Raw genomic sequence first — 72,089 nt, 5'->3', positions numbered from 1 at the left:
GGGTGCTTCTTTTCTTCTATTTTTATTTTCATGGAAAAAAAAAAGTTAAGGTAGTATTCTAGGCTCTTCTAGTTTTGCAAATTTTTTTTCTAGTTTTGCAAAAATTTCCTGGCTGGTCTCTGACTGTTATACCTAAGTAAAACAAAATTTAACCATCAAATTTCCCGCCTGCTCACATTCTGTCTGTGTATCAGCTCTGAGTAGCTGACGCATCTCTAGTACCTGGGGCACAGAACAGCCCTCGGTGGGAGGTGCTCAGGCAGTTTTCATCTTTCTTTCCCACTTTTCTTTCTTTCTGTTTTTTAATATTTATTTTTAAGTTGTAGTTGGAGACAATACCGTTATTTTATTTATTTTTACGTGGTGCTGAGGATCAAACCCAGGGCCTCACATGTGCTAGGCAAGCGCTCCACCACTGAGCCACAACCTCAACCCTTCCTTCCTTCCTTCCTTCCTTCCTTCCTTTCTTCCTTTCTTCCTTCCTTCCTTCCTTCCTTCCTTCCTTCCTTCCTTCCCTCCTTCTTTTCTTTTTAATTTAATCCAGTAGCTTGCATACATCTCAGCAATTTTTCCTAGAAGTCGATCAAATCATGAAGAAGCTCTGGGATCCCTGAGGGGACTTTCTAATCATTATTACTTTTTACAAATAAGATTCCTATACGATTCTCTGTCATTCAATGGAGCAGGGTATGTAATTCTTTGAAAAACAAAAACCACTAGCAATAGGTCAGTTCCACAAACACAGCCCTGAACGTGCGTAAGTGCGGACAGAAACCCAAGACTGAGCTTCCTGACCGGCATCATTCCCTAAGCGCTCTGAGTGTCCAACGGCGACAGAGTGGAAAGCTTCTCTTTCCTTCCGAGGCAGCTTTGCCTAGCTTTGCCTGGGTACTGGATTCACAGGTCCCCCCTAATTTATTTCCAGGGACTGTGGGGAAGGCAGGGCAGTGAATTGACGGTGACTGCCCGGCTGTTTTCATTTGCTCTCATTTTCCTAATAAGGCACAGCACTGACAGCAGGAAATTGTCCCTACAGAAAAATCTAGCAACGCTAGAGAAAAAAAAATGCTCTGGTTATGGAGACTTCTGCTTCCTTTTCACCAAAAGTGCAGTCAGTACTGAGGGTCCTATAGTGAAAAGCTCGTGACAGCCGGTTAAGAAGGCCTGCACTGGTCATTAGCAAGCCAAGGAGTCTCCAGGAGTCTGCATGAGGAATCTGTGAGTGATACAGCACCAAAGGATACTTCTCTCCCCTAAGCTTCTTTTCCAAATGGTTGGAAATCCCTTGGTGTAGGCATCAGTTTGGCAGTAGATGTGGAATTTTACTTAAACTACATACAGTGAAGGATTGACCCTGTAGGTGTGAGACTTGGCAGTGGAGCTACAAGGAAAATACGCAAGCAGCAGAAGAAACCCAAACACCAGGGAGAAGAGGGTGCCAACGCATCCTCCACGTCTGCCGGGCGCTGGCGAATGGAGGGTCCAGTGCTCACTGTGCAGAGCGTGCTCTGCCACCCCACCTGGTGTGCCAGGCAATTCCCCGAGATCCAAGGGGTCCTTCTGTCAACACCGTGATAGAGATGAAAGCTGATTCTCAGAGCGCCTACGGAGCTGCTCCTACCTAAACTTTGAAACAACTGATGGAAGTAGAAGTCAGAGGGCTTCAAATGAAAAGTTGAGCATGAATCATCGCCCTCCAAATGTTAATCACAGACTCCCAAATATAGGTTCTCAATAAATATTTGTTGAATTAAGCTGGATTCCAAAACAAACAGTTCTGCTGTTGTTACTCAGTCTAAGAACTACTTAGGCCTATTCCCAACAATAATAAAAGGGAGTGCGTTAGAACTTTTCCTATACAGATGAGAATCATACGAGCAATTTAACTTTTAACAAGCTTAGAACCTGTTAGTTTGGGAGCAGTAACCTAGGTTTAGAATGTGGGGTGAGTTTTACCTTCCAATTTTGTTCTCTTTGTGATATTCTTTTCCATTTTTATTAATGCTGAAGATGGCAGATATATGATAAGCAAAGGTAAATGCTTGGAAACATGTCAGACTTGGGATGAGCTGCTACTTACCTCTGCACACTTGCTAGAAGGTGGGTGGGGAGAGAACTACAGATACTCCCTTTTCAGGTGTAAGATTTGAACTTATCAAAAAAGAGGAAGCCCAAACACTTCACTTGTTATAACATACCACCTCTGTCAGAACATCACACAAATATGTCAGTCCAGGGCAGACAAAAAGAATGGAAATCAAGTGCCTTGTGGAATAGTATTCGGGAGGTGGAGTAACAAATGGGAAATATTTGTTGTTTTCAAAATGTGCTATTTTTGACGGACTAAATAACAAGTCTCGTTCTCTTGTTCACTAACACTAGATTGTTATAAGAAGCAAATTTGATAATGTATAAACAGCTAGCAAAGTACCTAGCACATTCTGATAATCAGCCAATGCCAGTGACCATGATCCTCTTACCTGTGTGACATCTCGTGAGTGTTTCTGCCCAGTCATGGCCACCTTCAATTATTTTGCGACATGTACAAACTGGACATGTCTTTTAACTTATTAGAATAAATAAAGAGAATCTAGAGAGGATGGGTTAAAAATTGCAAGAAAAAAACTATAAACAAAAAGGTGTGGAATCAGGTACAGAAGAATCAATCTGAAGAATATAAAGATAAAAAAGAGGCACTAGAGAACTATTAAAAAAAAAGCCTTGACTAGTGTGAATGGTGGGTACTGATGTCCTATAATGGCAGTGGAAGGGAAGCAGATATTGATGGTGGCTGTTTGGACTGGTACAATCTGGCATAGCCTTAGGAAAGGTTTCCTCCTTGATGGGACTTCAGCCAGACTCCTTGGAGCCCTTCCTTGGCTCACAAAGACTTGAACTGAACACTAGCAGGGTTTCTCTCTGCTGAGGGGCACAGCCTTAGGAGGACTCCAGGCTCCTTCAAGAAGCTGCCTGAGAAAACTCAAGGCCCCCAGGGCATTGCCTTTGGTTTCCAGACAGCGCCCACCCTGTGCCAGTCTCCCTGGCCCAGTAGGAGATGAGCTTCTGGAGGCACCATAAAACAGTCCCACTTTACGGAGCCCAGGTGGGTTCCATGTGGTCCTCCCCAGTGGCTGTGACTTTTGCTTCTATTACTATTGAACCCACTCTCCCCCTCCCAATTTCCCAGTTCTCTCTTTGAAATGCTGAGTCGCCTCTGTAGAAAGGGAAGCAGAGTTCAGCCCATTTCGACTCTGCCCATGACAGTCCTCTAGCCTGTTGCCAACCAGAACCTTTAACCAGCTGTGGCTTTGTCCTGTGTCTCCTCATGGTCCCCACTGCCAGCCGCAGGGGGCCGAGGAGGGCTCAGTGAACTCGGTAAATGTGAGAATGTCTCACTGGTGGTATCAAAAGCAAAGAAGGGGAGTGCCTTACCGAGAGCCCGGGGTTTGGTCTGTGCAGTCCACAGCCCAGAGCAGTGCTGGAGGGGAGGGGGCTCAGGTTGGCAGATGGCTGAAGAGAGGTGGCAGAGCTGTGGACAGAGGCCAGTCCTGGGGACCGCATGATGGCCTGGCTTTTCCTGTAAAGAAGGGGGCTCAATGCCAACCTGAGCACCCTCCCTCCAGCACTGCACCCTTCAAATCTTTCCTCATGTGCGTCACTCTATTGCCATTGAACCCCATTCTGCAACCATGTGTCTGTTCTGTGACTAAAGACAAGACGGTCAGCTCTTAGAGATACCTGCTACCTCCTCAACAGCATGGTGCTAGAGCCCCGTGCCAACCCTCTGAATGCTTCTAGCACAGGGTTTGGGAGGCAGCTCAATGAAACCAAAGGAAAGAAAAAAGAAAGGAAGAAGGCAGGCATAGTTCTGCACCCCTGTGATCCCAGCCAATTCAGACCTCCTCAAATTATCGAGGCCCTAAACAACTTAGTGAGGCTCTGTCTCTAAATAAAAAAGGCTGGGAATATGGCTCACACGTTAAGTACCTCTGTGTTTCATCCCTGGTCTGTAAAGAAAAAAAGAAAGTATCTTCCTAAGACTCTAAAACAATGTGCACCTCCTCTCTGTGGCCTTCCCGCAGCATTTCACAGTGTCTCAAATTCTACCTTTTTTTCTGAAGGAGTGTATTTTTTTTTAATTCTAAGAAACTACTCATCTATGGTTTCCTATCATTTTGTTTGCCTTTTTAGTTTCTATTTTGTTTTTTAACTTGAGTTTCATGTTAAAAGACTTCAGAGTGTCTATAACTCTCTGATTATGGTGAGTATGCACTTTTTCATGGGAAATGGCTCATAAATTTGATCAGTATATCAAAAGACCTATGAAGTTGGAAGCCTGTTCCCATGGGTAATCTTCATGAGTCATCTCATATTTTTGTGGCAAATTCTCTACTAAATATAAGAGCTCTATTTCTATCTGTCAATCTCTTCCCAGATGTGGCTGAGTTATTACAAACAAAATATTCCCATCTCTATCACTGCCTGCCTCTTGCGAGAAAGTATGTGCCCGGGGTTGTAATCTCCCATTTCAGTCGATGGTGTTGGCCAGACTCGACCATAAAACTTTTGCACTCAATTTGAACCTTGCCTTTTTTGCTCCATCATATTTAATAAATCACAAAGTCTTTCCATTTCTATCTCAGAGATATCTTTAAAAGAGGAGAAGATAAAAATAAATAGTAAAAATAAGAAAAGAAAGAACTCCATTTGGCCATGGCCTTTCCTGTGGCGATACCAACTGGCTCATGACAATCCCCAGAGTCACTATTACAGCATATGCACTTATTCAAAATATGACCATAGTAAAATTTTCTGCTCCTCGTCCTGTGTGTAAGAGCTTTAAATAACTCTGATGTTCTAATTACCTTACCTCTGTTACTTACCCCTCCCTCTGCCTCAGACTCTGGTGTTTCTCCCACCAAGTGACCAGGATAAAGGATGGGCTCTAACTAAGAACCCAGTGCCTTTACCTAGTATAGACCTCCGCACAGTTCTGATCCGTTAGAGTGATTCTACTGCCAGGGGTGCTCTTAATAGTGCCTTGGGGACCCAAATTCCTCCAATCTGTGACCCCTGGTCTGGAGGCCTTTGCTTCCAGTTGTCACAGAAAAGAATTTCCTATGGGACCTTTAAGGATGTGTTCTAGAAGTAACCTAAATAACTCCAGCTCACCTGTCACCACCAGATCTGGTCACATAGACTCGTCTAGGTGCAAGAGTCTGGGAAACAACTCTCCCTATGTTCCCGGGACAGGGCCACACTACTGCACCTCAGGACTTCTCTAACATACCCGCCATGTTGAAACTCCTCGTACTCCAGAACCTGCACATCTCAGCTCCAAGCTCTGTAGCATGTTGACACTCGGCTCATCCATGTCTTCATCACACACCTCTGAACGTACCCATGGACTTCCAGCATCAAGTAGCACCCTATTTGTCTTTGGTTGGTAGTACCCAGTGATACCCCTAAGATAGCGGCAGGTCAGGTTCACTGCCTCCATGTTGCAGGAACTGCTCAGATAACAGCGGTCCCTCTTTGCCATTATATATAAATTCAATCATTTAACAAACGAAAATGTTAAATGTCATCTGATTATAACATTTATTTCCATAAATTAGTTTAAAAATACTTCAAAACAGTATATATAAAAAATCATATAATGATATTTATATATATAATTATACATATAAAATATACATATATAAAATGGTAAAGAGGGATATAAAATTTCTCACAATGTTGAACAATAAACATTATATTCTTATGTAAAAAGAAGCATGAATAATTTATAAAGGTGGATCTATATTTTTCTCATAGTACTTTTAGCAAAAAACCATAAAGTAAATCAAGTAATATCTACATGTTAATAATGGTACCAAGATGCTATTTTATTGTAGTCAGTACATTGGGAAAAGCGTTTTAAGAAAATGAAGCTCTTGGCTTGGTTATTCTTCTATGCAGATGAACAATTAATTTTATTTTATCAAAATATAAAATAGTTTTTAGTTTCTACCAATTATGGACCATACAAAATCTCAACTAACATTTTAATTTTTATTGGTTATAGAACAAAGCAGTTTATAAATACACATCTTGGAAAAAATTGGAGTTGATTCCTCTAGTTCGATATCTCTAATTTTCTCAAATTCAGCAGGTGTAAGGCATAAAATAACAGATGGAAAAGTTAAAGAAGAAATTGAAACTGGGTGGAAAAGTTAAAGAAGAAATTGAAACTGGGTGGAAAAGTTAAAGAAGAAATTATGTTGCACATAATTCTATTTACTATAATAAAACTTAGTGTTAAAAAAGAGACCTGTTTATTTTTACTTTTCTCACTGAAAAATTTAACAGGGAACATAGCTGCTAGCATTTCCTGAGCCCAGGAATGAGAAGTTAGCCCATCTTGAATAAAGTTCCATTTCACTTTCCCATAGTTTTGAATCCCAATTGAACAGAAGTTTAGAAATACATCAATTTTATAGAACCACAAGGAAACATTTGTGCCTACAATCCAGTCATTTCAAAAGTGATGATGTTGAATGTCACATGATCACCACTGCTTCTTTCCAAAAGTTAGTGAAAAGAAAAAAAAAACTTTAAAATTGTATTTACACCTTTACATTTATCTATTCATTAAATATTGGACCAATCCATTGAGAATTTCTTCATTTTGCTAAATTTCTTTCTGGGCACAATAATAGAAGAATTAGTTACATGTAAAATGCAAATCAATTTAATATGATCTTCATTTTAAAAACTCATTTTGCTAACGGCACCACCCATCTTTTGGATACTTGAGTCCGAGGTGTTAGAAGGGTAATGCAGGGCCCTCAAGTCTCTCCTGGTCTAGGCACCTTCCAGGCTCCGGTGCTTCTGCTTAGGGAGCCCCTGCACTCCCTCTTTTCACAGAATGGCCATCATATCGTCTCTTCAACTCCATTTGATTCTAGTTAACAAACCCTTTCCCCTCCTCCTGCAAACACACCTTTAAAGTTTTGTTACATAGCTTTCTTGGGCCTTTTACATGGATATTGTCCAAAAAAGTACACATTTTAATTAAATATACTTTCCAAAATTTACTCAGTATCTTTGTTTTCAGGTTTATCTTCAAGCACTTTTCCAGTATCAATGACCTGATCCCCAAACACTGTGTGTTCCCACTTTCTGAGCATCTTCCATCTCTCTTTTATGCACCCAGCCTCCTGACCTGAGAAAGTCTCCTACTATCCCAACTCTGGAAATGAGATCCCAGAACTGTGCCCTGGCGTGTCATTCACACCGCGATGCATTAGCCCCTGGCTCAGAAGGTGTGCTGTGACACTGTGCGTACATGAAGTCTTCTCCAACTGACCTGGTGGCATGTGTTTTCTCTGTCCTCGGATCTCCACGTGGCACTTGACTTTGGGGATTGTACAATACATGTGAGCTGCTTTGAAAGCCAGTGTTGGAGCATATTCCCCCTGAGACATTCTCCAGAACTGCGTCCATTTACATCATTGTCACTGTCCTCTACATAAAATAAGCACCATTTATTAATTTAATATTGAATTTCCCTAGTGTACTCACACACACACCAATGCAAATTTTTAGAATAAACTAGCATTTCACAGATAAATTTCATAAAAGAAATCAATGGCAATATCAGCCCCTTTCAATATTGCAGGCTGGGCTATGATAAGGGGACTATCTGGGAGAGCAATGTGGCAATAGACACATTAGACATTAAAAGCTGGTGGCTGGAAATTCAAGATTAAGATGGCATCGACCCACATCCACTAACTCCCTTTCCTAAATGCTTCCAAAACAACTACCAAGACAGAATGAAAAAACAAAACACATACTGAAAATCAATACCAACATGAATCAATTCGAAGAAAATTAGACTAATGGCTATTGTAAATGGATAAAAGTAGTTTCCACAAATGCCCACTGGTTGTTCACATTATGCCGTGTCAAAAGAAGCCGCACAAGCCTATACAAAGTGCAAGAGAGAAGCTCTCTTTCTCTCCATTGGATCTCTCTGATTTAGAAACACAAGCGCCATAGAAAACTAAAAGTCACACAACTGGCCGATTATTTTATGGGTGTTCTTAATAACACTAACCCTAAAAGTGTATCTTTTTTCTTCATGTAGACAAACTACCAGTTCCAGAGTAAAACTCAGAAGAATGGTTCGGTGAACAAGGACTATTCAGGGGCAGCAGCTGAAGGTGGCAATTTTTCTCAGGACAAAAAAGCTGAGGTGCTGCAGATCAGCCGGCAGGACAGCAAACATGCGGCCCTTCTCCTTCAGGAGTGTGATCACGTGGGGACTGGAAAATGGACAAAGTGCCTGATTTTTCCACAGTAATAGATTCTTGCATTATTCTAGTCCTATATTTGTATATGTGTATATAGATGTGTATGTGTGTATGTGTGGGCCATGGACTGACACTGCAAAATCATGAACCATATAAACTTTTCTCCTCTAAGTTGTTATTGTAAGGTGCATTTGTCACAACAGTGTGATGCTGGCTAAACCACGTGTACGGACTTATATTTAAAAGGAAAATGGGGAGCAATCTAAAACACTTATTATCTAGAGTGTCCGAAGAGGAGGAGAGGTGGGATAAGGACTAGCTGTTAGAAAACCGTGCAACCAAAGCCCACACGGACAGCTGTAACACAGCAGGGCCATCCAAACCACCAGACGTGCTGACCCATAATGAAAGTACCTTAGAGAAATGGAAATGATAAAGAAAGAGAAATGATTTTCAAGAGAAAAAGAATAATCATATCCAAACCACTAATTAACAATAATCTTGCACTAAAAAAAAATTATCTTGACTGGAACATGGTGGCGCATGCCTATAACCCCAGCAACTTAGGAGGCTGAGAGAATGGCAAGTTCAAGTTCAGCTCAGACACTTAGTGAGGACCTAAGCAACTTAGTGAGACCTCAGCTCAAAATTTAAAAAGTAAAATAAAAGGGCTAGGGATGTAACACAATGGTAAAGAGCCACTGGGTTCAATCCTCAGTACCCAAAAATAAAAATTAAAGAAAAATCTCCCATCAAGAAAAGCTGTAAATTATCACACAAATTTGATAAAAATAATAATATATTCAAACCCCTTATCCATGGAGGATATGTTCCAAGACCCTTAGTGAATTCCTGAAAACAAAGGGCAGTTCTGAACCCCATGTACACGGTTTAATTCTATGTGTGCATGCCATACCTATGATAAAGTTTAATATATAAATTAGACACAGTAAGGAATCAACACCATAGCTAATAATAAAATGGAACAATTATAACAATATGCTATAATAAAATTTATGTGATTGCTGTCTTCATCTTCCTCTTTCAAAATGCATTATGGTGCATTCACTTTTTTACTTAAAGAAAGCATTTTATATCTTTTCTTTGGTGTATATAAATTGCCAGCATCACTACACTTGCATTTGGAGGCCATTATGAAGTAAAATTGGTTATTTGAAGCCAAACACTATGAATTCGCTAAGTGACTAATAGGTAGGTAGTTTATACAGAGTGGATACACCAGACAAAGGGATGATTCATATCCTGGGATGAGGGACATGTGAGATTTCTTCATGCAGTCAGGATGATGCACATCTAAAACCTTATCAAGTGTTTATTTGTAGAATCTTCTATTTAATAATTTTGGATCATAGTGGACAAACAGTAACGGAAAGTATGGGAAAAACTGACTAAGGAGGGACTACAGTGCATAATAGTTATTAAAATTAGACATACATGCTGGTTAATTGGACAATCCTAATGAAAGGAATGATTTTCAGAATAAATACTAATTACTGGAGTTTCCTTGAGTTGAAATTGTATCTTCAATAGAACAATAACCATGGAAGAAAATAGACCTAAATTATTGGCAGTGGTTTTGGTAAGATCTACGAGGGAAATAAATAAGGAGCTGTGGTAGGGCATACAGAGCAAGTGACCTATATCAGCTTAGTGGTCAGGGAAGTTGTCTTGAAATTTATCTTTCATCCAATATTTTATTATGTTGAATGTTTTAAAATTTGTATAATGGACATAGGAAATGTTTTAAGAATATCCCATTTGATAAGAAATTTGGGGAAAATGACACAAGATATATTAAAATTTCTTGAATAGTAGGACTTAATAGTTTTAGGTAGAAAATGTTGATAATAAAAACATGAGTGACATTTATTTTTGATCTTTTGTATTTACCTTCATACTACTAAAAGTATTATATGATCAGAAAATGGTAGCGTAACATTAATTTTTAAAATAAAAATTTCCTACAAAAATGGAAGTATCCAAAAAGAAATAAAACAAACATCTGTAAACCTGTAATTGTAAAAATCATCCAAATCTTTTCATTTTTAATTCAATTTTTCTTTTATTAAATGAGTTCAAACTTGCTAGGACACAAGTTATTTTTTTCTGAAAAAAAATTTAGAGGAATCCATTGGCAAATATCAGGAGATATCAAGAATATTGAGTTCTGCTAAGGCCCCTACTCCTAGAGAGGAGCAAGGGTAAAGAAAACCCCATATTTTTTGAGTTCCTAGAAATGCTAGTTGCAGAGGGAGACTTGACTTTGCTATTGTCCAGATATGACCCAACTTTACCCTACCCAGAACCTCAGGCAAGACCCAATTCCATCCTGCTTCATGATTCTCAAAATTAGCTGATGATCACATCACTTACCTGCTACTATAAAACTTAGGTCCCCTCATTTTCTCTGATCTGCTCCTCAGTAATGAAGGTTTTTTCCTACGCAGTGCATGAGCAGGATCGTCTCTGCACGTGACCAGTGCTTTTCCCTTATGGTTTTGGCACCATGCTTGCAATGGGTCCTGTTCTCTCCACAGATTCACAATGCTAATAGCCTTTGTGCCCTGTCCCTTCCTGACTGGGGCTCTGGGAGCCCTGGGTGAGTCCAGCCCTAACCCTACTTTGCAGACTCTTGTCTGCTATTGGCATCGAATGGAATTGATTTGGATTAGGTAGGGTACTCACTTGGTTCTGTTTCCTTTGGATTCATCCCCTGATCTCAGGATCCTCTGGATGGATGAACGGCTGTAGAGCTCTTGTGTTGAGTGGAAGATGGCAGGGGACCTGGTTGTCAGACTTCTGTGCTTCTCTATTCATCCATTTTTCCTCAGTTGGATTCAGAATCTCATGCCGACTAGACAGTGAATGGTAGGTCTGGTAAATTCTGTACTTCTGTCCTTATGATTGATTCAGGCTGTAATTTCAGAATTGAAGCTATAAACGTTTTTATGTTTGAATGTTTATATGCGTGTAAGTCAGAACGACCCTTCCTCTCATTGTGTGTGTGTGATATTTTTTTGCCTCTGGATGTCGTTACCATGGAGGATTATAAAATCTTCTTCTTCAAAAAAACTATGTGTATAGGTTTAAAGATAAATGAAGATAAATAAATTGAATATTCCTAAAAAATTCCAGAAAACAAGAAAATTGAACTTATATTTTCAATATGCTAAAAATTTCTCATACAATTGTGTCAAAAACATTTTAAAAATTCACAGGAACCAAATTTAGGAATATCTTTAGTAAACAAAATTAGTTTGACATTTTTGGGTAATACAAACAAAGTTTTGTGGTATAATAGCTTTGAATATTAAATGTAACACAGTATATAATTTTTATTCCACATAGGTATTGTTTTCTAAAATTTAAACAGGTTGGCTGGTTGAATAAGGTAGCATTAATTCTTTCAAATGTTTGCAATTCTTAAAGATATGTTAATTTGTGTTTAATTAAATTGAATTCTTAATCTGACAAACTCTATTTCTGCAACAATTTTGTCATTTGGAAGACAGTTTAAACATTGTTCCCAAGACCCTGTAAGACAAGCCTGTCATCTCTGTTTGTCTGACTCAATCAACTCCCAAATATTTTTTTGTAAAACTTTAAGATATTCATCAAATGAACGTTGTCACTATTGCAATAGGCTGAATAAAACAATCTCTTTAAATGTCCAGTGCATTTGATATTTCACAGTGCTAACTTATATACTTGACACATGGACTCTTTAACAAAATAAATAGATTTTACTCTTAATTCTTTCTGACCGGGTGAACTAATTGTTATGTATTGCCTTCAAAAGAACTTGACTTTTTCTTTACAGTTCAAGTTAAACAGAATAGAAGTCTCTGTGCTTGAAATTCCCCTGTAAATGAAAAAATAATTTCCTATTAAGGATATGAATTTCCCATTAGAAAAGATCACTGTATTAATACCCTCTAAGGTAATCCTTTCAGTTATTATTATTTTTATTTGAGCTCTGAGGATCTCTTTATAATTCATCTGAACTACTTGACATCTATCATCCAGGCTTCAATGCTTATTTACTGCATTCTGCCCCAAATAGGATCCACTAAATCTGAATTTAAAAATCTATTATGCTCCATTAGTACATTTATCACCAGGACAGGAATGGTACAAACTCTGCAGCTGGGAGGAGCTGGCCTGAAGTTTCCTTGACGGAGCCCATGGGTGATAGCTGGACCTTTCTAGCATGTCTCAGTCTTCACAGGAAGGAACAAAGAGAAACCCACAGTGTTGCTCTTCTCACATTGGTCTTAAACTGGGGTGGCTCTGGGGCCTTTGAGTTGGTCCATATATAGTGTGGGGTTGGTCCATATATAGTTTACCAATTAAATAGATTTAATATTTTGCATATAATTTTAATTAGCTAATTAATGAATTAATTTAGGTACTAGGGATTGAACCCAACAGTGCTTTACCACTGAGCTACAACCCAAGTCTTCTCATTTTTTATTTTGAGACAGGGTCCTCTAGGTTGAAGAGGCTGATCTTGAATTTGTGATTCTCCTGCCTCAGATTCCCAAGTCCCAATGATTACAGGTGTTTGCCGCCGTGCCTAGTTATAATTTCTATTTTTATTTTTATTTTATTATTTTTTTTTTTTAGTTTTCAGCGGGCACAACATCTTTGTTTGTATGTGGTGCTGAGGATCGAACTCGGGCCGCACGCATGCCAGGCGAGCGTGCTACCGCTTGAGCCACATCCCCAGCCCTATAATTTTTATTTTTAAAAGCATGCAAATTAAATTAACTAAAAGTCAAACTAAAAGATTTACTTGTAAATGTCATTTGCCCTATTATCTCCTTCTAAATAGTCCCTTTTTTGCTGATGGTTTTTATATTTTTGCATACATATAAATTACCTGATATTTTCCTTCATGTTCATAAATAAGTACATTTTAATGTTTTTGTGAATGGCGATAATAAGATTTAAAGAGGCTTTATGACTCAACTAAAAATAGAGTCATCCTGTTTGGGGTCCTTAAAAATAAAGCTAATTCAAAGAAACAAAGAGCAGAAAGAGATTCTTTGTCAAAGTCAGATCCTTACTGGGATGGGAAAGAACTTCCTTTTTCTAAATATATTACATAGAAAGATATATTTTTCTTTCAGTGTATTACTCTGAGACCTCTTATAGTCCAATGTCCACAAGAAAGCCTGGAACTTTAGTCTTCATTGAGTAGACCTCCTCAGTCTTCCTAGACTTGACTCCCTCCGTGGCCCCTGGTGGAGCTGGGTCTCAGGATCCTGTGAATAACACATGGGCAGGAAAGGAGGAGAGGAGAGAATCCAGGCAAGGAAGAGGCCGCTGCAGAGTGTCTTTCCTCTGGAGGCCCAGGGAGGAAAGTCCAGAATGCCTGCGTTAACCTACTAACTTCTGACTGTGTCCTTAATTAGTTGGTGATAGAATAAACTGTTTTGTTAAACCTGTTTCTGAGTGTCCCCTGGAGGCTGTCACACGTACACCCACATGGAAGGCATTACCAACCCCCCAGATGCACTGTATTCCCCAATCCTTAACCCCTTTGTACCTCCCTGAATTTCCTCACCTGCTTTGAAGTACTTATCTCTGGATCTCAGAGCCCTTACTGGCCTGAAAATGAGAGTAATTATCTAAATTTCAAGCCCCAGAAGTCAACTCTCTGACCATGGCAATTGGTGAGCTGCTGGGGTCAGTGGCTGCCTGTGGTTGGAGGAATGGATTGTGCATGGGAATTTGGGTATCTTCCCAGAACCATGACCCTCTCTGGAAGTTTTGTCCAAATTCAGGGAAGTTGTGATTATCCCATTCTGTCCATGAATAAGAATCTTTATCTACAGAAAGCTGATGTAGCAATTAGCCTGGGACGCTAAAATGACAGAAGGCAGAAGATGTGAAAGAAATTCTCGTAGAGATGAGTACTACGTTTAGACTCTCAGAGAAACACAGTGAGAACGTCAGAGAAGGAAATACTTAAGTACTAAATAGCAGAAAGGTTAACGGAAACTTTGTGTTATTATAAATCAGAAGAATGAAAATTAAGGCTCTCAGATACATATATTGTGCAATATAACTTAAAAGTCTCATTCTTCCTCACTAAAAATTCTAGTTTTAGAATTCTTAAATTCTTAAGAAGTTATCCAAGCAGGACAAAAATTACTTCCCCTTGCCCCTTGGTATTTGATAAATTGATGAGAATCTAAATATTAGCAGGATCGACTATCATAAGATATAATTTTGGAGACCCCTTCAATTCTAGGTGGGCCCTATGTTTTCAAAGATTACATTGTAGATCACTCATTTGCTTTAAAAAAGTATGATTTAGAAGTTACACTTACTTGATTCATAGCAGATGACTCAAAGGCACTGAGTTAAAAAGTATGAAAAGGAAGAAAATAAATAAATGTCCAGTCAGAGATGACATTTGAGGATGGCAGAAACCTTAAATTGTCATGTATTGATGGGAAAGTGGATAAATAACTGAAGAATGACATGAAGAAGTATGCAGCATTTACATCAAATGCAATACAATATGAACAACATTCATATAAAAATAATTCCTAAGCTATTGGCACAGTGTGCAATATCATACAGTTAAGAAAAAAACCCACATTTTAAAAAAAATTTATACATTCAATAACTGAGACAAAAATGGAAAAGAAAATAATTACGAGTCTAAGCTTCAAGATCATTCTGAGCTTGAGAGGGATGTGTGTTGAGGAATATAAGAGAGGGATGCTGTTGAGGAATATGAGAGGTGCACCCATATTGCTGGATGTGGGTTACTGTTTGTTTTTTTTTTTAGAACCTCTATCTCCCTGTTGAGGTGACCTTTTGCTTCCTGTATTTGCTTTGTAGCTCGTTGTTGAAGTGATCTTTCACTGTCTGTGTGTGCTCTCTTGTGTCTTCCTTGTGTTTACAGAACGTTTTAGCCATGTGCACCCTAGATTCATTCCTCCTGCTGTTGCTGCCAACGACTCTAATGACGTGGTGTCTTCATTTGTTTGGGGCACATTCTTCCCTGTCATTTCATGTTGCTTGTGCGTCTTCCTTCCCAGCTCTGTGGGTCTAGATTGTTACGGTTTTTACCCTGTAGGTTTGTAGTGCTCCTGTAGGATTCCGAGACCTCTCCTTTGTGGGGAAGGACAATGTTAACAGATCCCAGTATCAGCAATATGCCACCTATGAGCAATTTGTTGTTATTCAGACGTTTACAGTTTAGTCTCAATGTACAGAAATGTTGGATTCAATTATCATCTAAAATATAATCAGTAGTTTTGTAAAAAGGTTTACAGTTTCTGACAGTGAACAATAATCTGGGGGTGGGGCATAGGACGACATGCTGAGGAGGTGGGATTTGAGGATATAGAGTTAATCTATCTTAGGAAGTGTGAAGGAGAAATCTAGCAAAGAGGGTTAGTGGCAAGAGAATAGACAGGAAGTAATTTAGGGTAGGCAAGTACCTGGGATGACAGTAGAATACATAAAACAAACACACATATATATTTAGAAAAATACAGGTGTTAAAACACTAACATTTGGAGGGGGAAAGAAAAATGAAAGAATAAAAAGAAGAAATAAAGGGCATATCCAACAACACCTCTATATTATATTGTTCAGACGACTCAGTCCTCAAAGTCCTATTTCATGCAAAGTTCTTGGTTTCACATATATTGGGGGATATGAGGGCCAGAGGATGGGGGGGGGGGTAGAAGAGAAAAAACAAACAAACAAACAAACAAGAAACTGGAAGGAAGAAGCCAGGAGTGGCTAGCTTTAGAGATCCCTATCTTTCCTGCTTCTCTTCTCATCCCATAGGTGGGGTCAGCTGTTGGAAGCTGGTGTCTGCCCTCCTGATGGTGGAGGTAGCCAGGTGGGAAGACTGGTCTGGCACAGGCCACCTGGATGTGGGGAGTGGCACTTGCCAGCCCCTGCAGAAAGACTGCACCTCACGGGTCTCTTTTGGGGACCTCTGGTATGACGTGAGCGCTGGTACTCTCTCCCTCCATTGCCTGGAGATTCCCCAGGCCCTGGCCTCTCCTCTCCCCTGCACTCAGTGCCCCATGGAGGAACCTCTCACCCTGGGGGCTCCCGTGGGCGGCTCCCTGGTCACACTGCACACCTGAGTTGGGCAGCTACTGCGTTGGGTCACCTCGTTGGAGAGGGGGGAAGGTTGGAAACCTGGTGCCTGGCTGCTGGAGGTCCCATCTGGGAATGGCCCCCGCTGATATGGCAAGAATGTTGAGCCCAGATGGCGGCGTCTGCTGAGGTGGGGGACTGCGTTGTGCTGTGGGGAGGTAGCACCTGAGTGACAGCGTGGGAACTGAGCGGAGTCCTGGCGACCTGCAGATGTGTTGATAGGTGATTCTGCCAAGGTGCTCCCGAATCTTGCCTGGCTAGAAATTGGGCTTTGGGTCCTGCTCCAACGGGGGCGTCCTATTGAAGGCTGAGGCCCTGAGCCCCGCAGGGTCACCTGCTGGTGATGTCTAGGGAGAGCAGCTGGATGGGGTCCTCTAACACTCTCCGAGATGGAGTCTTCCCACTAGGTGAGATCTGCGGGCCTGGGGCATGAGGCAGGGCGGCTAGCTCCCTTCCTGCCAGGTTTTCCCTCTCTGGAGGCTGGTCACTGTGAGGCCCTAGATGACATGTGCAGAGGAAAGCTCATGGGTCATTATTACTCTATAAAATTAATTAATTTGCCAACTAAATAAGTGAGAATGAGTCCACAGTAGGAGAATGCAATGAAGAAAGTTCTGAGATTCATTTTTAAAAGGTAGAGGTATGGACCCAGAGAGTCCTTTTCAAACTCCTGTGTTGAAACACTAACACCCAGTGTGACAGTATTAAGAGGTAGGGCCTTTGGGAGGTAAATGTGGTTTACATGAAAACTTGAGGGTGGGGTCCTCATGGTGGGATTAGTGCCCTTTAAAGAAGAGGCCAGAGACCTTGCTCTCCTCCTTCTCCACCCTGTGAGGACACAGTTAGATGTCAGCCATCTGCTAGCCGTGAAGAGCCCTCCCTGAGAACTGAATTGGTCTGAACCTTCATCTTGGATTTCCAGCCTTCTGAACTTTAAGAAATAAATTTCTATTGTTAAGCCTCCTGGTCCCTAGTATTTGCTATAGCAGCTTGAGCAGACTGAGTCAGGCAGAATTTAGGGTCTGAAATTTTTCAACAGCCCTCCTGTGAACTATCCCTAGCACAGCCAGATTCTTGGGCTACAGCTGAAGCACAGACATCAGAGGATCTTCCTTGATGACAAGTGAATAATTTTTTTTAAATTTATTTTTTATTTTATTTTATTTTATTTTTATTTTTTATTTTTCCTGCAAAGAGAGCAGAAAATTTCTAGTCTTGAAAATGATTCTAGGAGCTTAACATATCTCTACCTAGGAAAATTTCAAAAATTCATTAGTGTCTGGATTTTTATCAGAGATGAATTTATAGGATTAGAACAGAGTTTTCCTCCAAAATAAATTTCTAATCACATAGGTTTAAGTTAGGAATATTAATTCAATAATTTTCTCATTTGTAGACTGAATATTCTCAGATACCTAAAATAACACATGAATTTTGTTTTATTTTTTCTTTTCAACCTGAAAAAAGGAACCGTGAGCCTCCCTCTCAGATGGAGTGGGGGTTAGCCACCTGTGGCCACCATGTGCTGCTCAGGGTTGGGACTTGCAGTAAATTTAAATTCACATCTGATTGGGAGGAACTAGCATGAACAAAATGATATTATCAGTTACATGTTCGGCAAAAATATTATAAATGTATGCATGGGATTAAACAAAATATATCAAAAAAGTTAATTTTTTCCTCTTTGTGTGTGCTTAACAGAAAATGTAAGCTTCATATGAAGCTCTTTTTAAAAAATTTATACTGGGCATTGATCATGTAGATATATCAATGTCCAGAAGTTATTCTGAGCTTTCATTGACTAATAACTTCCTGTCCACTGAGTGAGGTAATGAGAAGATTCTGTTTTCAAATTATGAGGGGCCAGAGCAAGTCTTTCAGGTGAGAAAATGAAAATCATTCCAAAGGGGCTATTTTTAGGGACAGAGAAATATTTGGTGATTGAAACTGTTTACTTCAGAAAGATGAAAATAACTTCATGGAGGAAAATTCTTTACTCCATTGTCTGGGAAAAAGCCAGCCCAATGTTTCAATCTGAAACAAGAGAATTATGAAAGACACTATATGCATATGTAGAAAGAGAAAAAAACCTAAATATGTTCTAATCTGAGGGCCAAGTAGATTATAGAGTAAGTAATGAGATAATATAAATGATGATATTAGAAATAACAGAAATAATAAAAGACCACCAATGTCTACTTTGGATTTTTAAATGGCTGTAGAATTTTGTTGAATGAGCTAGACATCTTAAGTGACAAAAATGAACATCTTTGCAAAAAAAGAATTTCAAAAGGCCAGCCTCTTCGTCTGAGAGTTCTGTAACCCCAGTCCCAGGTAGAATGATCTAGTGTAGAAAATTCTTAAGTTTTCACCTCAACCCACTGCATACAGGCACAACCACATTCGGATACACACACCTACCATTCCAGGTGAGGCCAAAGTCCCTTAGTCAGGAAGAGCTCAGTGAAAATCAAAGCCCCCTGACCATTAGCACTTGGCCTAATCCCTCGCTTAATCCTCAGTGGTTGTCTCTGGATTAAAGCAGAAGTGCAGCATGCCAGCCTGCATTCATCACTGCCACGTCTCTGCTCCTCCAATGCCTACTTCCTGCCACACCTTCCAAGAAGCCCATCCTGCTGCCAAGGTCAGCCATCCCTGGTGCCCTACCAGCTCTACCTCTGCCCCCTGGGACCTCCAGACACTCAGAACAGCACTGCACCGCTTTCTGCCTTTTGAGAGTAGAATTTGTGCAGCCAACATTCACTGCATTCAACGTGCCATTCAGTTCAGTTCTACGCAATAAGATTTTAAGTTTAGCTCAAATGATTGTCTGTGTCTTGTTTATTGAAAAATCCATAGCTTTGATGGTAGCTTCACATAAATACATCTCATCTAGCCTATTTATCAGTCACGGAATGATTATACACTTCAAAAATTATTTACTGGAAGCCAGGCCTAGTGGTGCATATGGGTAATCCCAAGGCTCAGGAGGCTGAGGCAGGAGGATCAACAGTTCAAAGTCAGCCTTAGCAAAAGTGAGGTGCTAAGCAACTCAGCGAGATTCTATCTCTAAATCAAATACAAAATAGGGCTAGGGATGTGGCTCAGGGGTGGAGTGCCCCAAGTTCAATCCCTGGTGTCCCCTCACCCCCGACACATACAAAATTATTCACTCCAGAATTGACAGCTTTTGCCCTGGAAACATCTTTTCTGTTCTACTCATTGGTAGTAGTCAATCTGCTACTTTAAAAAACCAACTCACACAACAAACTACTTCAATGTATTTCCTGCCACTGCACAGATGTCCCTCTACCTTTCAGATAAACTTCCTAGAAAAAACAATGAGTTTTAAGTTTTAATTGAATTTGTGCACTTTACAAGATTAGAAAGAAAGGAAATGATTGCACTCACTTTCTCATTTCTTTACTTCGTCAGAGGATCCCTTTAGTCAACAATCCCCTAATGCTAGTGGTCCTCCGTGTGTCTCCCCGCAGTGGGTCGGTAGGGTAAACCCCACTCTCCTCAAAGATTTCATATAATTTCAAACTGCATTAACTTTCAAGTCAGAAGATATTTATGGCCCTTGGAGAAATGTGATCAAGATACAGTGTTTGTCTCTAGCTTCTCAACACTCCTTCCTAAAAAAAGAGATTCTTTCACATCAAAGCTTCCCCATCCTTCTGAAGAGAACTGGATGACCAGTAGAGTTAATGGTCTTCAGTTTATTAATCACGGTTTGCTCCACTTCATGTTCCAGGACGATCACCAGCACGGCCTGTGCCTATGGCGATTCAACTCTCAGAGCCTTAATTTCTTCCAGGATTTTTCTTTACCAATTCTCATCCCCTTGCCTTTTGAAATTTTTCTTTTTTCTTCTTCAGATAATGTTTCCATCGACATTGAGCAATGTTGCATTTCATGCTTGCTTGGTGCTTCAGGTCTAGTAACCACATTTCCTGTGAACCGTGCAGTGGTCAAGTCAGACTGGTTGTTGGCTTTTTGATGTGAAATGGTTATTGCACATGACTGAGGTGACACATATTATTTTTGCCTCTGATCATGTCACACATAATAAAACAAGTAACACTCAGGCTAGAGCACAGATTGACCCACAAAGTTTATAGAAGTTTGACTTTTTATGTGAAACTCACGGCTAACGTAGAAAAATAAGAATTGGAAATTCTTGTCCCCTCAACAAAAACCCACTATAATTAAAAACTACTAGAACCAGCAGAGCCCAGTAGAGGATATACACACTCAAAAATGGTGTGTGTGTGCGCGCAAAACTAGATTTGTTATTAACAGTGCATTTACTCTTAAAAATAGAATTCTAAAGAGAATCTCAATCTCAGAGCTTTTGAATTATATATGAACCTTGTGAATTATATATGAACCTATCTCAAATAGAATAATGAAAATAATGTGTTGGTGAAATAGAGTTAGAATATGGAGGAGTAACGTAAATAAGTAAGGAAATGTGAATCAATAGTACTTTTTCGATGCAGGAAGATGAAAAATGTAGGAACATTGAGAAAATGAACAGATACTTGCACACACGCAACTCTCACTATTTTTCCATTTTTTATTCCCTGGCTCAGGAGATATCCACATGTGCTTTTTTGTGTTTTTTACCATGAAGAATTCATATTTTTTCTTTATTATTTTAAGATAAAATATGTATCTTTTCCCCAAGATGTTAGATTTACCAACCCTAAGAAGATAATTGTCATATTTTGAGTGGTTTTTTTCAAGAGTCAATATTTTAAAAATGATAACTCACCCATTATAAATACACTAAAACGTGTCTAGCCCACGTCCACTATGAGAGACGTGTGCATCTGTATGCTGTGCCATGTGGTGTGTCTCACCCATGCTCACTCACCCTTGCTCACGCTGTGGTGAGGAAGAGAGCCACCTGGCTGTGGCAGAGGCTGACCACGCAGCCCATCCCAGGCAGAGGAGACCCACAGCACTTGATGGTCACAGGCACCAGGCCTGGGGGTAGGAAGCTGCAGGCCTTGTGCTGGCCTCACCAGGTCACAGCCCAGAACAGAGTGGACAACCTGCTTGTGGGGACAAGCCCTGCAGGATCAAGAGCCAGGGCGCCCCTGAGTCCTGATGGGGGACATCACTGCCCAGCTGAGTGATCCTTTGCGCAGCCCACACTCAGATCCTAGGGCCCACACTCAGAGACAGGCCTCCTCCAGGAGAAGGGTGCAGGGGACCCTTATCCAAGAGAGGACAGCGAGGAAGGAACCCAGGTGAGGCTAAGGGAGGCCCCTCCCATGTCACTGTGGGCAGGGTAGCCTGTGAGACTTAATTTCAGGCTTGGCACTGTATTCTTTTAATAATACAATTGGTTTAGCAATGCTGAAATCAAGCTCAGAGAGTAGGTGATCAATTATTAAACTCCACTGATGTTTGTGGAAAGCGTCACCGGTTAGGTGTGAGTAGCCACAGAGAACAGGAAGACTACAGCCAGGTGACAGCACATCCCGGGAGTTGTGAGGTCAGGTCCTGACAGTCAGATTTCTGCTTTCCAGGCCCTCCGTGTATTGGATGAAGCCCACCCGAGTCAGGTGGTTGCTTCTCTGAGTCTACCAACCTGATGCTGACCTCACCGGGAAACGCCCTCACAGACAGGCCCAGACTTTGTTGTAATGGTGTTCAGTCAGGGAGGGGAAGCACTGAATTACCATCACACACTGTCCCTGCCACCGGCCTTCCCAGGAGCAGCCAGAGGAAAGTACACGAGTGTTTCCTATCAGGGCCTGGAGGAGGAGGTCAGCACTTGCCTGGCAGGGGGTGTGCCCCTTTCATATTAAACCTGCAACGAGTTCTTCCCAACTGGACAAGGTCTCAGGAAGGCAGCCCTGTCCTCAGGGTTGAAACAGTGCTGGTGGCCAGTTCGACCAAATTTTTTGTCTGTTCTGACTCCAGAGCCCATGGCCTCTTTCTGACCTCATCCAGGGACAGGAAACGCTCTTTTCACAGGATAAACTATTTTTGCATGCTCTTTAATTGCTAAACATTTTTTATTCCTAATGAAGTCAAATTGTTTCCAAAAAATATTGGAAATCACCTTTCTATTCTTCAACAGAACCAGGTCAAATGTCTTTAACTAGTGTGTCATTTTACTATCCCTGTGTTTATGTGACAGAAATATTTGAAAGGCAATCAAAAAATGATAACATTGGGCTGGGGACATAGCTCAGTTGGTAGAGTATTCGCCTTGCATGCACAAGGCCCTGGGTTCAATCCCCAGCATCACACACACACACACACACACAAAGGAAGTGATAAAATTATTGACTTGAAAGAAAAAAAAAGGTCAGTGAAAAGTTACTTTTATTAAACTTCATATGTGGCATTATATAAAATTAAAATATTAGAGCATTAAAAAAGAAAATTTGACTAATTCCTTTTAATTATGTGAATGTATGCTTTAAAAAGAGAGAAAAACATACATATATATTGGTATGTTTTATTAATAAATAAAAAATATATGGCTTTCATTTTTTAGCCTAAACATTTGCAAATCTGTCACAATCTTTCTCAAAATCAACCTTCTTCACATATTCAGGTTCAATAGACAGTATAGATGGATTTGACAACCTATCATCACTCACAGGGACGAGAGACAGTTTTCCTTAACTTATTTTTTTGAAAATGTTGTTTTGCACGGAAGCCTCAGATGCACAAATGCTCAGCAAAAGTCCTCGACATAAGAATCAGTTTGGCAGAGACTTGGAAACTCCAGTTCATGACAAATTCCAGAAATCAAAGCCCTGCCAGGGCCTTGGGTCCTTCAGGTTCTGTTCTTACAATTTTCAGATGTCTAAAATGTCTACAGCAAATGAAGACTCCGAGTAGTCACCAAGAAGGACAGATCTAAAGTAATTCCACTTCTGTTTCTTCTAATTTCACAATTACCGTGATGTCAGCACTTCCATAAAATGATTGTCTCAGTAGTTGGAGGTTCAAGCCATGCTGAATGTGAGATCTGAGGATTCTGAATCCTTGAGAAACTGTTTCTGTGCAACTGAGTCTACACGTTTCAGAAGAACAATGTAATTGGAAATTTTTCAAATAATTTAAAGTAGTATAGAATGTTTCTTAAAGCGTGTGTGTGCGCGCGCACGTGTGTGTGCGTGTGTGTGTGTGTGTGCGTGTGTGTGCATGAAAAGGGCTGTCTAGAATTTCCACTGACAGAGACTTCTTCAGGAAAGATTATTTTATTACCGACATTGTTTATAATTGCCAGCACATGGTCATAAAAAATGTTAGGACCACCCTTCAGTCAGTTTTATGAGCATTTTGAAATCCTCAACCAACTATTCACCCCATTACTTCTTAGACCCAGTGCTGACTGCTCGCCAGCCTGCCTCAGAATGCCTGTGCTGTCAAGTTGCTTGGGGCATCTTAAGCTCCTCCTGGGCTTGGGCATCTCCTCCTCAGACATTCGTCCTATAATGACATCCTCAGCTGTCACTGCTCCCACCCTGCCGGCCCTCTGCTTGTCAACCAGCACTTGATAATTCTATATTTCAGATGAGCAATATTTAGGTTGCTGGTAATTTACTTTTGTATTGATCAACCTGAAATTACAAAACATGAAGTGTGTTTTCAAGCATGGAATAATAGTCCATAAAATTCCACATGGTCTACCGATATTATCTCTTTACCACTAACATAACTAACAGTCACTGCAGATATTTCATGGCCTGATGCCAGATCACAGTATAAATCACCAACAAATACCCACAGAGAAGTTAAAGGAATCTATATATTTTCACAATTACATTTACCACATCAATTTTCAGGTCCATTATATCTCAACTTTTGCTCTGTTTCTTATATAGGCTGAGTCCATCAGTATTTTATCTCTCTTCCTTTTGGCCTGAGTTTGTACCCACTTAATTGTGGGTTTTCTCTTAAGCATCAATCAACTAACCATGATAGCTATAAGAAAATGTTAAAAATTAATGTTTCGGGACTGGGGCTATAGCTTAGTGGTAGAGTGCCTGCCTCACAAATGTGAGGCACTGAATTTGATCCTCAGCACCACTTAAAAATAAAGATATTATGTCCATTTTCAACTAAAAAAAATTTTTAAAAATAATGGGATATTGTGTAATATCCCAGCTTCATTTGAGAAATTATTTTTTTAAACCAAGAAAAGTTTGCAAATAAATTCTAAATTTAAATATAACAAAAAAGGTTCTAGAATGTAGCTGTGCAGGCTTCTGTAGATGGAAAAGGGTGAAGGTAATCTAATTGAGTTCCTAAATTTAGAGAGGAATTTATATACATAGGAGTTAAATGATTTTAGACTCACAAGGCCTACGTGTGAATCCTGAGTTCCACCATTTATAAATCTGTGGCTAGTCGAGCATCTTAACCTCTTGAGCTTTTATTTCCTCATCTCCAGATACTTGGAAAATAAAATACCTACCTCCTGCAGTTGCTGTGAAATAATGCATACAAAGTGTTTCCCAGAGTGCTTGGCAGGGAAATTTTGTATTGAGATGGAGCAGAACACAGTGAAAGGCCCACTGGAGAATTCTAGGGCCAGAATGTCTGGCCATGAATCATGGAGCCACAGATGAGTCTCCTGTTTATTTTCTCATTTGTAAGATGGGGGGAGGGGAAGTTGTACTTTACACATTTGTTTGTTTTTGAGGAATAATTTTAAGTGAATTAATATTTGAAAACATACTCAAAAATAAATACCAGCTGGGTATTGTGGCCTACACCTGTAATCTCAGCAGCTCAGGAGGCTGAGGCTAGAAGATGGCAAGTTCAAAGCCGGCCTCAGCAATTTAGCAAGGCTGAGTCTCACTAAGTTGCTTATTGAGACCCTGTCTCAAAATAAAATACAGGAGGTCTGGGGATGTGGCTCAGTGGTTCAGCACCCCTGGGTTCAACCCCTGGTACCAAAAAACAAACAATAACAAAAAGAAAGTGCTTTCCAAATGCTTATTTGTTTATATAATCTATATGGTTGCTGCTATGACCATGACTCTTGAATATGCTGTCTTTTAAAATATGTAATTCTATGAATTGCACCATTTTTTCCTATTTAAACCTTCAATAAAAAACAACATCACCATGTGTGTTTTCTTGGATACTGAGACCTCAATCCTGAGACTCCCTAGTGCACAGTACAAGCCTGCTGCAATGAAGTCCACCCACCTTTGAGGACATGATTTTGGGAAAGGGACAGGGCTCCCATAGCCGCTTCTCCTTTTAATAAATTACTCTGGCAATGGAAACATGGCTGTGCATTTTCTCTCTGTTTTTTGATAACCCTGTGGAAATTCAGAAACTGGCCACGAGAGCCCTGGATAATAGGAAGAATTCATTGTGTTCTTAAATGTCTATGGCCCTTTTTAAAATTTAACTATACTCAGGCACTAGACAGAATGGGGCACATTGTAGTAAAAACAATCACAGGATGGGTAGCAGGCTCTGGATCCTGATTCTGAGTGGGTGATTTGTCCCTGGGGGCACCTGGTAAGGTCTGGAGACATGTTAGCTTTGTGAGTTCTCCTGGCATCTAGCCGGTAGGAGCCAGTGACCTTCAGACACAATGGGTGCAGCCTTCATCCCCCGCAAAATTACCTGGTCTGAAACTGCAGGACTGTGGAGGTCCCAAATCCCTGCTGGTCAGTCAGCCTGGGTTTCTGACTGTACCAAAGTCAGGGAATCTCCAGTTCTACTTGGCTTGCAGCACACATACGTGTGTTTGTGAGTTGTGCCAATTCCCAATCCAGTCACTGCTGTTGAGAAGGCATTGCTAGGATGCTAAAAATAGCCAGTTGGCAGAAGTAACTTGACTTTAGTGCTGTTTTTTGTTTATTTATTCTGTAATCAGACTCTAATTGCCAGTATAATGTCCTTTCTGCTAGCTACTTCCATGTTATTATGCACATTCTGTATGCAAAAATTATGCACTTACTTTTAAATATTGTAAATATTTGCTATAAATATATACTAGCATTTTTCTATATTATAGCTCTACCCAGGCAGTAGAATAATACTTATAAAATGTGGAATTCATACACAGAGTCGGTAAGATGAGAAATGTTGCTTTTTGGAGGAAGATGATTTTGCAAAGTCGGTGTTTTGCATTATAGATGTGTGAAAAGAAAACCTTGGTTTTTAGTTTAATTTTATGAAGTAATTAGCTCTGCGCTCCTTCCAATGTAAGGGTCAGCAGCAAGTCACATGATCACGCACCCCCTTCTCCCCCCCCCAAAAGGGCTGCTCCCTAAAGGCCAGTACTAACGCTTTTACTCTACTGCATGTCCCCTTCCCTTGAGTGGGAATGCAGGAAAAAAGTTCTGCTCTGTGCTTCAAGTCAGAATAAGTTCACGAGTTGGTAGATTCACCCATGTTCCATCACAGCACAGCTCCAAGGTCAAAGTAAGAAATGTCTAGAAAGCCACAGGATGTTTGTGCTTTGCTCTAAGAAAATACTTGTTAAGTCTTTTTTTTTTCTTTTTTTAAGAGTAGGGTTCCCCTTGATTGGAGCTTCAGAACAAAATCCCGTTGCCAGTGTCTCAGCAGTCATAGGCAGGGGAAGGAGATATGGGTAGTGGCTGACACATCTATTAAAATTCTTGAGGGAATTGCTGATTTCTACTCTCTTTTCCATGCATGGCCTTAGACATACAGATTCCAAGATTAAAGAGTAGGTACTTCAGAAAGAATGGGTGCATTATCTACTTCCATTTTCCCCTAGGGGTTGGATCCCTTTTATTTTGATTTATATGTTATTCCATTCTAGTTCTTTTGGGGGGAAAAAAGTTTTTATTTTGAAAAAGTATAACATACTAGACCCGATAACAGACACCTGCCAAATATTGATACCTTTATGAATGTATACAGTTTTGCATAACTATGTTCTTATTGAACATAGTTTTAGGAGAACAAAAATAACATTTTTTTTTCTCTTTGAATCAGACTCTTAATTACTATTTTAAAGCCTCTTTCTTTTTTTTTCCAGGTTGGATGTGCTGGTTTCTCCTTTGCCTCTGTTAGTCAGCTTGTCCTCCTCATGAACAAAAGGCCATCTAAGACTAATTTACAGGAGAAAAAGTGTATTTGGGGCTCAGAGGTTCAGTCCACTGAGGGCCAACTCCATCAATTTAGGCCTGAGCAGGGGCAGTCCTTCTTGGCAGAAGGGCAGTGGTGAAGGAAGGCTGCTCAGCTCGTGGTGGCCAGGAAGCAGACAGAGAGGCCAGGGACAAACCATAGGATCCCCAGGGCACATTCCCGGCCCCACCTCCTGCAGCTGCCTTCCTTACCACCCAGTCAGCCCATTCCAGCTAAGAAGGACTGATTAGGCTACAGCTCTCTGAATCTCATCGTCTCACTCCTGAACACTCCTGCATTCATGGAGCTCTGGGGGACCCTCACATCCAAACCACAGTCTCTAAAATTATTTATTTCAAAAAGTTTATTCATTGTTGAAAATTTTATCTTTCTCTACATCCAGTTATCAGAAAGATAAAGAAAATGAAAGATAAATTTTTTTAGACTTTTAAAACACTATAACTATTTTAGACTATTTTTAAGAACAAAAGAGTAACTTAAATTAAACATGGTACAACTTAGAATGCAAATTCCTCTTCTCTCTCCCCCTTTGTCTGAGGCAGATCTGCATGCAGGTTGTAGGCTTTTTTTGTTTATGGTACACATTTTACTGAATCTCTGGCCTTGGTATTTATCATTACAAGCCATCTAGGATTTTAAGATCTGGGTTGAGGAATGATTTGAAAGTTGTACCATGATGTTCCCTGCTAAGGAGAAACCTGAGATCAAAAATATTGCTTAAACTGATCTGACCAAAAGGTGCACTATGCACTGGTGCTTAAAAAGCATGCTCTTCTCTCAATGAGTGATGGGAGTGCTGAAGCCATAGCCATCCTTGAAAAAAGTGCAACAGTATTTCTTTGATTCAGTTCCTCTAAACAACACACACACACACACACACACACACACACACACACACACACACACACACATGAGGATCCTGGAAGTGCCTATCAAGGAACCTAGGTTGTGCCTCATGGAAGGTAGAAAAAACTGGTGCAGGCTAGACTATACCCATGTGACTCCAGTGAGAAGGGCAAAGGGGAACCTATGTGTCTGGAAGCTAATGTGACCAGCCGAAGTGTCAGAGAAAATGACCTAAGAAGGCAGAGAAAATGTGCCCCCAAGGATGGTGTTTTTTCTGGCTACTCACCCCTCAAAAAGACAGGCGAAAGGTGAGTAGCCAGAGAGCAGGAGATGGTGAGAGCATGAAATTCTGTAGGCCCACACAGAGAAGAGTATGAAATAGGTCAGGATTTGTCTCAGAATAAAGGGATAGGTGAGGCCTAATGCCAGAGGACAGTTGAGGCAGAGGAAAGGTATAAAGATACAGAATGAGGCTTGGGTCATGTCAGGAAATATTTCTAAGAAATTTCAGAAGTTTGACCTTTCACATTCTAAAGAGATGCTTATGGTGACATTTGCATGGTAGCTAGTTCACTCCAAAGGGTGAAAATAGGGAGAATGTAATAGTATGATATGTAGGGGAAACAACTCAGAATTGAGGGGATATTCCCAGAAACAGAGGAGAGATCATTTTCTGTGACTACTGATAACATTGTGAGGAAAATCCTCCCACCTCTTTAGGAAATCCACCTTACATGTGAGAACAATGGTAGCATTTCAAGTGTTTTAACATTGTGTTTCCTGGTGTGTTGTAATGTAAAACTTACCCAATTTGACTGTCTTTTCTTTCACCTTGCCTAATCCTTTCCGTGGAAGCGCCTCTTTTATTGTGATGGGATCGGTGCGCTTAGAAAGAAGACAGTACATAAAGAGTGTATTTTTCATTGATTACAAAGTTAATAATTTAGAATAAATATTCCACTATGACTTTCTATCATGCTGTTTCTGTGATAGAGTCAGAAGCTTATGGGAACCTGTGAAGCCATGAGCCAAAAATTAATCTGCCCTCCTATAACTTGTTCCTGTCACATAAAATGGTCACAATGAAGAAGATCTGACCACCACAAATGGGACAGTTGCAGAGCACATTAGTGTTTCTTGTAGTTCTGCCCAGCATGAAATACTGAGGGGAGTCCTAAGACTTAAGAAGGGTAAGAGATGGGAACTTGAGAACCTGGGAAATTAATATCTCTGCTAAAGGTACTTACATAGCTGAACATAAATCCTAACAATGACATATCCTTGTATTTTAGTTTCTAACATATTATATTATAAATTAAAAACAGGAGAAAAAATTTCATAGTTTGAATCAATAATGGAAATGAACTCAAAAATTCCAGTGTGCACATCATAATTGTGACAACAGCATCATAAACAATAAGGAAGAGATGAGGGTAGGAGGAGAAGGAACATGGTAATAGAACTCAGGCATATGTTGGTATTGATGTAAAACACATAGAAACCACTATAAAAATAAATTTCAAATATAGATAAAAGGATATAAAAGGTAACAAAAGTGGTATGATAGGGAATAAATAAACCAATCAAAATGGAAGCTGCTAGTGGAGCAGTGAGGAACCTAAAACAAAGAAAAAACACATGTAAAAAACAGCCCATTGGCAGAAGTCTTTCATTATCTGTGATGACATTAGATGGAACAGATGAGTCTTGGTTTCTAAATACCTAAGAAGCCTGCGTCCACACAAAGTTTCACACAATTTCTCTACAATATTGCATTAGGGAGATAAGCTTGGGTTTGATGGATTCTCTTCTAACAGAAACAATGCACCTGGTAACACAAACTTGACCTGCCATGACTTCCCATGCTCTGTCAATGCCATCAATCTGAGACACAGGACAGGACACCTTTTGGCACAACTGGCACAGAATGAGGCTGGACACCCTTGCAATAGGCTCTCCAGTGACAGAAGATTTGGGGTCCTCAGGAGGCGGGCTGTGAAACCTAAACAAGAAAGAAGCAGTGGAGGGGCATTCAGAGGAATCCAGGAGAGAAGCTGGGGTTGTACAGAGTTCAGGAGTGAGGCCAGTCCTGGGAGTGAACAGGAGGAATGGGCATCAGGAGAGTTTAAACTGTCTGAGGTTGCAGTAACCACATTCTGAGGGTCAGACAGTACATATAATAGTAACCCCATTACTATTAGCTATATATACATCCAAAGGAAATGAAATTAGCATATCAAAGAGATACCTACACTTTCATGTTTACTAAAACACTATTTACAATACTCAAATATGGAATCAACTGTGTCCATCAATGAATGAACTGATAAATAAAATGTCAAACACACAAATGAAATATTATTCAGCCATAAAAGAAAGGGATTATGTTATTTGTGGAAACACAAATATGTTGGACATCATGTTAAGTGAAATAAGCCATGCATAAAAAGACAAATATTGCATGATTTCACTCACTTGTGGAATCTTAAAAATGCTGAGCTTATAAAACTAGAGGGCAAAATACTGTTTATGAGAGGTTGGGAGACTAGGGGAGATGTTGAGGAGGAGATATTGGTTAATGTGTACAAAGTCACAGCCAAACAGGATAAATATAACTACATATTCTTAGTTATTCAATACACAATGTATCAATGTTCCAAACAACCATAAAGATGTACAATTATAATGTCAGTAAAAAGAGCATAAAGTAAAAATAAAACTACAACAAACCCGGTCTAAATATTCCTTAATATTTTTATGTAATATTTCTCTAACCCACAGAGCATTTTCTTCCTATTACTATTTTGATTTCTTTATCACAATTATGTACATCTTGTCTTCATCACTAGACTATCTCGTCTGAAGGGCGGGTATGTCTTTAATTCATTAGAGTACCCAACACGGTGCCTAGGACAAATAGGATCGGCACTGCGACTATTTTGAATCAATAAAATCCAAAGGAATATGAAAATGACCTACCATAGAATTTTAGGGTTGTACAATGTAATAGCCAACTCAGAGATGATGCAGTATCTGAAGGGAAGGGGGCTGTGGGGAGTCTAGTTAAGAAAATCATTTTATGGCAATTAACTGAAATCTTTTTTCATTTCTCCCTAAGAAAACAAAATACTCCTCACAAATTTTAGGACAAATAATTCTCTGAGCAGTCAGTATTTGAATAATTTTAAATACTGATGAATTTTTAGGCCATGAAAAGTTATGAGAAATTTATGATTTATAAATCTAAAAATAGGACTAATCTGATTATTATACATCCTATTCACGAAACACATAACACTAAAATTTTGGGTGAGTAATCAGTGTGGATACCATCATAGACCCATCAGAATAAGATTAACTTTTGTATCCAAGTGCACCCTGCTTGACTAGTACCCTCTGTGCCTTATTTTGAAACTTAAAAGATTTGTCATGTTACTATTTTTTCTCTCTGATGGATATAATTCCTCCTACATCCTGTGTCATGATCAGTGAAGCAGATTTCCTACTTCCCAAAACCTGCGTGCTCCCTAACAGAATGACTGAAATTTATCAGCCTTCATAGCTTGTTTTTCCTTCATTTACTCGCTGCACTCACTCTCTCTGCCTTTCCCAATGTGTATTCACCCTTATCCTCTCTACTTCACAATTTCCAACTCCCCTATGATCTATGCCTGTCTTGTATAGAAACTAAGAGGGATACTCCCACTATAACCTGCTGCTGGACTTTGGTCTTAAGAGAGACAACTCATTATCTTTCTCACTTTTTCATTATTACCTGTTTACTAGGTTCATTTTTCCAAGTATTAGAATAAATCAGCACTCATTGAGCATTAAAAAACGCAGGCATTCAAGTAGCTAATGAGGGTACATGGTACTACCTAGAGTGAGCAGTTTGATCGTGAAGACCTTGAATTATTAGAAAACTGTATAATTACTAAACTCAATTCCTTTTAGACTCTCCCGCCAGCACCACGCTGTCACTACTCATCAGAACAAGCCTTCCTGGCCAGAAGAGGTTGGCAGTGCTGTCCTAAGGATCAGCAGAGCAGCTTAGGTAAATTAGTGGTGTCGAGGGCCCCAAGGAACCCCCTGTCCTGGCTGCCCTGACCTGCCTCTTCCTACAGACCTGTGGTGCCCTTGAGGTTTCCCCATAGCAGCAGCCTGCTCTCAGCAGTGTTGCATGCAGGCCTGGCCACCAGCAAGGCAAGTGGGGCCAAGACTATGGGTCCAGCTGCTCCTGGATTGACCAGCTCCCCAGTAGGCTGAGGGAAGGTACATATACCCCCTTTGGCCTCACCCACCGTCCGTCCTGCCTGTGGGCTGCCAGGAGCAGGAGGGGAACGGTCACACAGCCCACCATTACGCCATCCTCCTTACCGGGGTAAGCGGAGCAACAGCCTCCCTGATCTCCGAGAGGATCACATGGCAATGGATGTTTCTGGGTGCACGCTGGTAGAGCATCTTCCACCTGAGGCCAGGGCAAACAGCAACAGATTAACCATTGCCCACCCTGCAAACTGCTAAGCCCTTCCTCCCTGGCAGGTCTCCATCTCCCAAGGATCTCCAGCTTCACCCCCAGACAGCCAGGCAGTCAGTCCATGGTGTGCTGAGTGAGTCTCTGAAGGACCCGAGTGTCACTACAGCTGCGGCATGGGGCCTGCCCCTGCTGGACAGGGTGGGGCAGAGAAGCTGCACAGGGAGCAGAACGTGCTCCTGCCCATTAAAACATCCCCTCTAGTGTGGAGAACAGATGAGTGTACAGTGAATATTGGCTGTGAGGGCCAGGGTTCCAGGGTCCCCACTCTCCCATCATTTCTTCAATTTTACTTAAACAGCAGAGGGCTTCCTCTGGGCAGTTAGGGGAGACTCCTGGCCAGCACAGACCACAGAGTCCTCACTGTACTACCCAGCCTGGCCACAGCAGTCCCAGACTACAATGCTAACAGGGCCAAAGGCCAGACCATGGGTGGAAGTGGGCCAGGGCTGCTGCTTGCTGCTATCTCTGCCAGCAGGTGTGAGCCTGGCACCTGCTATAGCAGATGTGAAAACCAGGCGCACAGCAGTAGGCAGGACAGAATATGGGCAGACTCATGCCACACCTTCAATCCCACCTGGACAGTGGTAGCAGCCTTGGGGTCTACATGCTCACCCACAGGAGAACAGGGCTATGCCAGCAGCAGTAGACATGAAACCACTCTGGCCCACAGCATCTAACATCAGAGGGTGCCCAGAGAGGGCAGGAGGGGCTGACCTGCACGAATACCCAGCATCTCACCTGTTCACACAAGCCTCCACAGTGGGGTCCCCAGCGTCCACTGCCTGAAGAACCTCGCGAACATTTTCCTCCAGCCAGCTCATGGTGGCAGGCTATTTCCAGAGGAAGTGCGACCTCCCGAGGTACAGACTCACCAGCTGGGTAGGGCAGGGGGGTGGCTGTGGGAGCAAGGCCTGGGTCAGGGATGGGGGGTTGGCTGTGGGAGCAAGGCCAGGGTCAGGGACGGGGGGCTGGGTGGAGCATGGCCAAGGTCAGGGATGGGGAGCTGGGTGTGGGAAAAAGGCCATGGTCAGGGCAGGGGACTGGCTGTGGGAGCAAGACTGGGACATGGATGGGAGCTGGGTGGAGCAAGGCCAAGGTCAGAGATGGGGAGCTGGGTGGAGGAAGGTCAAGGTCAGGGATGGGGAGCTAGGAGTGGGAACTAGGCCATGGTCAGGGCAGGGGACTGGCTGTGGGAGCAAGACCTGGGTGAGGGATGGGAGCTGGGTGGAGCAAGGCCAAGGTCAGGGATGGGGAGCTGGGTGTGGGAGCAAGGCCTGGGTCAGGGATGGGGAGCTGGGTGGAGCAAGGCCTGCATCAGGGATGGGAGACTGGTTGTAGAGCAAGGCCAGGGTCAGGGATGGAGAGTTGGGTGGAGCAAGGCCTGGGTCAGGGATGGGGGACTGGCTGTGGGAACAAGGCCTGGGTCAGGGATGGGGAGCTGGGTGGAGCAAGGCCAAGTTCAGGGATGGGGAGCTGGCTGTGGGAATAAGGCGAGGGTCAGGGATGAGAAGCTGGCTGTGGGAGCAAGGCCAGGGTCAGGGATGGGGGACTGGCTGTGGGAGCAAGGCCAGGGTCAGGGATGAAGGACTGGCTGTGGGAACAAGGCCTGGGTCAGGGATCGGGGGCTGGGTGTGGAAATAAGGCCAGTGTCAGGGATGGGGAGCTGGGAGGAGAAAGGCCAAGGTCAGGGATGGGGAGCTGGGTGGAGCAAGGCCAGGGTCATGGATGGGGAGCTGGCTGTGGAATAAGGCCAGGGTCAGGGCAGGGGCATGGCTGTGGGAGCAAGGCCAGGGTCAGAGATGGGTGGCTGGCTGAGGGAGCAAGGCCAGGATCAGGGATGGGAACCTGGGTAAAGCAAGGCCAAGGTCAGGGATGGGGAGCTGGCTGTGGGAGCAAAGCCAGGGTCAGGGATGGGGGGCTGGGTGGAGCAAGGCCAAAGTCAGGGATGGGGAGCTAGGAGTGGGAACTAGGCCATGGTCAGGGTAGAGGACTGGCTGGGGGAGCAAGGCCAGGGTCAGGGATGAAGGACTGGCTGTGGGAACAAGGCCTGGGTCAGGGATAGGGAGCTGGGTGGAGCAAGGACAAGGTCAGGGATGGGGAGCTGGGAGGAGAAAGGCCAAGGTCAGGGATGGGGAGCTGGGTGGAGCAAGGCCAGGGTCAGGGATGGGGAGCTGGCTGTGGAATAAGGCCAGGGTCAGGGATGAAGGCCTGGCTGTGGGAGCAATCCTGGGTCAGGGATGGGGAGCTGGGTAGAGCAAGGCCTGGGTCAGGGATGGGGGGCTGGCTGTGGAGCAAGGCCTGGGTCAGGGATGGAGGGCTGGCTGTGGGAGCAAGGCTTGGGTCAGGGATTGGGGGCTGGCTGTGGGATCAAGGCCTGGGTCAGGGATGGGGAGCTGGGTGAAGCAAGGCCAAGGTCAGAGATGGGGGGCTGACTTTGGGAGCAAGCCTTTGTCAGGGATGGGGGGCTGGCACTGGGAGCAAGACCTGGGTCAGGGATGGGGAGCTGGGTGGAGCAAGGCCAGCGTCAGGGATGGGGAGCTGGGTGGAACAAGGCCAGGGTCAGGGATGGGGGACTGGCTGTGGGAGCAAGACCAAGGTAAGGGATAAGGAGCTGGCTGTGGGAGCAAGGCCTGGGTCAGGGTTGGAGAACTGGGTGGAGCTAGTCCTGCTTCAGGGATGGGCGACAGGCTGTGGGAGCAAGGCCAGGGTCAGGGATGGAGAGCTGGGTGGAGAAAGGCCTGGATCAGGGATGGCTGTGGGATCAGGGCCTGGGTCAGGGATGGGGAGTTGGCTGAGCAAGGCCAAGGTCAGAGATGGGGGACTGGCATTGGGAGCAAGCCTGTGTCAGGGATGGGGAGCTGGGTGGAGCAAGGCCTGTGTCAGGGATGGGGAGCTGGGTGGAGCAAGGCCAGGTCAGGTATGGGAGCTGCTTGGAGCAAAGCCTGGGTCAGGGATTGGGGACTGGCTGTGGGAACAAGGCCTGGGTCAGGAATGAGGAGCTGGGTGGAGCAAGGCCAAGGTCAGGGATGGGGAGCTGTGTGGATCAAGACCTGGGTCAGGGTTGGGAGCTGGGTGGAGCAAGGCCAGGGTCAGGGATTGAGTGTAGGCTGTGGGAGCAAGCCTGGGTCACATATGGGGAGCTGGGTGGAGCAACGCCTGGGTCAGGGATGAGGAGCTGGGTGAAGCAAGGCCTGGGTCAGGGATTGGGGACTGGCTGTGGGAACAAGGCCATTTTCAGGGATGTGGGACTGGCTTTGGGAGCAAGGCCTGGGTCAGGGATGGGGGACTGGCTGTGGGAACAAAGCCTGGGTCAGGGATGAGGAGCTGGGTGGAGCAAGGCCAGCGTCAGGGAAGGGGAGCTGTGTGGATCAAGACCTGGGTCAGGGTTGGGAGCTGCGTGGAGCAAGGCCAGGGTCAGGGATTGCGGGCTGGGTAGAGGAAGGCCAAGGTCAGGGATGGGGAGCTGGGTGTGGGAACTAGGCCATGGTCAGGTCAGGGGACTGGCTGTGGGAGTAAGACCTGGGACAGGGATGGGAGTTCAGTGGAGCAAGGCCATGGTCAGGGATGGGGAGCTGGATGTGGGAGCAAGACCTGGGTCAGAAATGCCGAGCTGCATAGAGCAAAGCCTAGGTTAGGGGTAGGGTACTGGCTGTGGGAGCAAGGCAAGGGTCAGGGATGGAGAGCCGGGTAGAGCAAGGCTTGGGTCAGGGATGAGGAGCTGGGTGGATCAAGACCTGGGTGAGGGATGAGGAGCTGGGTGGAGCAATGCCATGGTCAGGGATGGGGAGCTGGCTGTGGGAACAAGCCTGGGTCATGGATGGGGAGCAGGGTGGAGCACTGCTTGGGTCAGGGATTGGGGGCTGCCTGTGGGATCAAGGCCTGGGTCAGGGATGGAGAGCTGGGTGGAGCAAGGCCAAGTTTAGAGATGGGTGGCTGGCTTTGGGACCAATCCTGTGTCAGATATGGGGAGCTGGATGGAGCAAGGCCTGGGTAAGGGATGGGGGGCTTGCTCTGGGAGCAAGACCTGGGTCACGGATCGGGAGCTGGGTGGAGCAAGGCCAGGGTCAGGGATGGGGAGCTGGGTGGAACAAGGCCAGGGTCAGGGATGGGGTATTGGCTGTGGGAGCAAGGCCAGGGTCAGGGATGGAGAGCTGGGTGGAGAAAGGCCTGGGTCAGAGATGGGGGGCTGGCTGTGGGATCAAGGCCTGGGTCAGGGATGGGGGACTGGCTGTGGGAATAAGGCCTGGGTCAGGGATGGGGAGCTGGGTGGAGCAAGGCATGGGTCAGGGATGGGGGACTGGCTGTGGGATCAAGGCCTGGGTCAAGGATCAGGTGCTGGATGGAGCAAGGCTAGGGTCAGGGATGGAAGCTGGGTGGAGCAAAGCCTGGGTCAGTGATTGGGGACTGGCTGTGGGAAGAAGGCCTGGGTCAGGGATGAGGAGCTGGGTGGAGCAAGGCCAAGGTCAGGGATGGGGAGCTGTGTGGATCAAGACCTGGATCAGGGTTGGGAGCTGGGTGGAGCAAGGCCAGGGTCAGGGATTTAGAGCTGGCTGTGGGAGCAAGCCTGGGTCAGAGATGCGGAGCTGGGTGGAGCAAGGCCTGGGTCAGGATTGGGTAGCTGGTTGTGGAGCAAGGCCAGGGTCAGGAATGGGGGGCTGGGTGGAGTAAGGCCAAGGTCAGGGATGGGGAGCTGGGTGTTGGAACAAGGCCATGGTCAGGGCAGGGGACTGGCTGTGGGAGCAAGACCTGGGACAGGGATGGGAGTTGGGTGGAGCAAGGCCAAGGTCAGTGATGGGGAGCTGGATATGGGAGCAAGACCTGAGTCAGGGATGGGGAGCTGGGTAGAGCAAAGGCTGGGTCAGGGTTAGGGGACTGGCTATGGGAGCAAGGCCAGTGTCATGGATGGGGAGCCGGGTGGAGCAAGGCCTGGATCAGGGATGGGGGACTGGCTGTGGTAACATGGCCTGGGTCAGGGTTGAGAAGATAGGAGGAGCAAGGCCAAGGTCAGGGATGGGGAGGTGGGTGAATCAAGACCTGGGTCAGGGATGAGGAGCTAGGTAGAGCAAGGCCAGGGTCAGGGTGGGGAGCTGGCTGTGGGAGCAAGCCTGGGTCAGAGATGGGGAGCTGGGTGGAGCAAGGCCTGGGTCAGGGAATAGGTGCTGACTGTGGAGCAAGGTGTGGATCAGGGATGGGGGGCTGGCTGTGGAGCAAGGCCTGGGTCAGGGATGGGGTCTGGCTGTGGGAGCAAGGCTTGGGTCAGGGATTGGAGGCTGGTTGTAGGATCAAGGCCTGGGTCAGGGATGAGGAGCTGGGTGGAGCAAAGCCAAGGTCAGAGATGTGGTCCTGGCTTTGGGAGCAATCCTGTGTCAGGGATGGGGAGCTGGGTGCAGCAAGGCCTGGGTAAGGGTTGGGGGGCTGGCTGTGGGAGCAAAACCTGGGTAAGGGATGGTGAGCTGGGTGGAGCAAGTTCAAGGTCAGGGATGTGGAGGTTGCTGTGGGAGCAAGGCCTGGGTCAGGGATCGGGGGCTGGGTGTGGAAATAAGGCCAGTGTCAGGGATGGGGAGCTGGGTGGATCAAGGCCTGGGTCAGAGATGGGGAGCTGGGTGGAGCAAGGCCAGGGTCAGGGATCGGGAGCTGGCTGTGGAGCAAGGCCTTGGTTAGGTATGGGCGACTGGCTGTGGTGCAAGGACTGGGTCTGGGATGGGCGGCTGCCTGTGGGAGCAAGCCTGGGTCAGGGATGGGGAGCTGGGTAGAGCAAGACCTGGGTCAGAGATGGGGGGCTGGCTATGAGAGCAAGACTTGGGTCAGGAATGGGGAGCTGGGTGGAACAAGGCCTGGGTCAGCCTACTGCTCAACAGGAGATGACCAGCTGTTCTGTGGCTCGTTCCTTCCTTGCGCTCTCCAACCTGACCTCATCCTCTGGATCTGGCCTAACAACTACTTCTCTGAGGGATGCCAGGCCAGGTAATGGTGGGGGGTGTTCTTGGACCCATGCTGTCTTCTATGCTAACGTGAGATTCATAGTGGACTTCAGGCCATTAATCTTGACTTCAGGAGGACTAGAGCCTGAGGTCAGCCACATGAGTGGTCAGCCATGCAGGTCTGACAGAGTTCCAGTGACAAATGCTGACGTCAAGTCTCATTAAGCCTCCTGGTTGGCATAGGTCTGTTTGTGTTCTCAGGTGTCACTGGGAGGAGAAGGTGCTCTTCCTCACTGCACTGGGAGCGGGAGGCTGGGAGCTCATAAGTGGTGACACTGGACCCTCCCGAAGTGCTCTTCTTTTTTCTCAGGGGCTGCAGTCTTGTCTTTATGCTGAAGTAAACCCTAACCCTGAGCATAATAGCTCTGAACTCCAAGACCTTCTGGTGAATCACTGAACCTGAAGGCAACCTTGGGGACCAGTGAACTGGACGTCAGAAGTGAGAGTGGTCTCGGGACCCCAAGCCTATGGAGGTGCAGAAAGTGAGGATGGTCTCGGGACCCCAAGCCTGTGGCAGTGTCAAGTGAGATGGGCCTGGGAGACACCTGACCTCCCTTGACCTTGGCAGCTCCCATCCGTGAGCCACGTAAGGCCTGTGCTCTGTGACCCTGAAGGCGCAGTGTGATCAGCACCCTTCCTGGCCCATTAAGTTTACAGGCCTCTCCTGCACCCAGGTGCCTGCCTGTGGCCCCCTCTGTGGTCCTGGTGCTCTCTCGGCTGCCCTCAGGCATGTCTGTCTCGGCCCTGTGCTGACTCCTCACCCTGCTCATTCCCTAGGGTGGCCATGGCACCACCTGACTTACCTGTTCACTGTCCATCCCCAGGATGTTTGCCCTTGAACAGGCCTGGACTGTCTCTTGTTCCCCATGCCCAGCCCACTGACCAGACCCCATGCTGTCCTCAGCCCCCGTGCAGCCCACCCCTGGTAGGGGTTCCTGTGAAGGGTCAGTCTGTAGGCCCTAGCAGGTACCCTTGTACCAGCTGACAGTAGGCTTGGGTGTGCCGGTCACGCGGCAAGCCAGCTTTACAGTTTCCCCCAGCTCAGCCGTGCAGTCAGCCAGTTCCTCTTCAAATTCCAGAGGACCTGAGGACACATGTGGGGGTCTGAGGACTTTGAGGGTGGGATGTCAGGCCTATGTCCCCTGGGTGCACCCTGGCAAATTGCCCCCAACAACAGCAGTGGCCTCACATCCAAGGGCCTGGTTACTGACTAAGCTGGGTGTGGCTGCACGAGGCAGGGACAGACCAGGGTACAAGACCATCACACCCAAACATGACCTGGTCAGATACTCCAAGTCTGGAGCTATGCCATGTCCCCACTACATCCCTTTTGTCCCAGGGTCAGCTCAACACCTGCTATGGGGCTCCCTGGGAGGCCAAAGCCATTGGTCCCTCAGCTAGATCTGACCAAGGGGAGAACCAAGCCACCAGTGCAGAAAGCAACCCATGCCCACGTGCCCGGCCTGGGTGCAGCCCGCTGGGCATCTAAGTGATGTTCAGGTCCCCACACCAGCACAGCACCAGGGACACTCACGCCACACAGGCAGGGCCAGGCGCTGCTGGATGCTGCTGATCTCCTTCACCCAGGAGTGCTTGATGATGACTGTGCACGCCTGCAGCAGGTACTTGCGCACAGAGTACTCCCGCTCATGCCACACCTCGAAGGCAAGGTCGTCCCCTTCCACCTGGTCGTTCAGGTCGATGCTGCTTAGCTGTTGAGGGGTGCAACATTAGTGGGAGGACAGAGCTAAGCATCCCTAGACAGACAGGGTCCAGTAGGGCTATGCCCAGGTCATCCCAGAACAATGGCAAGTTCTGCTCCAGTGGCCACCCTGGAGCCCAGGAACAGGGAAACCTCCACTGGCCTGCATGACACCCCCAGCCCCTGGCACCACAGACCTTCATCATATTCCAGAACACATAGCTGAAGGTGTCAGTGCGCCAGTTTCGTCGGGGCTTGCAGATCATCAGGTGGTTCCGAAACAGGAAGACATGGCGATTGTGGCCCTTCCAAGGCATTCGGGCTCCTGGTGCTCCCTCCCACACAATGAAGTGGCCCTGGGGTGTGAGTAGATGTGGTTGGACTGTGGTTGCCTGGCTCCATCCCTGGGCGCAGACCCCAGGGTCATCTATGAGCCCAGCACCCACAAAAGCCACACCCCACCACATGGCAGCAGACGCAAGTCCCCCCACCTGGCGGATGGGCTCCCCCAGGGCCTCCAGGGTGCCAGGGTAGTTCTCCATGAGGGACACGTGCAGCTTGTTCTCAGCACGCTGGGGCAGCGCTGACACGACTGCGTAGGCCTGCTCCAGAAGGGCGCAGTTCTGCTGGTTCCGCGCCTTGTTGTGGATCAGCTCCTGAGGCAGACCAAGGGTCAGGACCCAGACCGCTTCAGCCCCAAGGCCTGGCCTGGACATTCAGGGCTGGGGCAGGACAGGGCTTCCCACCTTGAGCAGAGCCTGGTACTTCTGCACCCGCTCCACCGGCTGCTCCAGGTAGTGCTGCAGTGGGGGTGGCAGTGGCTGCGAGGGGTCCCCAGCAGACAGCATCTCCTCAGTGCATTTCTGTAGGCACCACAGGGTGGGTTTCAGGCAAGAAAGCACAGCTCCAGTTAGGGCATCCTGACAGTAGAGGACATCCCAGGGGCACTCTCACACCTGGCCCTGAACCTGGACAATGGCTGTGTTACCATCTAGCCGGACGCATGCACAGAACTTGGGCAGTGAAGTGGCCAGCCCAGGAGCACAAAGCTACAGGGCTCAAGGGTCCCTGGGGACTGTGGGGAAAGAGATCAGGGAATAAGAACTAAGGCCATGAGCACAGGACAAGGGCTAAGCCTCAGGGGACTTTCAGGTCAGTGAGTTTTCTGGTGGGAGTCAAGGCCAGCACTAGGCCTGGGAGTAGCCAGGGAGGGGTACCATGGCCAACGCCATGGAGCCAGGCATGGGCACCTTGTAGAACTCCTGGACGGGCGTGCTGACAACCACGGACTCTGCCTGCACACGGCCCACCAGGAACTCCAGGTACTTCTCAAAGGCTTCCTGGTTCTTGATGAAGCACATGGCCACATCATCATCTGTGTCACAGCGATGCAGGTCCTGCAAGAAGCTGCCACAGAGAGGGACAGGGTCAGGGACAGGGTCAGGCACAGCTCACAGCCCAGTCCTGGGCCCTGTCCTTGAGAGGCTATGGTTCTTGCCCAGGAGTGGGTTCTGGGTCTGTGAGACTGAGTATACTAAGCTGGGTGTGCAGACATGTGGGCACGTACAGAAGTGCATGGGTATGTACACTTGCCCACGAGTGTGCAGATGTGTAGTACGTGAGCATGTATATGTGGGTACATGCATGTACATGTGCACGTGTGTGGGTGCATGTGTGTATGCATGTGGCTGTGCATGTATACACAAGTGTGCAGATATGACCATGCATGTGTGGCATGTGTGTATAATATGTGTGCATGTGTTTGCCTGAATGTGTCTGTGGATGTGCGCATGGCACACACATGCACTCAAATGCTTGTGTGAGTGTGCAAGAGTACATGTGCATGGAGATCAGCATGCATGTGAGTGCACATATCTATGTGTATCCAGCATGTATGTACATTTTTGTACAGGAATCACATATGTATGTGTGCACACATGTACACTATGTGCACACACATATCAAGCACATGTCCATGCACATTTGAGGCTGGGTGCGTGAGCATATGTGGTGTGCACATGGGACTTCCCGTGTGCCCGTGTACATTCATGTGCATGCACATGGGCCTGTGTGAGTGCTCATGGGTAGCAGGTATTCTTCAGCCTTCAACCCATATGGCGAGCGTCTGTCACTGGGGCATCACACAAGTGGGATGTGCCCATGGGTAAATCGAGTTCCTACCCCAGCTGCTGAGTGTCACCCTCCACGAGGCCTGACCCACAGCTGTGCGTGCACCTCACATGTATGTGTGTGGCCTTGCCTACCTGCTGTGGAAGCGACTGATGTCCTGTACATTGCGAAAAATGACTGCCTTCTGGCTGGCCACGGCTGCTGGTGCTGTTTGTAGTGGCTTTGGAGGAACTGAAGCTCACCCACGAAGGTCTGCTCTGAGCTCAGCAGTTCCTGGATGACAGAACTGGTGGAAGAGTGGCATCAGGGAGTGCCCAGCAGCTGCCCTGCTCCCACTGTCCCTAGTCTCCACATGGGGACTAGGGATACATGGAGAGCTTGCTCCCTTGCACTGCAGTTAAATGGGGTTCCTGTGATCAGGAGCCTGTCACCCAGTTTCAGAAAGTGGGTAGGTGGTGGAGCAAGGGCACCACCTCTTCCCCAGGAAGCCCTCCCGAATGAGGCTCTGGGAGGGCACAGCTGCAGAAACCAGGGGCAGGACCGTGACCTAAGGAGGCTCACACAGCTTCAGCAAGCACAGGTCCCCCATGAAGAAGCACGGCAGAACGCCAGCTGGCCCTTGAGGCCCAGCAGCCAGCTGTGGCTCCACTCTCAACCCTCCCCAACACATACCTCAGCCTGGTCTTGTACTCATCCTCGGACACGGCCTCGGGGAATTCGGGGGCCTCACTGGGCCCCCACTCAGGAGACAGCTATTGAGAAACAGGAGTTTGTTCCAGGGCACCAGTTTGTTCCACCTCCTCTGTGGCCACCGGGCTCCTGTCCCTTACTTCCAGGTTTCTCTGGCGAAGGGCCAGGATCCCAGGGCCTTGGCACCCTCCCCCAGCTCCGGACTACCATACCTTGAGCCTCTTGTCCAGGTAGGCTGGTGACACACAGCCTTGCCTGGAGGGGCTGGACTTGGTGGGCTTGGTGCGCACAAGCCAGTGCAGTGGGTGGGCTGAGTCCAAGACCTCCACATACTGGCCTTCCCGCAGTGTGATGGCATCCTGCTCGGCCCCCAGGGGTAGGTAGTTGGCCATGGCCACATAGATATCAAAGATCTGATAAAGAGAAATGGGCCTAAGTCTTGGGGCCAGAGGGGTGAGGCCTGCCAAGGCCCCCCATTGCCCCCCACCTCTGAGGAGGGATAGGTTCTCCCAACCCCCTAAAACCCCCAAGAGCACAGAGGGGAGGGTGCTGAGTCCAGGGGTTGAAGAGGTACCCAGTCCAGGGCCACAGGGCAGGAGCCCCCAGGGTCACTCTGCACAGATGGCAGTGAGAGGGCTGGCTCCTGCCAACGTGGATGGGCGCCTAGACTGTGGTTGCTCACAGCGCCTTGCTGCCCACTGCCCCCTGCAACCCAAGAGGTGGTGGGCTCTGGAGGCAAAGGTGCGCTCTTCACAGATGGCAGTGAGAGTGACATCAGAGGTAGTGCTCTGCAGGAACCCACGTGCAGAGACCCTGCCCTCTGCTCTAACCTCTGGTGTCCCTTGGTGTCTCTGGGGGTGATGTCCCTTCCTTGGTAGCACCAGGCCCTTGCAGCCCCCCATTGTCTCTTCAGCAAGTCAGGCCCCAAGCCCTGTTCCTAAGGGTCCTAGCCCACCCACCTCTCCTTGGGAGTCCCCATCCTCTGACTCTGAGGATGACTCCTGGACGCTGGAGGAGGGCCGCGACCGGCCATGCCGGGGGGAGATGGACAGAGTCTTGGACTCCTCATCACTGTCACCTCCAGGCACCTGCAGCTTGGCTGGGCGAACACAAGAGTTGTGATGTCCCTGGAAGGCTGTCCCCCTACTGCCTACCACCCAGCCAGTCTCCAGGGCTCCCAGGCACAGAGTCCTAGCTAGGCCCCATGTGAGGACACAGGGTCCCAGCCTCCCCTGTGGTTGGGGGGGTCCCATCCTGGCCCCCTCACCCTGTGTGATCTTGGCCGACACCATCTCAGTGATCTGGGAGGTGAGTTTCTGTAGGAATTCCTCTGTAGCCACCTCAGTGAGGGACAGGTGGCTATGGGCCTCCTCAGCCACCAGGGCCTCCCCTGGGGGAACAAACACAACACTGTGGGGTCATGCTTCCCCCAAAAGTTCACTGCAATTCTCCTAGGGGCTGATGGTGAGCAGGAGACCAGGCCCTGGCAGGGAGACCATGAGGTGGTGCCAGCAGGAAGAGACCAGTGAGGTCAGCAGGATGCAGAGCCTGTGACCAGGGATGAGAATGAAGGGAGCGGGTCTGGACAGAAGAGGCAGCAAGTGGCCAGAGAATGGCAAGCACAGCTAAGGGGCAGCAGGTGGCAGGCAGGGCTGCAGGCAGATGGTGAGGGAGCTGAGGACAGGGCTGGGCAGGGTCCAGCCTGGCATCAGGCTTGAGGCAGGGTTGGGGCTGTGGGGGCCGAGGTGACTTTGTGGCTCTTCTTAACATAGCCCACTGGGCATGGGCCCCCTGACCACAGAGGTCAGAAATAGCTCTGACTCCAACCAGAGCTGGGAGCTGGCCATGAGAGGACAGGAACCTAGAGCCCAGGCTGCTCAGGTCCAAAGGGCGGCCTCCCCTGCACCCAACCCGGGCATACCTTTCCTCTGCCCAGCAAGGCCGGTGAGACCAGCAGACTCTGACATCTGTGCTGAGATGGCTTGGGTGGTCCTGAGGGGAGGAGGGGTGTCCTGCCAGCCCAGCTTGGACCCCACCACTCTGCTCCCCATAGAGGGGGGCCTAGGGGCCAGGACACCACAATCAGTGGCTCCACACCAGAAGGGGCCCATAAAAACTTCATTTGATAGTGTGGAGAAGCTGCACAGGGAAGGGAGTGGCCACCCACAGGGCTACACCACCCTAGCCCACTGGGTAAGTCAGTCAGGGCACCCACTCACCCCTGTAGGAAGGTAGAAATGAGAGCCTCCTTCATCTTCTCCTGCTCCTCCTCCTTGGGCACTGTCCAGAGATCCAGGGGAGCTGTCAGGACCAGTCCTGTACTCCGATACCTTGAGTCCTGGGCTGGGACCCCTACCCAGGACATCTAGACCACCCTGGGGGCCCTGCCTGCACTGTCCCTAAGAAGCCCTGGCAAGGGTCTGTGCCTAAGCGCCCACCTCCCTGTCCACTCTCAGCACTTGGTCACCCATGGGGTTGGGGGACAGGCCTGCCCTCCAAGCACCATCGCTCAGAGGGGCTGAACAGAGGGCTCTGGGCAGGGCCTGCAGGCCATCTGTGCACCATGCAGGCAGGGCTGAGGTTCCAGGCCAAACTGGCCTGCACCACTGGGCCCAGACTGCTCTTGGGCTCTGCAGGCGAAGGATCAGAGGTGGGTGAAGGCCATACATCCCAAGCTGGTCCCTCACCACACCCAGGCTCCCTACTCACTGCCTGAGACATGCAGGCTGGCAGAGCAGAGGGCCTGGCCAGCGGCCTTGGTGGCAATGCACGTGTAGGTGCCCTGGTGTTGCCGGCCCACATCTAGCAGGACCAGGCTGTGCTGCTGAGCAGAGCTGGCCATAGTGTAGCCTGGGGTGTTTGGGCCAATCCACAGCACGCCTCTCTCGGCCTCCTCCTTGAGCCAGTGTATGGTGGGGGCCTGGCATCCTGTGGGCAGGAGAGGGCTCAGTGGGTACACAGCCCCACTGGCTATGGGCCTCCAGAAGAGGGTGCTTGGCAAGAGTGATATGAGGGGTGGAGCAGGAGGCCATGCAGGGTGGCATGGGTGGACTGTGGGAGGGTGGCATGGGGACTCTGGGGGGGGGTGATCTTTCTCCGGGGAGTGAGGATGCCCACCTTCCACCTTCACCGAGAATGTGATGCTGGAGCCCCTCTTCACTTTCTTGGGGGTGAACCTCTCCAGGATGCGGGGTGGCACCAATTGCTCACACACATCTGGGAGAGCAAGGACAGCCATGGAGACACCCAGCACCCCTCCTTCAGCTCCCACGTCCTGATGTCCTTGTTCTGGGAACCCCAGGTAGTTCTCTGCGACCTGTGCCTGTGGCCCCAGAGAGCCCTCTTCCTGCACCTCCACCGCTACCAGGCCCAGGGCTGGTCCACTCTGGCCTCATGCCCACAATCCACCCAGCCTCTGTCTGCCCACAGGGCCATCTCACCTGATGCTGACTTCTCTTCTGGTTCATCAGGACCTGAAAAGTGCAGAGGGAGTCAGATGTGCAGCATGCACAGATTCCCTTGCTTCCCTACATGTGGGAAGGTCCTGTCCTACTGCCCAGTGGGGGGACCTGGGCATGGCCCCACCCATGGTCAAAGGTCCATTACCCTGCCTGAAACTTTGGCCGGGAGGCCAAAGAACTCACACTCCAGTGTACATCCGTGTGACATCCCCACCCTCCCTGTGCCCACTGGGAATCTGGGGCCCCGCCTAGAACCACATGGGCACTGGGAGATGGCAGCTGGGGCTGCACCCTGAGAGGCAGGAGGAGGACCCAGCAACAGTCTCTCCGCAGGACCAGTATGGGTCAAACTAGGAGTCAGCTCTCAGTGCTCAGAACGTTTGGGAAAATAAAGACACAGGAGTTTTCTTGTCAGAGCTGCCACTGGGGCTTTGTGCAGGTCTGCTGGGCCCAGTGTTCGTCCGCTTCCCCCAAGAGCCTGCTCATCACTCAGGGCGTCCAAGCCCCACTGGGCACCCACTCCTGTGGGGCAATTCTGCCATCTGTGCCACTGTGCATAGGGCAATGGGCTGGGCCCCGGCCTGATGGGGCCTGGCATGCAGTACATGTGGCACTGCTCACTCCTTCAGGGCACACACCTCGGACCAGCAGATGGGCAGATGACTAGGCAGCACCAACAGCATTGCTGATATAGGCTGCATACTGGCCCACGTCCTCCCGGGTGACAGAGACGATCTCCAGGGTGTGCAGTGTCTTCTTGTCAGCCATGCGAATGTGGGCAGATGTAGACAGGGGCTGGCCATCTTTGAACCAGTACAATCTGGGGACTGGGTAGCCTACCCCATGGAGGAGAGTGGTCAGCACATGACCATTCTCAATGGGCACTATACTCTTTTGATGGGAGACAGACAAAGGCCCAGAAAAGAGGTTGCTCAGAGGCCAGCGAGCCTCTGGTGTGGGGGTGGGGTGGCAGCCTCTTGTTGCCCAGCAGCAGGCACACATGACCTCCTGACCTCCACTGGTCAGGCCCTTCCCATGTGTAACCAATGGGAGACAGCTCCTGGCCTCCCTCCAGCTATGGTGCCCACTCCCCAGCACCTCACCTTTCACTTTGAGCTGAAATTTGGCCAGGCGTGTACCAGGGGCCACCTGGAGGTCCCTCAGCTCCTCCACCACCTGGGGCAGCTGCCTCTCATCTGATTCGGTTCCCTCTTGCTCCCGGCTGGCAAAAAAGACAAATAAGGGAGTAGCCATAAAGTGGAGCAGGCTGAGGGTCCAGGCAGGAGGGCCCACGGGGTGAAGGTCAGAGGCGGATAGGTTTGAGGTTCCCTGTATGCTGAGTGGAGGAGCAGAGGGACAGAAACGGCCAGGGTCTGACTGAAAGCTGCAGGCTTGGGAAAGTCGATCTAAGCCACCCAGCCCAGATCACCACTTCCCGGGAGGCCCTGGGCCACTGTCTGTGTGGCCCCACCTAGACAGGTATCCCTGGGCACTGAAGTAGGATGAGGTCTCCATGGCGTCTGCGGCAGTGTCGTAGTCTGTGCTGGTCACTGGGGAGGAAAAGTGAGTGGAGGAGGCTCAGGACTTTGGGATTTCAGGGGGACGCGCCCTCCTGGGCCTGCCCACCCCTGCTGTTCCCAGCCTCGTTCTTCCACACCAATAACTAACTGCAAGCCTCTTAGGCCCAGCACAAAATGTCATATGACCTGAGTCTCCAGAAACAGCAGACAGGGACAGTGGCAGAACCTTCTGGTTCCATCCCACCAGGGCATGAGAGGTTGGAGACACAAGCCTCAAAACCAAGAGAAAGAGACTTGAATTTCTGGCCAAGAAGGGGCAACAAGCTGGACTTCCACCACTGTGGGCCAAGCGAGAGTCCCCAGAGTGCCCATGCTGAGACGCTACCCCAGCAGGATGGTTGGGAGGTGGGGCTCTGGGCCTGGGGCCAGTGGGAGCTGAATGGCAGCTGCACCTTAGCCAAGGACCCGAGACCCCTGGCCCTTCTTGCCATGTTCTCAGTGACATTCAGGTAAAATTGGGGGACTTTACAAGATTTCTTAGACAATAAAATGGAAGAAAATAGTCTTTTACAAATGGTGTTAAGAAAGAGTGAACTTGGAGCCTTACCTCAAACTCACAAATTCCCTCCAAGGGAACCAAAGTCCTCAACTTCAGAGCTACCACCAAGTTTCCAGAAGAAAACACACATGTGGGTCTTTATGACTCACATCAGGCAGCACTTGCATACGTGTGGCAAAGCCCAAGCAGGCAAGAAAGAGCAGAGACCCTAGCCTTCATCAGGCCAGACACAGTGCCCCCAAAACATGGCCAAGAAAGGGAAAGACCGAGGTCATGCCTCTGATGCAGCCCGGAATCAGAAACATGTGAAGAGCTCTTTCAGCTCTGGAAGGAGACCAGCCATCAGTGCCCACCATGCCACAGCTCCAAGCATGCCTGTATGCAGGGGAGCCTCCACCACGACCCCACACACACCAGCAGCAGTTCTGTGGCCAGGGCACCTGCCAGCTGCATGTCCTCTAGCCCAGCTCAGCTCTGACCCTGTTTGCCTGGGGACAGGCAAGACAACCTGCTTCAGAGGCTAGTCAGAAGCCCAGGCTCCTCGCTGGGGTGGACCCAGTGGATATAAATCAGGACCCATGGTCTCCCTGGGGCAGGATTAACCTGCCAGGGCAGCTCACAGAAGCCAACCAAGGGTCACGTGTACCACCTACTGGGAAGGCTAAGGCAGGAGCCTAAGAGTTTAAGGCCGGTGTGGGCAACACAGTGATACTTTCTAAAAAACAAACAAAAAACCCCTTGACTGTTGTGATACAGGTATGCAATGCATACATAATTTAAAGGAAAGGGGAAAAACTGAAGGAAAAATCATTTAAGTTATTTTAAACTGTCTAAACAATATTCAGAATAAGAATATGAATAGCTAAGGTGGACATGAAAAGGGGAGATTCATGAGAATCATAAAAGAAATTATCAGGGCAGGCAGCTGAACAATGCCACTGAGACTTCTAGGTCCTTCCAAAAAAGATATTTCTGAAATATGTTTAGGAATAAGTCTAGATAATAAAAGCAAAGAACTGTGTAACATTTACAATGTAAACATTTACAATGCTTACAAAATGACATATTTTGGAAAAAAACTGACATGTTTTTCTGAATGTATTTTCTGTATGACTTACAAAAAGTTTAGTAAATTGGGGATTTGGTGATTTTGTGTTTGGTTAATGTTCTTTGAAAGGTAAAAGAGGAGTAAAGGGAAGTAACAGTATTGTCCTGGCCTCTGGTGCTTAGGCTAGTGGACATTCTTCAATTACTGAATCTTCAACAAACAGCTAGGATAGCAACTCACAGAAAAACTTATTATTGAGCAAGATATGCCTCTCAGACACACAAGTAATAATATTTAATTATCTCCATAATCTTTTTAAAATTTCAATATAAAATCTTAGAAAATATGCAATTTTAATCTGAAAAGAGATTACATTTGAAAATTATGTTTATACATAGTTTGCAAAATACTCAAGTTTATTCATCCTCTTAAATAGCTATGTATAGAAACCAGCAGTAAGCAATCTTTTCTACATAAAGTCTAATATCCCCAATCATTATTGTTCAATATACCACTCAACTCCAGCAAAACTAGTAAATAATTAAGTATAAATATAATAATCAAATAATTTATTAATAACAAATACTATTAATTATTAACCACTTATTAATAACTAATGAGCACTTACTTATAGGCTCTCCTAAATGATTGATAAACATTAATTTAATTAATCCTCCCCAACTCTGAATTAGCTGTGATCATTTTACCGGTGTGAAAACTGAAGTACAGGCAGGTTAAGTAATTTGTCCCAGTCATCAATGCCTTCTATACAACACACAAGATATTCAATAAAACCACACACTTCCATCAATTCCATTTATATATGACTTACTATATTCTTTCAAAACTGATTTATAAAAGAATTTTGCTTGTATTGAGATGTATCAATGGGCTAATCTTCAAAATTGTAGTTAGCTTTTTTCCTTCTTGACTTTAAAATCCATTTTATTTCACACTTCAAACATTTAAGATAAAAATGTTGTAGCTGAACAATAAGAGACCACTAACAAACTATTATCACTTAAACATTTCTTTAAGTTAAGCAAAGGCAATAGCTTTTTATATATAAATGTACTGAACTATGGCAAAATACCAACCGGCCTTATTCATAACTATTTTAAGGGACCACACCCAGCTTCAGTATTAAAAAATAAGTGAAACACTATTATTTCAGCTGTGGCAATAACTTTTAAAACATGTAGAATTTATTGATGTCAAAAATCAAGTGCTTGCTACTGAAACAGTGTCACCTTCCTTAAAATGAACAGTTCAGAAAAGTAATAAAGAAGCACAAGTTCACATATGCCAGAGTATAAGTATTGACTACTTTAATTAATGTACATTAAACCAAGCACTGAAGTGATGTTTGATTTTTAGAAAGACTTAAATCACTAGCATTTTATTCAAATTAATTGCTCATACCTAATATGATAAGAAACAGAAAACAGTATCATTTTTAGAGTATTAGCTACTTTAGTTTGTCATTGCTAAGAAAATTGAGAGCTCTAAAGATCAGTTAAAGGTAAACATGGAATAAAAATGGACAATTAATGAGCTAAATTAATTTTGCTAAAATGTATTCAATTTATGTAATGAATAAAATGAGTTTAAAAATAAACATAATTCAGTACAGTCTTACTTAATCCAGACTTATCTTTTAAATATTTAAAAGCAGCCACTCATCTTCCATCTAGCTGTTGGGGGAGAGAAAACACTGGGGTAGAGAGAAAGTGGAAGTAGAAAGGTGGAATCGATAAAACATAAAACAAGTATATATTTCTGGGATTCTCATTACCACCAAGTTTGATTCAAAATAGGAAAAAACTTTCTAAGTGTCATGAGATAGGATGTTCTATTTTGTCCAGAAACTTACATGAGAAAATCTACAACACCAAAGTAGGGAATTCCATGGAATGAAAGCTTTTGGCAGCTTTTTGTTGGCCACTAAACCCACTTGTTATAATGACAAAACTATTGAAAACTGAAATGAAACTAAGTGAACTAATCGTGAGAGAGGATCAAGTAAGAATCATAAACTCTTGTTTTAACTAGAAATCTTTGAGAATATTAAAAATAGGAAATAAATGTGAAGTTTTTATTCTATCACCAATTAATATGGCTTAGACAGATTAGTAGTTCTGCTTTAGAATTCTTTAGATATAAAATAAATATTGGAAAAATATGTTATTCTCTTAAAAATTAGGATTTATTTTAATAAATATAAAGTAAATATCAATAATAGGTCCAATAAAACATTTATTCATCAAATATATTTGAGAGCTCACTGTGAACTAGACAGCAAAAAGTTTCATAAAGAAAGCACTTTAGTAATAAGATTAGTTTTTAAAAACCAAAAACATTTTTCAAAGTTCCACTAACTACTGAATGGTTGGCATAATTATATAACTTGTCACTGCTATCAATACATGAAATAGTATAAGCATAAGAAATATAACTCAAAATACAACAATATTTTTGCAAAGAATAAGGTTAAAAGCATTTTCTATTTTCCTTTTTGGAGAAAAATATTATTCAGTTTTCTCTCCAGCTTATGTATAGGCATAGTATTTAATGCAGATCTAACAGTATGTGTCAAAATTTCCTGTATTATGTTCTTTAGAACACTAGATCCAATGAAATATTCTGTAAAGAAAGGAGGGGAGCTTTTCAAAAGCAAATAATTTTTAAAATACTGTACAACCAAACTCTTTAAAATATCCAACATACACATTAGAATATTAAAAGTCCAGAGAAGTCACAAACTGTGTGCAAGTAATGCCTATTGGGCTGGGGATGTAGCTTACTGATATGCAGAGTGCTTGTTTGCCTAGCATGAGGACCTGGGTTCCATTCTCAGCACAACACACAGACACACAGACACAGACACAATCTATTAATTTTTAAGAGCCAGTGTTTCCTAAAACATGTCTTGAAGACCTCTCTTTTCTAATCATTATTAACTGAAGACTTTGATAATTTTTTTCTTATGGAACAATCATATAATGCCTATACATCAACATGAGTGTTTCTGTCTGTTGTGAATATTTCACTTGCATTTTCACAGAAATTTAAACCTTTAAATGCATAAAACTTGCCTTATATGGTAGAACAGAATGACTTGGGGTCCTTCTCCAAGACCAAGGAATAGACAGACTGCAGCTCTGTCTGCAGTTACACCTGGCAGCCAGAAATGCCTCCTGGGCAGGTATTATAAATAATATGTTCCTCAGAAATCAGGCTTCCAGGAAAGGAGGAGGTACACTTCACAGGTAGAGGTCACTGGAGTTTTAGGAAGGAAAGACCTTTTAAAGTCACTTAAGAGTTCTCTAATCTCTCATTTCTTATATAAGGAAAACCAGGCCCAGAGCCAAAGCCAGGATGCAAGACTTAAGTCTTCTGACTCTAGGTCTCAGCACTCTCCTCTAGGTCCTGCAGCCTCCTGGATCTTTTGGAGTACAAGATCTGGGGGTCTTTATAACCAAAGACAAGCTGAACAGCTATAAATTAAAGAATCAATAGCATTATCAACAACAACTCTAGTCTCAGAATAATAAAGAAAATAAAGAAAAAGTTAATTTTTTCCTCATCACTTAACAAGGTTCATTTTTTGATATTAACCTGTTTGTTTTGTAATTTTAAAATGTTTTAGGAGGTCAAAAGACTTTAATCTCAGGCCATGTGGCTCACATGTTCTACTCCTGAGCAACAAATGCTGGAGAAATCTAACTAATTGAAGGCAAACAGGTCACTAAAATATGGGATCATTAAAACTTTTTTACATTTTTTATTGTCTTCATATTCATAACATACTTTATTAACTATTAATTTATGTACCTGGATATCTAAGATTCTATTCATCAAGATTTAGATATTTTAAGTCTTAATTCAATGATGCCAGCTGATCACTTCCTAATCAGTTCCTAGATAGATTTCACAAATCTTACAGAAGTGGGATAGTGTATAGTCTTTGTTCCTTTCCTTAAGCATATCAGCTATTTCCTTTGTGATAATTATTTTCCAGGACTAATATCCTAAGTCTCTTAAATCTATTGTGGATATTAGCACTTACTAAGGAAAAAAGAAAAACACCCTTTCAAATTGTAGTAACATAATTTTTTAAGTAGATTTTAAATATTTTAAAAATACAAATATATTTGGGCAAGAAATACGGCTAACCCTCTGGGGGATTTTTCTCCCCAAACTCCTGTAACTAAGAATCAATAAACACAGGCCTATGGATTAAAAACTTGCTTAAGTTTAATTAAAAAGTTATGCAAAAAATTACTCCCATTTCCCCTTGTGCAAAAAAAGAAAAGTATTAATAAGACTGAATTAGGTCACCAGGGTTTTCACACTGCCTTTTCTTAAGAGATGAGGAAAAGGGGGATAGTAGAGGATAGGAAATGTAGCAGAATACAACAGTTACTAATAGGGCATTATGTAAAATTGTGGCTGTGTAACCAATGTGATTCTGCAATCTGTATTTGGGGTAAAAATGGGAGTTCATAACCCACTTGAATCTAATGTATGAAATATGAAATGTCAAGAGCTTTGTAATGTTTTGAACAACCAATAAATAAATAAATAAAAATAAAATAAAATTTATTCAAAAAAAGAGATGAAGAAAAGACTAACACATATTTTTCACTATCTACAAGATTAAAAATTGACTTAACACTACTTACTCTGAGCCAGGAGAAAATGGGAGTTGTTTCCTCCCATTTCTTCTCTTCTTTTAGAATAAGTTACTTTAAAGTATTCCCTTTTACATAATCTCTATCAGGGAATCAACTTGACATACAAAAATTTTAATTCAAGGAAGAAAGAACAGTAGTGAAACATTTTGCAATCTTATATGTTTATTTAGCTGACAGGTCTGTATGCCAAGTTCTTGACTTGACCTAATTTTTTTTCCATTTGTTTTTTGGTTTGGGGGGTTTTGTGTGTGTTTTCTTTTTTGCTTTGAGAGGTGATACATAAAGAGTTATGAAAATTCAGAGTTAAGCATTGAGGTGGAATGCACTTATTCCCAATCCTTCTGTTTTTCCAAGTGACTCGGAACAAACTCCAGTCTTTGGGTTACCCATGCTTTTCAACTAAAGTGTGGATGACTTCCGTTAGAGTTAAATAAGACCTAAATAGTTAAGAAAAGAAATTCATTAAGTGATAAGTTATATATCTGTATAAATGTTCACTTAATGTTAGGCAAAGCATGATCAATCTGATTTTTTTTACTTAAATATAACAATTTTTTGTTTATTTTTCTGCTTAATGGACTCAAGAGCAATTTCATTTGGAATTGAATATATCTAGATATTATTTGATGGTACCTTTTGCTCTTCTGTGAATTCAGAATTATTGTGTTGAGCTTGGGCCTTTTTTTGTAGATGTCTTGCTAATCTGTAAGAAAACATTTTTTTTAAGAACTGAAAGCAAACTATCTCAACTGCAACAAAGTAAAACAAATTAAATCTCTTAAAAACAATAAAGTACGTAATACTTCGTTCTGTTTTTGAAGTAATTACACATTTTCAAGGCAAATCTACATTATCCTGAGAATCAAACTTTTTACAAAAAAAGTTTGTACAAAATAATGATGCAATAAGATACTTTTCATACCATTTCACTGGGACAAATTTCAGAATCTTAAAGCTGCGAAGAATCTCAAAAAGCACATAATTCAACTTTCTTTATTATGCACTAATTTCTTCTATAAACAACCAATAAATAGTTTTCTAGATTCTACTTTAACACTTCCAGTGAGCACCAATAAGAGTATCAACCATAGATACGTTATCATTCTGTCATAATTAATTTCCCAATAAGATTTGCCCAAATCCAAATTACAGCCATGACAATAACTCCATCAAAATATGCTTTTGAAACATTTTTAATGGAAAATAAAGAAAAGCCGTCCACCAATCAAAAACATAAAATACTGCTTGCTCAGTTATCATCATATCTAAAAATGGCAGGTAGGCCTTGAGTGAGTTTTCCAGGATGAATTTATGATGCTAGTCCAAGCTCAACAGTGAAGATCCAAAGCTATTTCTGAGACAGTAAAAGGCAAAAATTTACTCTTATGAAGAAAGAGGGGAAAAAAAGACCTATTTTAGACACAGTATTTGATTAGACATATTTCTAAACAAGATATAAAAATGGCCAATAAACACATGAAAAGATATTCAGTATCATTAGACATCAGGGAAATGCATATCAGAATCATAAAATAATTACTTAGCACCCATGCAGATGGATATAATTTTAAAAAAAAGAGATGAAGAAAATAATAGGCGTAGGGAGAGTATGGAAAAAACTGGAACCCTCATGCATTGCTGATGGGAATGTAAATTGGTGCCAGCCATTGTGGAAAAGTTTAATATAGTTAAATACAGAGGAATTGTATGCTCCATCAACTCCTAGATGGATACATCCAAAAAACTAAAAATAAATGTTCGCACAAAGCACATGTACACAAATTTTTATAGCAGCATTATTTGTAATAATCAAAGTCATACAACCAAAATGTCCATCAATTAATGGATGAACAAAACGTGGTACATATATTCAGTAGAGTATTATTCAGTCATAAAGAGGAATGAAACTCAGATAATATGCTAGCTACAGTATGAATGAACTTCAAAAAGATTATGCTATATAAAAAAGTCAGATGTAAATGGTCATGTTATATGATTCCATTTACATGAAATGTCCAGGAAAGTAAATTCATAGAGAAAGAAAGCAGATGAGTGCTTGCCAGGATATGGAGAAATTTAGAATGATTGACACGAGGTATGAAGTTTCTTCTGGGAGTAGGAGAAATTTTTAGGAATTACAATAGTGATGGTTATAACACACTGTGAATACATTAAAGACCACTTCACTATACACATTAAAATAGTGAGTTTTATGGTATATGCTAAAAAAATGCAAGAAAAAAGCTAGCAAAAGATTTTGAAAATAAGATTGCTATTTTGGTTGAGGTATAGGAGTAGGAATGGCAGCAAGTGCTAGCTAGAAAAAGGCAATTAAAAAAGAGAGTTAGTCAAATTTTCATCCATTTACTTACTTGCTTCCAAAGCTGGAAACCACACAATATATTTTCCTAAAATGTCATTCACTTACTCAGAGTCTCACAGTTTTATGAATTCTTATGCAGGAGAAGGTACAAATAAATATGGCCCATTATCCTTTTTCTGGATTTGCTTTCTTTTTTTAAACTCTTGCTGACCTATGTGGACTCTTAAAGGAATTCATGGTCTATACACCCTTAGCAATGTCAACTATACATCCCTGAGTTCAGGGAAGTTATAGTGTAATAGTTTCTTTATTTGAATATTTCTACATATAATTTGCTAAGTGTGGCTATCAACCTAAGCAGGATTCTTTTTTTTTTCTTTAAATAGTTTTGTTTTGTTATTTTTTTAGTTGTAGTTGGAACCAATACCTTTTATTTTATGTATTTATTTTATGTGGTGCTGAGGATGGAACCCAGTGCCTTGCACATGCTAGGCAAGTACTCTACCAATAAGCCCAAGCTCCAGCCCCAGCCCCTAAGCAGGATTCTTGTCAGGAAAAAAAAAGTATAGCTTTCAACTCCTGTTTAAATACTAATAATCAGGGCTGGGGTTGTGGATCAGTGGTAGAGTGCTCGCCTAGCATGCACAAGGCACTGGGTTCGATCCTCAGCACCACATAAATGTAAAGAATACCTACAACTCAATAGGTAAGAGATAATTCAATTTAAAAAATAGTTAAAAGATTTGAACAGACATTTCACAAACAAGATTTACAGAGGGAAAAATAAGCATATGAAAAGACATTCAACATTATTAGACATTAGAAAAATGTAAATTAAACCTATAGTTAAGTATACTGATAATAGCTACAATCAAAAAAATAATAATAAATGCTGCTATACAGAGAAACAGAAAACCCCTTCATACTGCTGGTAGAGATATAAATGGTACACCCAATTTGGAAAATTTGACAGCTACTGTAAAAAGTTACAAACTGAACATATGACTCAGCAATTCTACTTATAGGTATTTATTCAAGAGAAATGAAGAATATGTCCACATAAAATATTGACATGAATGTTCAATGCAGTTTTATTGATAATAACCAAAATTCAAATATCAACCAACTAATGAGTCAATAGGCACATAAAACATGAGACAGCCATACAATTTAATACTGTAAATTCACCAATAAAAAGGAATAAAATCATAATACATGCTAACCCTAACCCTAACCCTAACCCTAAATCTAACCCTAACCCCCAACACTAACCCAAAACCCTAAACCCTAACCCTAACCCAACCCTAACCCTAACACCAACCCCTAACCCTAAACCCTAAACCCTACCCTCACCCTAATCCTAACCCTAAACCCCAAACCCTAACCCCAACCCCAACCCTAAACCCCAACCCCAACTCTAACCCTAACCCTAACAACCCTAACCCTAACAACCCTCACCCTCACCCTAACAACCCTAACCCTAACCCTAACAACCCTAACCCTAACGACCCTAACCCTAACTACCCTAACCCTAACCCTAACCCTAACCCAACCTAACCCTAACCCTAAATGCCTATTCTGTCTCTAGAAGCAGGTTTCTGCTCTCAAGGTTCTTGAGACAAGATTTACTTATATAATTAACCAGAGAAGAAAATAAGGCTATGTATAATGAAATGCTGAATTAGCTAAATGAACACAAATGAAGTAAATTCAGAGTTAAAACAGGATCCAGGCTTGAAAAAATTGGCTATTTGCAGAGATAGAATGTGGATAAATAGGTACCTTAAGATAAACAATAAAGCTGGGCCTGGTGGTATACACCTGTAATCCCAGTAGCTTGGGAGGCTGAGTCAGAAGGATCATGAGTTCAAAGTCAGCCTCAGCAAAAGCAAGGTGCTAAGCAACTCAGTGAGACCCTATCTCTAAATAAAATATAAAAAAGGATGGGGATGTGGCTTAGTGGTTGAGTGCCCCTGAGTTCAATCCCTGGTACCATCTCCCCCACAAAAAAAAGATAAATAAGAAAGTTTTCAAACCATGTTCTACAGGATTCCTCAGGATCTTGTGAAGGGCAGGGCTACTATGTAAAACTGGAGAAAGGACACTGCCCCTGCTCCTACCCTGGACTTCAATCAAAAAAGCTCTACTTTTTCTTGAAGTCTGATACTGGGGCTGGGGATGTGGTTCAGTGGCAGCAAGCAAGCCCTGGGTTCATCCCCTGCACCACCAAAAATAAAATATACAAATAAATAAATAGCGTGACAAGCTCCTTAATTTACAAATGCATTTTTTTAAATCCATAGAGAAATGTCCCAAAGCTATGCAACTAATTAATGATACAGAACCCAGGTCTCTCAAATCCCAGTGCCCTTTTCACACCCAGCATTCCACAGGAAGGTGGATGGCGGTCAGTGCAAGTAAAGATTCTCAGAACATCCCAAACATTACAGCAGAGCCCCCAAACATTACAGCCAGGCCAAAACGTGGGTATACCGCCATGTCACAGGTCTCAAATTGGGACAAGCTTGGAGGAGCATAGGAAGAAGGACCCAAGAAAACTTCAAAATAATACACAGTCACCCTCCTGAAACAGGTCTTGAAGTTTTAGGGAATCTTCTAAGAATAAAACCTGCTCAAAGAAATGCTATGTTTGAGGTGGGTCCGTGATGGGATTTCCTTAGCAGAATCATTGAGCTGTGTTCCATAAGGGAAGCAGTAAAAGGTTAAAAATGCAGGAAAAGCCTGAACTCAAGGATGAGTTTGTATTTGTTCCAAAGCAATGCTTACACTGCACAGTTTTCAGAAAAGCACTAAGAGGGTGCACCCCTTTCCCCAGGCTGCTGGCTGCAAGCAGAAATGTATAAGCTCCACCAGCCTCTAAGATTCTACAGCAACACAAGTAATAAAACTGCTAATTTTACTCTTGTGCTCATGTAAGAAGAACTATTATGGTACTTTAAAAATGCTTATACCATCAGTTGGCTACTCCCCACAGCATCCCTTCTACACTGGTATTGTGACCACCTTATTATTGGGGAAAATAACTGTAGAAGTCAATACCAGAGTCAAAATAAGATGTCTGGAACTTATTAAAATACTCAGTCCACACAGCAGCAGCAGCATGAACACATATCTCCCTAGCTAGTACTCATATGCTTATCACATTTAATTTACTAAAAAAAATTCAATTTTCACAAGGAACTTAAAACCTAGTAAGATCCATCCAATCATGTCTCAAGCAACACATTTAAAATGAAATTCCTACCTTGCTCCCCAAAAAGCACCCATTCTCAACTTCCTTACAACTATCTGTTCACAGCACTATTCTTCTCTGGATAACCAAAGCTCAAAACTTTAATATTTTCTTTGTCTCTAACTAGCTGTTAAACACTTTAGAATAAGTGCTTTGGTCTCAGCATTGTCCAGAACAAAAACAAAAGACTTCAACACTCCCTACTGCCTAGCAAATGAAAGCAAACTCTTCCACCAGGGCAGGGTACTCAGTGCTCTGTACAGAAATGCCCCAACCTGCCTTCCTCCACTCTCCAATATACAGCCCAGGCAACAGCTAGTCCAAAAGCCTGTACTTACTTCCCAATATACTTAGTGCTTATTACAGGATAAGATCTGGGGAAAGTCACTTAATCTGAACATTATTTTACTCCACTCTAAAATGGGCATAATAATGCTTGCCTGAAAAGTCTAACTGAGGTAATGTAAAATGAGTGCTGTCATAAATTTTAGGGCACTATAAAAATACAGACATTATCATTATGTCACAGTTATGGTAATTTTATTTATAGTTCTCTTGCTCAGAAAAGAGGTAAGTTAGCCCCAATAAAACACAAAATAACAAGAGTTTAAAGATGGAAGCAATAAAAGAAATACAAAACAAATGTAAGATCATAAAATGGAACTAGGAATGAGTCTAAGAAAAATGCACACCACAACTGCATGTAGATTAGCTTCCTTTCAGGTGAAAAATTTGGCCTAAATACTGTATTTGATTTGAAAACGAAACAAAGTCAATTAGACAATTCTATGTCTACAAGATTAAAAACAAACCCAGTGGTCAGAAATAAAACAGTTCCTATGACAAAATGCTGTTCTTCAAAGTCATGTAATTGGACAGTCTCCTCACAGCCCTCACAGGGTGTCAGTGATCCTGTTGCTGTTCCATGATGTCTGCATCCCTGGCAGCACTTGTAACGCACATGTGGCTCCCAGAGACCCCTTGTTAATCCTAACACACCACTTCTATCTCCCCAGGCTTTATTTCAGAACTCTCCAGCACCCCTGCAGGGACAGCACCTGCTGGCCTCTGAGCACAGTCTCTCTGCAGCAACCTTCCACCAGCAACCTTCCATTTTCCCACTCCTCTAAATTTATTTTGCTCAGCTCAAGTCTCACCTTCTACATAAGGCCACTCTGAGCAGCAGGAATGTAGGAAAGGGAGAGGTGGAGGCTGGAGAGTCAGCAGGGCCCACCTGTGTGGCTCCATGGAGACACTAGGCTCTCCACACAGGAAAAAAGGAGAGGAGAAGGAGGGAGGTGGGAGCGAGCCCAAAGTCCTGTGTTCTTATCTGTTAGAACAGTTCAGCAATAAAGGCAGGTCAGGTCGGCAGGTCAGTTACCACACCAGGGTAAGAACACGGTGCTGGGTGAAGCAAAGCTTTACAACAGATTCTATCTACACTGCCTTCAGGCCATAACAGGCTACTACGGATGCTCTGGTTGATTCTAACTCAGACATGCCTCATTTCTTCTCTGATTTTCACTTCCACGTGTTTTAATATGCAATATATACCTTGTTTTTAAATTTCCCTTGCTGAAATAAATAAACCAATCTCTTCACAGTCTTATATTTACTTGTTATCCACAAAATGACAGACACAGGACCAGATATACAGCAGGTCATTTTTTAAGCTAAAAATTATTTAAGACACCTATTTTTTAAAGATAACACCTTGTTGCAGTATAAATCAGCAAAAAGAAGCAACTTTTTTTTCATTAAGCAGACCATTAAAATAACTGCACTAAACATGAAGACACCCAAGTCACTTTTTCAGTGCATGCACACAGCCATCAGTACAACTCCAATACTTAGACCACATCACATGTTAAAGCAAATGCGTCTGAAAACATGTAACACATTTCCTTCCCAGCCATTCCAGTTTATATTTTCTATTGCACAGACAATGCTCACTAGGGGGAAAAATAAATCCTACCATAATTTGTTATTTCATTCATTTAATTTTATACACTGTTTCTTCAGTTCTAACCTAAGACACAATAAAGTTACAGAGAATTATGAATTATGTGACAAATTAAACTGTACTTGATATGATTTTCAGTACTGCAGGCTATATAAAGCTGACACAAACACTCATATTAAGCTTAGTTTTATACTTTTCACATTTTTTCAATTAATATAATGTATCCTCTCTAAATATCCAGTTTCCTGGACAGAACTTCAAAAGACAAGCAAAACAAGTTTGCTGATTCTTCTTCTGCTCAATTACTAGTCCTGTCAGCAAAATTTGAGCAAAACTGAAAACTTTTGTCTGCTTAAACTGGGGAAGGTCCCACAGAAAAGCTCTGTAAGATATCCTCTCACTCAATGAATTAACATCCTACAGTGAAACACACAGAACCTTGTCAACTACACACACTGCATATTAAGAGCTTCTTCAAACCACGACTTGTGAAACGAAAGAAAATTTTCATATTCCAACTTCTACACTGTGAATAGATCAGTAAGCCAGGCAATGGCTCCACACGCTATTTTTGTTGCTATTGCTATTACTGATCAAGAGTGTGTAAGAGCTCATTGTCAGTCTAGAACACAGAAATACTTCAGCACAAAATAAAATCAATTTAAACCAGTTACTCAGTCATCTTTATTCATAAAGATTATAACAACAATGTGCAAAAATATATAAGGAAACTACTCCTGTGCAGCTTGGTTGGGTGAAATGTGTAGAGATGTTTCCTATATTATAGGTTATATACATAAGTCAAATTTCCTATATAAAACTAAATTTGGGAGTTGGGGAGGAGACATTTGAATATTAATTTATTTTTAAAGATGCAGATAGGACTTTGTGCAATGTATTTTTGTAAATGTTTTTCAAAATATTTGTCTTTGTTAGTGTTTCTTTTGCTGCCACCAAATTGGTAAGATGCTATTGAGATGTTTAGAGAGTTTAAATTTTTAAAAGTGCACCTGATATTTCAGATGAATAATAAACAGTATATTTCTTTTCTCAAAAAAAATATATAAGGAATCTACTATCCTTTGTGAACTTTAATTATCAACTCTTTTAACCACCCCCAAAGACATTTCTATTATTTAGGCAACATAACAAAGACAAAAATTAAGCAAAATTCTGGCCCAAAGGGTCTCTCCCCCAAAAGGGAAAGATCCATTCACAAAGGATACAAAAACTCAAAGTAGATGTGTTGCTAAATGAAATCCACAACTTTTAAAACTAACCCTAAGATTAGATTTCCTCGAAGGAATAAATGCCTGCTCAAGCATTTGGCATTGAAGAAGATATGGAAAACAAGAACATGGTGACAAGGAAGGGGCAGGTTTTGTCCATGACCTGTTTTGTTCTGTAAACAATAATTATCTGAATAATTCTAAAAGCAGAACCTCCTTTAGGAGAAACACAACTTTATACTAATCAACAAAACCATGTCACTGAACCAGCACTGATGTGTAAACGCAAGTTAAGGCAGTTGCCCACCATTATTTTTAGTAGTGCTTAAAAGAAGACTAAAATGCAAAACGTAGGGCTGTTGGTTTTCAATATAAAAACAAAACAAAAAAACAGTAAGTGAGTGGTCAATTTTAAAACACACACAACTAGATTCAAAATCAAGCAATACAGATTCAAGAAACATTTCAACTCCTTCTTTTTTTTAACAACAAACTTATTTTAAAAATTTTAAAAATCTAGTTTTATCATTTTAGAACTACCAACCTAAGATATTCAAGGTTCTCTTAAATATCTTTGGAGGCTTGATGAGAGTAATTTGACACTCTGAACCCTGAAATTATTCCAAAAGCCACTAACCAGATGAGTGACATATAAACAATTACTTCAACCTAGGCAGTAATGAGTACATCTTATTTCTTCTGCTCTTTGCTATACACTGATGCAGAGAATAACAAATTAAAACTGTGACTGAACGCAACATCATTTATACCTAAGTAACAGCCACAGTTTGTGTTTTCCCTGACTACTGGTGTTTGACTATGACAAAATGAAAGAAATTTAAAAAGTTATTTTGGGGAAAGAGGTTAAAAAGTACTTTTAGTAGCTTGGAAGCAGGACAGTCCTTTAGAAATTAACTACATTTGATCAGCTGTCATACAAATGCTCAAGATTTGCACCATTACAGTTAACAAGGGGGGCAAGCTGACAAAGAATAACGAGTGGGCTTTCTGGTGAGACGCACTCTAGATGCCTGTAAAAGAAGCCAGGCAGCCATGCAGGAGCTCGGAAGGGTTCACCAGCAACCAAAATACCCTACCACACTTGGCCCACAAGCAGGGTGAGGAATAAAGCACAGCAATTTGATCACATTCCCACAGCACTTTTAGTCATTACCATAAGACACACTAGTTAAAAACATGATGAAAAATGCCTGAGAATCTACCAATACATAAAAATCATAAAGTGGAACCATAACCTTGCAATAGAACTATTTAAAAAATCATCAATCAAAACAAAAGGCTCAAATTTAGCCAGACTAATTAAGAGAAATTCAAAAATAATTCTAATTACGTTTTTAAAAATTTTAAAGCACATACTTTCCTGTAGGTAGTCCACCTTATTTTAAACACTAACTTCAACCTAAAACAATATACTGCTCTCATTCTCTTGAATTCAGCTCAATGCATTCAAATAGGCTCTAAAATAAATGGCACCTCCCTAAATGTGGACATTACGCTGATTAAGAAACACAGCTTCTTATAAAAATTTGAGGAAGCACAACAAACCCATCTGAAATAAGCATGTATATGAAACACTTTTATAATTATCCTTATTTAAAATCCATGCTCTTCTCTTGAGAAGAAATGAATTTTTACTATAGCATGGAAAGCTAATCACAGTATAAGGCTAGTTAACAACATCCATCCTTTTTCTACATTAAAAATATCTTAACAATGAAACTTAATGTGTTACCTGAAATTTGTAAAATGCAATGTGTTTTTTATCATCCCGGATAAACTATCTACAGCCTCAGTAGCGGTTAAATTGCAGCTATAAAGGAAACTATCCCAAGATAAATGGTTTCCCTATGAGGAGGCTTCATTGCTACACTTCACCTCAGGACAATGAATCAAAGTAACTGCACCTTGTCCTCTGTCCAATGGCATCATCAGTCTGACCACATGTTGGGAATCGGGTGCAAAACATGCTATTTAAGGCATAAAACCATATTACTCTTTTTGTTCATCAGACCTCCTGCTTCAGGTCTCTAAGGCGGTCATTCACCTGAATATTCTCCAGAAAACTAGTTATTTCCTCCCTGATGCATTCAGGGCCTACCTACTGGAAGGGGGGCAGGATGGAGAGCACGAGTTATTTTAAGTTAGCTTGCTTTTAATCCTTTAGCCGATCAAATCTTAAGATTTTGTTACAAGTTAAACTAAAGACTACTGTCCCACAAAGTATCTGGCTACCACCACTCTTCAGTGACCTACTGTGATGGAGGGTTTGACCTTAAATACCATTCCCTGAACACTCACCTTAAGAGCACACACACACACACACACACACACACACACACACACACACACACAAAGAAAAGTGGATTGTCTGAACAGCTTACCCGGGAAGGACCAACCATCAAGACCCCCGTTTCCTGTAAACAGGAAAAGTGATCTGCCCTTCCCGGGCCAACTGTCCTAAATCACCTAAACCCGAGATTCTCTGACAACTCGATGCTGCGGGGCAGGCGTGGGAGAGGAGGGTCTCTCAGGGCGGCAGACGCGCTCCCCACCGCCGCACTCCGGCTCTGTGCCCGACCTGCGGGGGTAGAGCGCCAGCGGGCGTCGCCTCGCGGGCTCAGCGCCGCGGCGGGCACGGGAGCTCTGCCGCCGGCTCCGGGAGCTGAGCGCCGAGATCTCGGGGGCGCCGGGCTCCCCCGCTAGCAGGGGCCGGCGCTGGGTCCAGGCTCCCGGCCCGAGTCCGAGGCCCGGCGGGGCCGTCCCTGCGGCCCGCGAGGGTGTGAGTGTGGGGGGGTGGGCTGCCGGAGCCCGTGGGCTGCTGCACATGGGCGAAGGGAGAATATGAACACAGCGTTGGGCTGTGAGTGGCCTCCTCACCGGGCCGCGCCCCACTCCACGCCCTGGACCGGCCCGTGCCCCTCAGGCAGCGTGGGAGCCCCGCCACCCGCGTCCCCGGGCCTCACGGCTGGCGACAATCCCGCCGAGGCCGAGGCAGACTGGAACCTGCATGCGGACCCCGACCTGGGCACTCCGGCCCTGCCGCCCCAGTCCGCCACCGCCCTCCACGAACTGGGAGCGCCCGTCCACATTGTCCTCCAGGCAGAGCTAGGGATTGAGCCAGACTGCCTTTCCTCCCTGCTCCCTGTCTTGGTGCCTGCCCAGCTGCCTCCCACCCTGCCTTCCTCCTTCACCTGCATGTTCAGTCCTTCACTTTGTCTCCAGGTGTTGAGGTGCCCCCTTTTTTCTCTGCATTTATTGATTCCATTTCTGCTCTTCCTCTCCTTTCCTGCTGCTTCCTATCCTTCCTCATAAGCTTTTTCCAGATAAACTCTCCCTGCATTTATTCATCAACCCTCGACAGTCTGACAACTGCTCAAATCATTTTCCTGAAATCACTTTACTGGAAGTCACTGATGACCTCCCAGCTGCCAGATCTGATGACATCTTCACTCTTCATCTTGGCCTATCTCAGCAATTTGACAATGCCGATGGTTGCTTCCTTCTTAAAGCCATCTCTGCCTCTGTCCTCAATGACAGATTGCTCTCCAGTCTCTCCTCTTACCTCTCTAACCACTTCTTGTTTTTCCTCACTGGATCCTCTTCTTCCCATCTAACATAATACTCTCCAGGGACCTGTTCTTGCCCCTCTGTTCATGGGGCAGACAAGCTTATTTGCTGTCAGCTTCTCTCTCTGAAGGTGACTCCTAAATCTGCAGCGTTAGTCTTATCTCTTCTCTGATTGTCAGGTGATGCTACATTTCTCTCTCTTACTAGGGTATAAACCATGCAAGGACTGGGCTCTAACCTCATTATTTTAAAAAATCTCTATCTTTAATATTATAGTACAGGGCCTCGACATAGTCTATGCTTAGTATCTCTTTTAAAACAGACTTTCTTGCATTCTTCCATCTGTATTATAGTGACCATCCAATGCCATGTAAAAGTCTCCATTTATCCACAAGCATCAGTCACCTGTACCTGGCATTGCTCTAGGCACAACATTTTCTTTGGATTTTTGGAATATTCTAAAATCAATATACATTTAATTCAACCTTATAATCTTTCAAGCAGCATCTAAAATCCTATATTTTATCTACTATAAGATGCACTTTTCTCATATTTTGATATCTGAAATCAACATGTGTTGTACAAGAAGGTAATTGTCATAGTCTATTTGGCAGTATTTTTAATAGTAAATAAAATAATGGAAGATCTTATAACCAGTGATATTTTTAATTCTATGAAATATTGTATTTTATTCTGAGAGGATTTAAAAATATCCTTCTAACATTTTCTATCAACTCGGAAATGTTTAATAATTCTTAGTGTACTGGTGGGGTTTTTTGTGTTTTTTTAATGCAGGAAAAGAGATATTTAAAGGCTTTTCAATATTTAGGTTAAAATGGTGATTTCCATTAGGACAGGTTCACACATCCATATAGTCCTCTGCTTCAAATACACAGCAATGATGGGTAAAATGGATAAAGAGAAAACTAAAAAGAAGAAGTCTGAAATAATAATTTCCACAAGCTAGGCAGAACACACCAATGCAAACCATGCACAGGTCTGTTGCTTTGGGGCTGCTACTCTGCAGCTCAGAGCAGGTGGTGTGCTACTAAGGAACACAAAGATGCCAGTCACTGCCCCATCTCTTTCTCTTTCACTTTCACACACACACTGCACCACATGCATCTTTTGTAATTGGTAGGTTCTCTCTATAATTTCATTTATTTTAATAGATTCATTTTTTTTGTAGTGATGCTGGGGGTTGATCCTAGGGCCTTCTATATGCTAGGCAATCATTCTACCACTGAGCTTCATCCCAGCCCCTTAATAGATATATCTTACATAAAAATCAGAACTGCAACATTTTATGGTACAGAGAAGTTTCATGTTTCATGTTCCCCACTTCCTCTCCTCTTTGGGAAATTCTTTTTATTAGCTTGTTATGTATCCTTCCAACACCTCTCCTTGCAACTTTTTTTTCTTGCAAAATAAGAAAAATACATGTACATCTACATATAGACTCTCCTTTTTCTCCCTTTCTTAAAAAGCTAGTGCACCTTACATGCTGCTTTGTATCTTGTGTTTTCACTTAACGGTACCTGCAAGAGATTCCTCCTCATCCAGACATGGAGATCTTTATCATTCTTTTTCTGTGGCTCTGTGCGATTCCCTGTGTCCAGCATGGTTTACTCAACCAGTTATCTCTTGGTGGACAGGCATATTTATAAATATAGCCTGGTGCACTGTGACAGTGACTGGTGTCACTGCATACTCCCAAGAGCCTTTGTAAACAGAGGCTGAGTAAAGCCTCGCCTAAGTGCTGCCTGGGGCTGCAGCTTCACAGGAAGTTGAGAGGAGAACAAGCAGGAGGACAGAGACACAACCTTGCAAGAGCAAGTGTGTGGAACCACCTCCCCGAGCCCCTAACCTCCATCCTGAGATCTGGGAGGTAGAATGGAGGTGACCAAAGAACTAGGAAACAGCAAATGAGAGAGAGTTCAAAACATGTATGTATGCAGGGATAACAATATGTATATCAAAGTAATGTGTGTAAATGTTAATATCACATAGTAAATATTTTATTAAAATTAAATACTAATAAATAGTAAATTATATTCAATTCATATTAAAGCAATTTATCCAATTTTAAAATTGGTTTTGTACCTAAAATTTAGACCAGGATTAGTTCCCAGTGGTTTAAAAATGAAAAATAAAAGTAAAACTTCTAGAAGAAAACATCAATGATTTCCTTTATAAGAAAGCTATTTCAGGGGCTTGGGTAGAGTGGTTGTCTAGCATGTGTGAGGCCCTGGGTTTGATCCTCACCACCACATATAACTAAATAATATAAAGGTATTGTGTCCGCCTACAACTAAAAGTATATATATATTAAAAATTTTTAAAAGAAAGCTAGTTCAGTAATATTGTCAGAAAAGAAACAATTAAAAGCAAAAAGGAATAAAAATGCATTGTAACAAAAAACTGAAGCATCAAGAAACTCTAACAATTATGAATTATATGAAACTAACAACCTACCTAAAGAAATATAAAATAAATAAAAATTGCTCATTATGAAGAGAGATCAGTAAAATCACAAGCATAGAAGTTTATAATACAAAAGAAATTATACCTACTGTTATTACTTCACAAAAACTACAAACTAACCATGGTACCCATCCCCTATCATTATAATCAAATCAGTGTGTTAAGATTGAGCCTAAACTGTGTGTACCACTAGTGTCCAGCCATGTCTGGACATATCTGGTAGGGAAAGAAATGGAAAGTGTGTGCTCTTGAAGACCAGAGAAATGTACTGGGAGAAAAAACTGCTCCAGGTGATCCTAGTGCTGCCAACTTGACCATGCCTCCGAGTCCATTTTGGTCTCTTAAAAAAATAGGTGACTAGGATTCAAGCTTTATGTCTGTCCTGAGGCTAAACTACCAGCTCAGAGTCCCATAAGCCTTCATCTGTGGAGTCCTATGGAGAAGTAGCTCTAGTTGCAGGGATGATATTAAAAATAGGTAGCACCTTGTGTGTTGTGACTAGACAAAATAGGCACCTCTGTTTTGTGGTACTTCGTCAGGACGTGCTAGATGGTTTCTGTACTGGGGCACACCTGATGGATTTCAGCCTGTCCACAAGGTCTCCTTTGACACTTCCAGGAGGACAGGGGAGCTCTGATTCCCCTTTGACAGAGTTGAACACACAAAAGGGGGAACTCTGCCTATTCTGACAAATGGGATTGCAGTGCTTGTGGGAGAGGGACCAGCAGCACCAACCAAAAGTAGCAGCGGGCTAGTTATGGGCTTCTGTTCTTCTCTTTCCAGAGATATCATTTCCAGAGAGAAAAACTACAAGACCTCTCCCCAAGACCATTGTAGTCTATTGGTAGTCACCAGGATGGATGAAGTACACACTATGAATGAAGTATATGCTGTCAGGGGAGCTCAGAGCAGGTGCCTTTGACTCCTAACTTACACCAGTGCAGGTGAGGAGTAGATAAGAGCTAGTAAACAGAACCCTTGGACCATCACTAGCTTTCTGATCGGGTGGCTGACGGTCCTCTCACGAAGAAAATGCACAAGAAAAGCGTCATGGCTAGAAGAAGGACCAGCAGGTGTTAGTAGAAGGAATATAGCGGGAGGAGATGGTAAATGTAACACTTTCACTTCACTTTTAGCCATCCTTGGGCCAGAAGGATCATTTCAGTGCATGGTGGTCTGAGGGACTGAAGTTCAGAGAATTGGTAACTTGCCTGAGTCGCTAGGACTGAAATCTCAACGCAGTACCACTTGCATTAGCTCGCCTCCCGCAGGCAGCTGCCCCAACCTAGGAAAGGGAAAGTCCAGTCCTTGTCATTGCCAGAGAGTTCTGATTGCTATTTACTTTCTCATCTATTTCATATTATGATAATGTTTTCCTGGAATTGGATGATATAATACTAGAAATTGAAGATGTTTATTCGCAACAAAGATTACATATGCAGGCTTCCTGTCATAGCCTAGGGAAGTTGCTCACATCATTCATGATTTCCAGTCTTCTCTGAATATGATAATGTTTATTTTAGGAAATCTGGTTTTGCTGCTGATCTTCCAAAGGAAGGTAGGCAGAGGGGGGGTGGCGGTGATATACCCTTTGGGTATTTATTGAGCCTGGAGTCCTCCCCAAATTAGCTTGCTGGGAAGTATTGCATGTGATGAATGATACAGTATTTAAATGATGCTGTAGACATTTTTCTTTGTAATAAAGCAAATTATTCTAACAAAACTATTTTGTTTCATTTCTTCATGCAAAATTCATGTTTGAATTCCATCTAGGCCCTAAAACTTTAAATTTTCAGAACAAGTTTTGTGCATTATTAAATTTATACACCACTACATTATGCTTTTGAAACTGATTATACAATCTAATTAATTCAGAATATTAACTACAATTTCTGTAAAATGAATAGGGTAATGTTGATGGGGGTGATGTGTATAGATCCAACCATCTCTTCCCCTCTTCATAGCATCCCAATTATATGTATACCAAAAACTGTGTCTCTGAAGTCCCCCATCCAGTAGCTTCTATCTGAGGTACAGCCAAGACCAAAAGTCAAGTTTTGTTGATGTTATTGATGTTGTTTGTACTGGGGATTGAATCCAGGGTCACTTTACCCTGGGATACATCCCTGATCCTTTTTTTATTTTTTTTATTTTGAGATAAGTTCTTGCTAAGTTGCTGAGGCTGACCTCAAACTTTCAAACCTCCTGCCTCAGACTCCTGAGTTGCTGGGATTATAGTTGTGTACCACTATGCCCAAAACTTGAGTTTAAATACTTCCAGGTAGATTTAAAAAAAAAAAACTTAAAAATTTGCACTTCACTCCTAGGAAAACCCTGCCAACTCTCTGCCAAAAGTTAAAACCCTGACTGGGATATAGCTCAGTTGGTAGAGTGCTTGCCTTACATGTACAAAGCCTTGGGTTCAATCCCCAGCACCACCACCACCAAAAAAATAAATTAAAAAGCTAAACCCCTGGATTTTTTTGTTTGCTTGTTA

General features: G+C 43.7%; 2 protein-coding genes and 1 long non-coding RNA gene across 3 annotated transcripts; all 3 read right to left on the bottom strand.

The window, feature by feature from the left end:
• Positions 1-30,082: 30,082 nt before the first annotated feature.
• Positions 30,083-34,672, bottom strand: LOC144373836 (uncharacterized). Its single transcript, XR_013433376.1, has 3 exons — positions 33,703-34,672; positions 32,805-32,895; positions 30,083-30,429 (listed from the first exon to the last, which is right to left on the bottom strand). It is a non-coding gene; the product is annotated as an uncharacterized LOC144373836 (long non-coding RNA).
• Positions 34,673-38,809: 4,137 nt separating this feature from the next.
• Positions 38,810-46,940, bottom strand: LOC144373835 (obscurin-like). Its single transcript, XM_078036802.1, is given in 15 exon segments — positions 38,810-40,029; positions 40,480-40,657; positions 40,845-41,003; positions 41,139-41,303; positions 41,394-41,510; positions 41,898-42,054; positions 42,912-42,981; positions 42,984-43,063; positions 43,450-43,529; positions 43,680-43,880; positions 44,735-44,857; positions 45,687-45,747; positions 46,177-46,395; positions 46,585-46,683; positions 46,908-46,940. Coding segments are annotated over 13 exon segments (1,734 nt in total). The 5' UTR covers position 46,395; positions 46,585-46,683; positions 46,908-46,940; the 3' UTR covers positions 38,810-39,904.
• Positions 46,941-47,591: 651 nt separating this feature from the next.
• LOC144373832 (telokin-like) lies at positions 47,592-48,262 on the bottom strand. Its single transcript, XM_078036800.1, has 2 exons — positions 48,032-48,262; positions 47,592-47,764 (listed from the first exon to the last, which is right to left on the bottom strand). The coding sequence occupies exons 1-2, from the start codon at positions 48,180-48,182 to the stop codon at positions 47,592-47,594; spliced, it is 324 nt and encodes a 107-aa protein (XP_077892926.1). The 5' UTR covers positions 48,183-48,262.
• Between the last annotated feature and the right edge of the window lie 23,827 nt (positions 48,263-72,089).

This window comes from Ictidomys tridecemlineatus, unplaced genomic scaffold (genome assembly GCF_052094955.1).
Source record: "Ictidomys tridecemlineatus isolate mIctTri1 unplaced genomic scaffold, mIctTri1.hap1 Scaffold_51, whole genome shotgun sequence".
NCBI lineage: Eukaryota > Metazoa > Chordata > Mammalia > Rodentia > Sciuridae > Ictidomys > Ictidomys tridecemlineatus.
Note: the sequence above shows the minus strand (reverse complement) of the source record. Positions and strands in the feature narration are given on the sequence as shown.

What these genes read in the sequence shown, in the direction of transcription:
- LOC144373832 (XM_078036800.1), bottom strand. Translation starts at nt 48,182, where the DNA reads ATGGCTACTCCCTTATTTGTCTTTTTTGCCAGCCGGGAGCAAGAGGGA. An exon ending in ATTTCAGCTCAAAGTGAAAG is followed by an intron (nt 47,765 to 48,031) that starts GTGAGGTGCTGG and finishes TCCATGGGGTAG; the next exon opens with GCTACCCAGTCCCCAGATTG.